Here is a 71580-nt window from a genome sequence, read left to right as displayed (position 1 = left end):
TCAGCATGCATATAATCAAGAGAGCATCACAAAAATAATTTCTAAAAAAAATGTCTTGGAGTGGAATTTAATCACAAAAAATTTTAGGAAACAACTCCTACACGTCTAAAACAAGATACCCAAATCCAAACACTCATTCGAATGACAAATTGCAGCAAAGACACCCGAAAATTCCAAAAGGTCCAGACTAGGTAAGAAAAACTGTCATGCATAAATGAATTTTTTTTAAATAATAAATGATCACATAAAATCAGAAATAAAAAAAAAAAATCAAACACATATTTCAAAGTATCTATATCACATAAAAAATTAATCTAGGGTCGGATAGTACTCAAAAATATTTTTAAAACACTCAAGCTAATCAGATGTCCAAAATTCAGCATATGCAGTAAGTACGACTTTGAAAAATCATATCTCCCTCAAAAAGGTATAGTTTTTAATATTTCATGTGTCTAAGATCAATTTCAAAAAGCCTAGAATTAAGGAAAAATATTGAATCAAATTTAAAAAGTCGTTTGGCATTTTATTTTTGCAGAAAGATCTCGGGTGTCCAAAACTGGGTGAAAACGGAGCCTCCCTAAAGACTCGTTTATATCTTCTATTCCATAATTACTTTCTAACTCAAACAAGACTTTAAATTCAAGTTCAAGAAGCAAGAAAAGTCATACAAGTTTTTGAAAGTTTTTAAAAATATTCCAAAGTTGCTAAAACGAATTTTAAATCTAAAGGGTCAGTGGTTGAGTGAAAACTGGTAACAAGGAAAAGTTTTGAAAAAGTTTCTTATGTAGGGGTTTCGCCAATTCCCCAATTGATTTACACAAATCTAGCCCAAAATTATCCCATTTATTTAGGATCACAAGCTTAGATTTGTGTTATACTTAAACTTAAAACCGGAACTTTTATTGAAAACTAAGAAAGATGCAAACCGACCAAGACATGGTTGCATATTATTTAAGAAGACGAGATTTTGATTCTAAGGACTATTGATGTATTTTTTTAAACAGATTTTTCAAAGGGATCTTTTAAGAAAAGTGTTTTATTTTGAAATAAAAGAAATTAATTTGAAAAAAACAAGACATAAGGAAAAAAATATCAAGCAAAAACAAAAGAGAACAAAATCACAAGGTAAAGTTTTTTTTTACAACTGAGAAAATTGAAGTGGTGGGAATAGAGATCAATCTTCACTATTTTTTGATGGCTTCTGAAAATCAAATTAAAGATAAAATTATTATAGCAACCAACCAAAGGTGTTTATATCAAGTAAACTAACATTTTAACAAATCCAACTTTCAATTTGACACCAAAAATTACATGTTAATATCTTAAAAAAATCTAACTTTCATTCTATTACTAAGAACTATGGAAAACAAGTGTCTAAAAAACAATTTCTATCTTTTAAACTATCCTCAAGAATCACAAACTAACATTAAATAAATAAATAAATTTAAAAAAAAATCCAATTGTTAATATATCATCAAGAATTACAAGCTATCATTTTTAAAAAGTCTAACTTTCAATCTATTACTAAGAACTATGGAAAACAAGTTTCTTAAAAAAAAAAAAATCTATTTTTTTTTTAACTATCATTAAGAATCATAAACTAACATTAAATAAATAAATAAATAATGAAAAAAAAAATCTAACTTTAAATCTATCATCAAGAATTACAAGTTAACATTTTTTAAAAATGTCTAACTTTCAATCTATTAAAAAATTAAAACTAAAATCTAAAAAATTCTAACTTACCTTCTGCTAGCAGAAGCGCAATTTCAGATTCAGTTTGATAATAGTCTGCACCCATCATCATAGTATTCCTAAGCTCAACACCATTCTCCAAACGTGAGCGCACACCAACTATGGAGTGTTGGGCGCTACATTCCTAAGAGATATGTAAAAGGGAGTCTTTGGATCATAAAATTCAAACTTAATTTGGAGGCTGTTCTATAAGAGCCAAGGCATCAAAGAAAGATTTTATTGTTCCAATGCCCTTGGTGCATTCTTTCTCGGTTGGAGATTTATCTCTCTTCTTGGTTGAACGGAGTTGCACTTCCTCTCGTCTCTTGTCACGGTTAAGGAGCTTAATATAGAAAGGATTTGCATCTATGTAACACATGGATTCACTATCAGTTTCATCCCTATCCAGTTTGATATCTTCATTGTTCACCAGTTGAAGAAGTGCAGAAGAGGATCGTGCCACATCGTGCTTTTCTTGGCCACTAACAACTTCACTAAAGGACATGACATTTCCATTTTCAGCTTTGTGGGATAAAGTTTCAGCATTGTTGGCAAGGAGAGCATCAAGATGAGAGCGACAAAGGTTTTCCAAGTTGTCATTGGAATCAAAATACGTTGCACCATCATCATGTTGTTCTTGATGAAGAGGTAAATCATCATCCATGTACATATCGTGCAGCATGTCATCCCCATACGCATGCTAATCCCTAGAACCTGGAACCTCTCTCTCATACACATGCTTGTTGTTGCTATCTCTGGTTCCAAACCTACTGCCCTTCCCCAATGCGTGCTGAAAATCCATTCTAAAAACCTCTTTTCCCCTCCAAAAAGATTTTGGATGTATCCGGCCTATTGTGTGTTGCTCTCCCAATCTGGCCTATGTGTGTTCCTCCCCAAAAGTGTTGATCCAACTTCTCCAATCTCACCCAAGCCGTTCTCCTTTTCTGTCAATTTAACTGCACTTTTCTTATTTGTTGAATGGTGCCTCTTCCACCCTCTATCACGTGCTCAAAACGTTCTTTCTTTGGTGTGGCCTTTTCTTTTCTGGATGCATGCTTCATCCAAGCCTCATTTCCGGAAAAATCAAACTTTTCGAGCCTTCTCCACTGCTGGGAACTTTCTTTCGATGGTGTGGCTGCACCTTTTCTTTCATCTCAATGGTGCAGCTGCACCTTTTCTTTCATCTCAATGGTGCAGCTGCACCTTTTCACGCTCCCCTTCCAATGGTGCAATTACACCTTTATCCTGATCACAATCGGTGTCCGCTCCTCTCCAAAATCTGGTGCATCTCCCTTCAAAAATCTGGTGCATCCCCTTTCAAAATCTGGTCATCTTTCCCCTCAAAAATCTGGTGCCTCCCCTTTAAAAAATCCCCTTATACCCCCTTCCCAAAATCTAGTCATTTTTCCCCTCAAAAAGTCCAGCACGATCAGAACTCCTCCTCCTTGAACATAGCCCTCATTCTGTCCAAATACACACTGAACCTTCTCTTTTCACTTGCCAAAGCCAGCTTTGGTAATTTTCTCATCGGACTGGTTCTCTCTTACCAAAAAAATCACAGCCCCTTTGGTGAGTTTCCTGAACACAGCCCTACTTCCCATACACGTCTTGTTGACTCCACCGACCTAGAAAGGACACCTCACCAGTCCGAAGAGAGGTATCAATATCTTCCCTTTCTCCTATGCCAAACCCCTTTGGTAAGTTTCCTACAAAAACATAAAATTATTAGGTTTAATAAATGAATAAAAGTTATTTTAGAAAATTATAAAATAAAAGTCATTAAAAATACAAAATAAATATCATGCAAGAAAAAAATGCAATCCAATATCATGCAAGCCATGCAAGAATGCTATGCAACCATGCAAACCACACAAAAATACGATCCATAGCAACCATGTAAACATGCAAAAATTACCTAAAATGTGACTTAAGTGGGATAGAGTGGGTCTAAGGTGGTGCCTAACGGGCCAAGTGCATCTAAATGGGCCTAGGGTGCCTAAGTGGGCCTAAGGTGGTGCCTAACGGACCTAGGATGCCTAAGTGGGCCTAGGTGCCTAAGTGATTCTAAGTCTAAATAGGGTTGCCAAGAGTCACAATGAGGTTAGGTAAATCCTTCAACCAAAGTCCCCAACGTGGCTTAGAAAATATAGGCTACACGAGTAGTAATGGGCCACCAAGAAATTGTTGTAAAGTACTGGACAAATACTTCATAAGACATGTGCTAGGATGACAAAATGGAGAGTCTACAAATATGCCCCTCTTCGGTAGAGATCACGAGTATCGGAAATGTGAGCAAAAATACGAATAACGAGCGGAACAAACTGAACTATACCAAAAAACTAAAGAAGGACCTGAGATTTTGTCCTAGCACATGACAAGAGTAAGATCGGAACACGGGGCCATGATCACAAAATAAAACAACTTTAGGTTGTGAGCTCAAGGCTCTACGTGGAAAAATGATGACTTTGGGTCATAGATGAGAGAAACGACTTTGGGTCGTGAGATAAGAGCTCTAAATGGAAAAAAAATGACTCTGGGTCATAAATGAAAAACGACTCTGGGTCGTAAATGAAAAACCGACTCTAGGTCGAGAGCTTCGGGCTCCAAATGGAAAAGAAATGACTCTGGGTCATAAATGAAAAACAACTCCAAGTCGAGAGCTCTAGGCTCTAAATGGAAAAGAAATGACTCTGGGTCATAAAAGAAAAACCGACTCTAGGTCGAGAGCTCTAGGCTCTAAATGGAAAAGAAATGACTCAAGGTCATAAATGAAAAATCGACTATGGGTCTAGAGCTCCGGGCTCTAAATGGAAAAGAATTGACTCTGGGTCATAAATGAAAATCGACTCTAGGTCGAGAGCTCTAGGCTCTAAATAGAAAAGAAATGACTCTGGGTTATACATGAAAAACGACTCCGAGTCAAGAGCTCTAGGCTCTAAATGAAAAATAAATCACTCTGGGTCATAAATGAAAAATTGACTTTGGGTCGAGAGCTCTGCGCTCTAAATGGAAAAGAAATTACTCTGGTTCATAAATGAAAATCGACTCTAGGTCGAGAGCTCTGGGCTCTAAATGGAAAATAAATTACTCTTGGTCATATATGAAAAACGAATTTGGGTTGAGAGCTCTAGGCTCTAAATGGAAAATAAATGACTCTGGGTCATAAATGAAAATCGACTCTAGGTCGAGAGCTATGGGCTCTAAATGGAAAAGAAAGTACTCGAGGTCATAAATGAAAAAAAAAACGACTCTGGGTCGAGAGCTCTGAGTTCTAATTGAAAAAAAATGACTCTGGGTCATAAATGAAAATCGACTCTCAGTCGAAAACTCTGGGCTCTAAATGGAAAAGAAATTACTCTGGGTCATAAATGAAAAATGACTCTGGATTGAGAGCTCTAGGCTCTAAATGAAAAAGAAATGACTCTAGGTCATAAATGAAAATAGACTCTAGGTCAAGAGCTTTGGGCTCTAAATGGAAAAGAAATGACTCTGGGTCATAAATGAAAATCGACTCTAGGTCGAGAGCTCTAGGCTCTAAATGGAAAATAAATTACTCTTGGTCATATATGAAAAATGAATTTGGGTTGAGAGCTCTGGGCTCTAAATGGAAAATAAATGACTCTGGGTCATAAATGAAAATCGACTCTAGGTCGAGAGCTATGGGCTCTAAATGGAAAAGAAATGACTCGAGGTCATAAAAGAAAAACGACTCTGGGTCGAGAGCTCTGGGCTCAAAATGGAAAATAAATGACTCTAGGTCATAAATGAAAATCGACTCTGGGTCAAGAGCTCTGGGCTCTAAATGGAAAATAAATGACTCTTGGTCATAAAAGAAAAAAAAAACTCTAGGACGAGAGCTCTGAGCTCTAAATTAAAAAGAAATGACTCTGGGTCATAAATGAAAATCGACTCTAGGTCGAGAGTTCTGGGCTTTAAATGGAAAATAAATTACTCTAGGTCATAAATGAAAATCAACTCTAGGTCTAAAGCTCTGGGCTCTAAATGGAAAAGAAATGACTCTGGGTTGAGAGCTCTAAGCTCTAAATGGAAAATAAATGACATTGGGTCATAAATGAAAAATGACTCCTGGTCGAGAGCTCTAAGCTCTAAATGGAAAATAAATTACTCTGAGTCATAAATGAAAATTGACTCTAGGTCGAGAGCTCTAAACTCTCAATGGAAAAGAAATGACTCTAGGTCATAAAAGAAAAACGACTCTTAGTCAAGAGCTCTGGGCTCTAAATGAAAAATAAATGACTCTAGGTCATAAATGAAAAATCAACTCTGGGTCGAGAGCTCTAGGCTCTAAATGGAAAATAAATGACTATGTGTCATAAATGAAAAATCGACTTTGGGTCTAGAGCTTTAAGCTCTAAATTGAAAAGAAATGACTCTGGGTCATAAATGAAAAATGACTCTAGGTCGAGAGCTCTGGGCTCTGAATGGAAAAGAAATGACTTTGAGTCATAAATGAAAAACGACTCTAAGTCGAGAGCTTTAGGCTCCAAATGAAAAAAAAAAAAAAATGATTCGGGGTCATAAATGAAAAACGACTCTGGGTCGAGAGCTCTAGGCTCCAAATGAAAAATAAATGACTCTAAGTCATAAATGAAAATCGACTCTGGGTCAAGAGCTCTGGGCTCTAAATGAAAAATAAATGACTCTAGGTCATAAATGAAAATCGACTCTCGGTCGAGAGCTCTGGGCTCTAAATAGAAAAGAAATTACTCCAAGTCATAAATGAAAAATCGACTCTCGATCGAGAGCTCTAGGCTCTAAATGGAAAATAAATGACTCTAGGTCATAATTGAAAAACGACTCTAGGTTGAGAGCTTTGGGCTCTAAATGGAAAAGAAATGACTCTGGGTCATAAATGGAAAATCGACTCTAGGTCGAGAGCTCTGGGCTCTAAATGAAAAATAAATGACTCTGGGTTATAAATAAAAATTGACTCTTGGTCGAGAGCTCTAGGCTCTAAATTGAAAATAAATGACTCTAAGTCATAAATGAAAATCGACTTTGGGTTGAGAGCTCTGGGCTCTAAATGGAAAAGAGATGACTCTAGGTCATAAATGGAAAATCGACTCTGGGTCGAGAGCTCTGGGCTCTAAATGAAAAAAAAATGACTCTAGGTCATAAATGAAAAATGACTCTAGGTCGACGACTCCGAGTTCTAAATGGAAAAGTAAATGACCCAGGGTCATAAAAGAAAAACGACTTTAGGTCGAGAGCTTTAGGCTCTAAATGAAAAAAAAATGACTCTGGGTCATAAATGAAAAACGAATCTGGGTCGAGAACTTTGGGCTCTAAATGGAAAAGAAATTACTCTAAGTCATAAATGAAAATCAACTCTGGGTCGAGAGCTCTAAGCTCTAAATGGAAAAGAAATGACTCTAGATCATAAATGAAAATCGACTCTGGACCGAGAGCTCTGGGCTCTGAATGAAAAATAAATGACTCTGGGTCATAAATGAAAATCGACTCTTGATTGAGAGCTCTGGGCTAACTCTGGGTCATAAATGAAAAATCGACTCTAGGTCGAGAGCTTTAGGCTTTAAATGAAAAAGAAATGACTCTAAGTCACAAAAGAAAGACGACTCCGGGTCGAGAGCTCTGGGCTCTAAATGAAATAGATAAATAAGACCAACTCGAAAGTGGATGGGAAAAAAATGGACTCGAAGTTGTATGCTTAAAATGCCAAGGATTGGACTACTAAGCTTAGGAAAGGAAATACGCCCCAGTATCCAAGGTGCTCACACTGCTAAAACAACTAATAAACCAATCATCCGTTGAAATCAATGAGTAAAAAACCGATGCATCATGACAAATCTCTAAAAAATCTGAATTGAAAGAACTCTCTATGTCTCGCAAGCTGCCCTGGCAACAAACCTCAAAATATAAATCTCAGAGTGTGTATCGCAACTCATCTAAAAGTATATCTCAAAGTGTATAAAAAATATTGCTCATCTGGATAACCCAATCTGCAAGGTAATCAATGACGAAAGCAATCTATCTCATGAGCATTTGGCTAAAGGATCCACCTATACTTCTTAGATGAAACCTGATGTAATCCATTTCTATCTCAACAAATCCATGTAGGGAGGTCCTGATACAGTTAATCGTCCAAAGCCCCATACTAGTACTCAATCTAAAACCAAGCTGGCCGCTGTCCCAATCTCAAGGATACTCAAAGAAAATGGGGAAATATGCCCCAATATAAAATCTGATGTCAAAGTCATGAGGTAAATAACCAATATCTATCATCCGTCCTCATACCACTGTGAAAACAAAATCTCATCAAGAGAGCAATATGCCCTAGTATAGTATCTGATGTTGGAGTCATGAGGTAAATAACCAACAATGATCATCCATCTATATACCTTTGCCCGAACACAATCTCATCAAAGAGAGGGGAATATGCCCCAGTATGGATATTTGATGTATAATAAAGAATCTTTCAAAATCAATCAAACATCCTTATAACCATAAATAAGGATAGCCATACTGTCCAACAACAACTAGGAACCTCGGAGAAATGTGGAAATATGCCCCAGTGTGGGTATCTAACACACACAACAAAATGATGAATCCAACATCATCAATCAACTATTTCCAACTCAACAATAATCCACTAGTCCATCTCAGAAATACTTTCCAAATGGAACCTAGAATCATGAAAACAGTCAATGAGCTCAACAATGCTCCACTAGAACTAATATCATCTCAACATACTCCATTAGGGATCCTTGATCGATGAAAATGCCCAAGTTCAAAGTAGGGGTTCATCTCAACCAAATGAAAAGAGAATATGCCCCAGTATGATAGTTGATACACGGTAGAATGGGAAGCCAGACAACGTCAAATATCATCCATAAGATAAAGCAATCGTCTACATCCATCACTAAATCACCTCTAAGCATCAAAGAAGCATCTCCCAAAAGAAGAAATAGGATGACGTTTATATATCAACCAAATCCCAAACACCAGCCTAAGTAGAGGCTGTCAAAGATAGCACCTAATCTCATGGCCTCAGGGTGGTCTTAAGACACGGGACGTAACATAGGCCAAGGTGATAGGGTGAAACAAATGAAGGGAAACTAGGCTCAAATACCCAATGTTCAAACTTATACCCTCGTGTACAAGATTTAATGCATAGAAAAACCTCATGAGCCACGGACCTAAAGGTAACCAAAGGAAATGTCTATGGCAGAACAAGAAAAATGATAAGTGGTCAAACCATCAATGAAATATGTGAATGATGTGTAGAAGGCATCGAATCATAAATGTGCATCAATATGTAGAAAATTGATAAAAGATGGAACGAAGATCTGGAAAGAGGTGATGGTATACAAAATAAGGTAATGAGAAAGTGGAATGAATGATGATCAACCCATATCAGTACAATAAAGGAAAGTCATATCACCAATGATAGAATGGTGGTAAGACAATGATCCGGAGACCCTAGTAAAAGGTTACTCATTTCTCATATGTTACTCATCTCTCATACCTAATACATATCAACCATGATCTAAGAAACATAGGATCTCATAGAACTCTCACATGAACTCTCGACACTCCAAATGCATAACAAGAGTGACTCAAGGAGTGGAAACTCATATAAAAACCTCATAAAAACCCACAATGAAAAATATACCCAATAAACAGACCTCAAAAGGTGACATAAGTGCCCAATGGAACAAGATACCATACACAATCATATCATTCTGCTTTTTTTTTTTTCATTTTTTTTTGTTTTTGTTTTTTTTTTTTGTTTTTTTTGTTTTTTTCTTTTTTTTTTCTTTTTTTTTTTTTCGTTTTTTGTTTTTGAATGTGCATGCTCTAATCATTAATAAATTGAACTCTAATGGGAAAGATATGAGGAATGAACAAACTCTCTCAAATCATTGATGAATACATGAACCCCATCCCATGAGGCAACCTCTCAAACTAAAATCTCCAAATCAATTCCAAATGATGGGATGAATGGAGTGATATGACTGCCCTCTTTGCACCAAGATGTGAAGAATCATCAACTCAAGGAAGAGAAGAGATAAGATGAAGCAAAGAATGATAAAAGCAAGAAAAAGAATGAAAATGTGATGATAGTAACATAGAACAAACATGATGATAAGGAGATGGTAACAAGAATGAGAAGATAGGCCTATAAGTTTAAAGCTCATGAGACTTTCCTAGCAAAGCATACATATATATCAAAGGGCCCCAACCCGAGTGTAGAAATGGTAATCAAGGCTATGAGAAAAGAAAAAAGGTTTTAACGTACCGTGTGAGGCTCAATGGGCTAGAAATGGCCTAATATATAGATAGGGGTGATAAAGTGTAAGGCTAACCGAAATGATGGTCACCCATCATGCGACCATGGTCTCAAATGTAATACTTCTTCAGCTGATCCACATTGGTAGGATCTAAGAACTGGTATCTATCTAGATATGTCAATCATATTTCCTCTCTAGGGTTAACTCTCTAATGACATGTGGTGTACTCCAAGTAAGTCCCTAGGGTCTCCTAGAATAGATGAATCTCCATGGCCATAACTGGGCTAACACCGTCCCCAAACATATCATCAACATAAGTGGGATGCCCTAACATAAATAAACTGAATCTCTTCTAAACTCTCAACGATGAAGATCTCAAGCATATCAAGAGAATGAACTATCTCTGGCTAATATGTGCTAACTATCCAACAATCATCCAATACGTCCATCTCATGCTCGTCATGAAGAAAACCATGTCAATCAAATCTCCCATCTTATAGAAAACTAGCATCCTTTATAAGAACTCTCATATGATAAACTTTGACTCATAGTCCACTAAACTCATCATATGTGCGATGTCACCCCCAACAATGTCATTGGCTAACTGGGTGATGGAAGTAGGAGGCAATGAATCACACAACATCTCATCCTGAACTAGAGGTTATCTATCTCATTGTCCATTAATCCTCTGGCTCAAACCTGTTAATGCCTCCCGAATAAAGTCATGGTGATAGTAAGTCAATCAACTGTATCATGCTGAGGATGCATACCTAACTGCTCTGAAACCCTGATCAACCTATCTCCAACTCTAATCTAAGAAGTTGAATCTAAACCGAAGCGAATAACACTCTTATAAGGCACAAAGGCACGAAAAGAGAAATAACATGAAGAAAGCTCAAAAGAAGTGGAAACGCACTAATCACAATGTTGAAAAGTGGCCCAATTGAAACAAAAACATGTACCAATCTCTAAGCACACCAAAAGGAGACCATGAAAAGGATAATTGAATGCAATTGTGACCAAGATAGCTCTAAAGCTTCACAGATGCACCCCACGTGTAGGATAGAAATCTTAATTGGGTCTAGGTTAACCTACAAGGTTTAGGTGGCTTTATAAGATAAAATGGGTGGGTTAAAGGATCCCTAGCAGAAGCGATCGTACCATTTGACGGTACGCAACCCTCTGCACGCCTCTAAGGAAACGGGGTGCTTCCATACAAGGTGATCATCACCTCCACACATGCACTTCCTCGCTTTCCTAGGGGGTTTCATAACGGTGAAAGCTCTCTCATCTCTCAATACTCAGGGATTATCTAAAGTGCATAGTGAAAGATATGGGTGCATCCAAAAAACCTAAGATCTAAAGTGAGATAGTAAGCAGAGACAAGCAATTATACAATCATGCAGGAGCAAGAGTTGTCATGCAATAAGCAGTCATGTGAAGCAGATAAATATCTAACAAACAAGGTCTTATCTAACATATGTGAGAGTGAACCATGTTGAAGTGAGCAAGCAATCAAGTGATCATGCAAGATAAACAAGTATTAAGACATGTTAAGATAGCAAACCAATCAAGCAAGAAAACTAAATCACTTTGCCTGAAAAAATGAGGTGCCCTCTAATTAATCAATTAATTGTCACATTTCCCTCAACTTAGTTAGTAGAGACCTTTATAGGGCTTAGAGATGTGCTACCTCTTAGAGGTACCTTCCCAATAAGTAACCTGATCCTCGGACCTAAACTCGAGTTTTTTTCAAAGACATATTTTTCCAAAAACTATGGAGTCATTTTTTAGGATTTTATTTCTTGTTTTATTTTCCCTTTAAAATAAAATAAAATAAGTGGCGACTTCGACTTTTTTCCAAAACAATTTTTTTTTTCTCGAAATAATAAAAGTGAGTCTTGTCGATCAAGTGGGGGCGCACATGAAAAATGCATGTCCACAATAGGGTTAACAATTGAAAGTGGGTACTCATGCCATATAATTGTACGTGCAAGCCTCTCTCTTGAGATATCTTAACCAAAGGTAAAACCACCAATTTGAACTTTTCTATGACCTTTTCTCTCTACTGCTAATAATTGTTGTCTAATATCAATATTTCTTCATTTCATGCACCTATCTATGTGTACATGTAAATGTTTTGTTTCATTCTTACTATTAGTCTTGAGCTTTCTTGTACAATGCTTACAAATAGCATAATATTGTCCATCCTCCATGACTTTATCAAAATTATTCCAAACAAATGAAGTCAACTTTCTTCTTTTAGATCCCGATATTCTATCAATAGTTGAAGTACTACCTATAATTGGATTTGAACCAACACTTGGTATGGAAAATTTTTCCCCTTCTTACGATGCCATTTTTCTAATATGAAATAAAACCTATAATTAAAACATTCAAACCCAATCCGTGAATCCTATTTACATTCAAACTAACCCAAGTGAACCCCACTAAATAAGCATTTATTACCACATAAATAGACCACAAAAATAGAAAAAAAAAATCTATCATTCAAACTTTCAATTTATTTCTATTTTTTCCCACACTTTCTCAAAAACCAAAGAAAACAAATAAAAAATTGATACAATATAGTGATTCAATACACAAACTTATGGAGCTACTAAATTCTAAATAGCACTAAAATAAAATCTATGTGAAATGGAAAATTTGAAAATAAATATGAAAATAAAAATTACCAGAAAAATGAATATGGATTTTAAACTAGGGTTAGAGCAAATAAATTTTTTTTACAGTTGATGAGTTGATAAAGAAGAGAAAAATCATTCATTGCTTTCGTGCATGTGAAGCCACCAAATCAAATCGATTTTGCTTTAACAATAAAAAAAAATTACATGGAGATTTCAAACAAGAACAAGAAAGAGGAATTTGAGCAAACAAAACCTAGAAATTTAGGGTTTCTTTACCTAGAAATGAGGAATCCTAACAAAACCAAAGTCTTTAGTATTCAATGTGAGCTTTAGCTTCGTTTTCTTCATCTTTTGAGAAAACAAAAAATAAAGCTAGAGGAGTTGTCTTCTCCACAAACTGTGAGTTCTATCTTCTATCTTCCTTAACGGCTCAAAATCTTAGTTAGAAAATTTTTTAGTTTGGAAAATCAGTCTAGGAAAAAGACTTCTAAGAAGAGGAGACTTTCTTCATTGAGTGAGAGGAACCCTAAAAATGAAACAGAAAGCAAATATTTATAGGTGGAGTTTTTTAGTATTTTGTAAGATGTAAAGGGTAAACTTGTAATTTTATATTCAAGACAGTGCAAAGGCAAGGTAGATTATTACAAAACTTGACCCCGCCCTAAACTCGATCTAAGTTTTAAAAAATAAACCCAAACTCGTCTCATCCTTGATTATTATGCTCCCATACCCATCTTAATAAGTGGCGGGACGAGGCAGGTGACCCGAAATACTCGCAAAATTGTCATCCCTATTTGAAAATGCATGTTACAATCATATTTGAAAGACAAAACAAAAAAGGCCTCAAAATGTATTTTCCATTAAAAATCATTTTGGCAAATGAACAAAACCTTTGTGACTCTCAATTTTTTTAAAAAAAAATATATAATAAAATACTTTCAAAAAATAAGTAGAAAGTAGGGAAAACCGAAATCCCAAAAGAGAGAAAGAAAAAAAAACAAAATCAAATTAATTGAATTCTCAAAATCTACTGTATAATAGCAAGAATCCAATATTAAACCAATTCACAAGCAATCATGGTGAATCAAAAGAAGATTAGAAGAACAAGCATATGTCATGAATAAAAACACCAACAATCCAATATGGCCTCTAATATCCACACCCAATAAGCAAATAATTTTAGGGATCAATAGGGAAGTGAAAAATTATAGTGAATGGAAAGGAAAACACATAATCAAAATGATCTTACCAAGAATTCTCCACTCAAAGAAGATTTGTTTGACTTTTATTAAGCATTTCTTCGCTTCTAAGCAAGAAGATCTTCAAAAATCCCAAAGTCTCATTTCTTTGGAAATTTCTACAAAGTCTCCCCTCCAAAAACCAAAAAAAAAAAAAAAAACCTTGCAAAACAAACCCCCTCTTTATTTTACAAGGTAGAAGAAAGTTGAGATTTGGACATTTGTCCCCATCTCACCCTAAGCTCAAAACAACAAAAACCCACTTAAACAAAAAGTAAAACGAAGGGGTCTCTAAACCAAGGTTAAAGGTCACCAAAATACTTCCAAAATATATGATTCTAGGAATGCAAGGAAACCAACAAATAAAAAATGACGCCCGAATCTGAGTTAAAATAAAGGGGAAACAACAAAAATATGACGAACCGATTGAAGGAACCGATTTAACCAATTTGGCCTTAAAAAGGTCTTGGGTCATTGAAAAGAACCTGATCAAGCTCGAAAAAGGGCTAAAACTTTGGGAAAACATAGAGGGCCACTAAAATATTACTACAGATCTAGAAACTCCCTCCAAAAGGTTTTCGAAAGTGGTCCAAGAGTTGATGACAAACTGAGTAATAGGGGAACCACCATGGAGCGTGATGAACGACCAAGCAAAAAGAGATCCTATGCATGTACTACAAGAAAACACAAGGTGAAGCGAAACAAATATGAAATGACATGTGATATGAGAACAAAATGGAAGATCTATACTAGGCTTTCCTTGGGCTCTCTATTTTCTACTATAAAAGGGGGCTTGTAAAGTGGTTATAACAAAGGAATTGTCTTTGGATTGAGTGTTGAAAGACTTAATGCTATATTTTTCCCTCAGTTTTCTCTACATTGGATTAGTTCTTCATTTGCACCAAACTCCACAGAGTCTGAATCAAGGATTGATTCAAATAATGAAGATGATATTAACCAACTAGATAGTAGTGGTGAGGAAATCTCAAGCCAAGTCATCCACAATCCTGAGCTATTCATAGATCTAGAGCCTTGAGCTCACGACCCTGAGTTGTTCATATCATCCACTGTCCTGACCTTCTCATAACATCTAATTGTGAACAAGTCATCTATTTGTAAGGAACCCATGACTTAGATCTTTTATGCAACTCCTAATGTACCTAAGTCATGTACAATGCAAAATATGCAGGTAAGAATGCTCAAAGCTCACAAGCCGAAGTTGATCATGTAAATCACCACCCTAAGTTCTTCATAGCATCTAAAGCCCTAAGCTCACGACCTAGAGTTGTTCATGTCATCCATGACATATCATCCATGACATATCATCCACAGCCCTAAGCAGTTCATAGCGTCTAGAGGCTTAAGCTCATGGGATCTTAAGTCGTTCATATTATCCACAACTTTGAGCTCTATATAGCATCTAGACTTTACGTCATGAGCTTAGGGCTTTGGATACTATGAACAACTCAAGGTTGTGATTGACATCAATGACTTTTAGTCATGAGCTCAAGGCTCTAGATGCTATGAACAGCTCAAGGTTGTGGATGTAAGCTTGAATGAGTTGAACCACATTAAGTCTTATTTTGATGTTCTTCATCCCTCTATTTTTCTTCTCATTAGGTCATTGATCATTTGTTTCTTAAGAAGCTTTATTTTCTTCATGTTTTAACAATATTATATAAATTATTATATATATTATTAATTCTTTATGAAAATGGGTTTTCTTGTAGAATTTATGAGATGAAGATAAGTACATAAAACTTATATTGAGTAGATAGAAATGTGAGGAAGAATAAGAAATACTTGGTAAAAGTAGGGTTTGCGATTATAAGGTGTAGATATAAGTAAAGGGGAAACATAGGATGTTTTAGAGCTTAATAATTATATTTTTTTTATGCTCTATAATATTCTTTGTGATATAGGATAAAGTTTTCTTTCAATCATGAGTACAAATATGATTAGTCATACTAAGCTAAAACTTTATGTACATTTTTGTATAAATTTGCTTTATCTTTATATTTTACACTCATAATATTAAAACTTCTGCTTATATAACAAGTGGTATCATAACTTTGTTTTCTTATACAATAATTATTATTTATAAATTAAAAAACTTTATATAATGAACCTTTTCAAATGCTTATCCAAAAGATAAAATAAGGTGACATGAATTATTGAATAATATAGAACAAATCACAATATGCACTATTTGAGGAAGCGTTGCACCTAAAACTACAAGATATTTGAACTTCTGTTCCTACTCATGTAATTTATGTTACAAAAGTAATAGATGTTATTATCGATTGATATACTTAGAAAGTGTTTAATAAAACTTAATACTTATTACTTATTACTTAATGACTTAAGTTGACTTTAAATTAAATCATACTTAAGTTGTTAACTTAAAACTTATTACTTAATTATTAACTTTAGTATTAAGGTTGTTTAATAAAATTAATTTAAAGCTTATTCTAAATCATCAAATTGACATATTTATCCTTATAAATTATAATTAAAGGAAATAAGGTCGAGTAATAGTGAAAGTATGAAGTAGCAAATGAGATCATGAAGCTAGTTAGGGCCAATGTGGGTAAAACGGTAAAATAAAAATACGAATTTAAGAATAAGTTAATTGTTTTTATTTATTACTTAAAATTATTTTTTACTTTAAGTCATAACATTAAATTATTTTACTAAATATACTTAATTTACTTAATAACTTAAATTAAGTTATTAAGTCACTTTTAAGTTATTAAGTTGATTTACTAAACACTCCCTTAATATTGAAATTAAATAGACTATTAAAGTAGGTAATTTTTCCCGCATGATCTATAATTCAAATTAAAGCCATAGACGTGGTATAAAAACTACAATAATGTAATTTGCACAATTTGTTTCTTTATCTCAACTCGTAATTATAAAATATACAACTTATTTCCAACTATAAAATTATTATATTTACCTTCTACATAACTTTTAAAGTTTTGATATCCTTAGTATGAAATCAAATATCTTATATTTGGTTAATTTTAATTTCCATTCAAAAGAAAATAATAAAATTTACAAAAATATCAAAATTTCAAACTTACGTCAGCCGATGGACTTTAAATTAACGCTAACCCTAGAAGTGTGAAAACGAAAAACAAAAAGAAAAAGTGGGGCATCCATGGAATAAGGCATTTCTTTAGGGGTGAAAGCGTGAAGTTGCAAAAAGGCTTTAAAAACACTTTCTTTAAATTTTCTCCCTTTTTTTTCCCCTTTCAATTCACCCCATCTTCTCGATCCGCGACGTCAACGAGGAATAGAGGGGAGAGAGAAGAAACCCTAGGAGGGAGAAAGTATCCCTCGATTTCCTCTCACTTTCGCATTGCGTTCCAGGATCAACCTCCCAAGGTGAGCATTTGCTTCCAAAACCTAAAAGATCAATTTTTTCTTGTTATGCACGAATCTGTTTTTTTTCCTGTTTGATTCCCATTTTTGCTGTTTCAGATTTCCCCCCCTTTTTTTCCCATTGCATTTGTGTGGCTTTATTTTCTGTTTGGGGTCTGGGAAAATGCGGGAAAGGGGGAAGAATTGGTGGGTTTTGAATGTCGGGGTTTTTTCTGGTTGTTTTTTGGGTTTTGCTCAGCTGGGCCTTGAGCTTTGAGATTCAATTTCTTCTTTGTTTTTCTCTCCCAAATTTTCTTGGACGCCAACCGGTATATTTCAAGTCTTTAATCCAGTTGTTTGATTATTTATTTCCATTTTGAATTTAGGGTTTTTGTGTTTCATTTAGTTGCTGATGTTCTCGGAGATTAGTAGCATTGTGTTTGAAATTGTTTGCTGATACCCTGCATTTTCTTTTCCATAAATCTTAAGGCAATTTTGTCTCTCCCAATGAAAAAAGTGTCATTACAGACTATTTAAGTTAAAGATTATCCTCTGTTTGGTTGCTGAGTAAACTGAGGAAAGTGTTGGAACCATGTTAAAGAGGCATGATATTTGCCCACCAATTAGTGACCTGGAGGAGTCAGAGGAGCTAGGTGGTCGAGCCTAACTTATTTCTAGATGCTTTAAAAATTATATTTTTTTATATGAAAAAAAAGCCAAATAAGATACATAATTTGTTAGGGAACCTACTGGAAAGGGTTTGTAGAAGGCTAATAGGAGGGAATGGAGGGCATCTTCCCTCACACCATATTTTATTTGGTAAGGCACAATGGATAGGAGTATGTTATGATTAATATTACTAGGACAGGTCTTTGAAGAATGTGTTACCATGTTGTTTAGGATTGCAGAATATTAGGGTATTTCAGTAGTCAATTACTATTGCTGCTTAAAGCCTGGGTCCTGCTAGAACATACATTTCAGGAAGGAGTCCCAAGATTTCTAGTTGGTACGTTTGATCCCTTTTTGGAGCTTATTTGTGATATAGGAAACAAGAGCCTAGATAGAGGATTTAATGAGATAGAAATTTGATAGAGATGGGCATTTTGCTTTGTAATCCTTCTTTAAGGCAGATAAGGCTTTTTGGTTTGCTTTTGGTTTATGTTGGGTGAGACAAAAATATGGCTATTCCAGAATTAAAAGATCCTTATTAATATTATCTTCCTAGTGCATTGGCCAAATCAAAGTTATTACTTTGCTTCCTTCACTCAACCCTGCAGACTAAAACTCAAAGTAAAATAAAGGCCAAACTGGGAAACAATCTCTAAGAGGATTTGCAATGGGTTTGCAAAAAGGGATGCTATCCTCAAAATCCAGCATTTTGCATTTAGTTTTTTCTTGTGAAGCAAAAACTTTTTTTCTTTTTTTTTTTTTTTTTTAAATTATATATAATATTATTATTTTTTTAGATTTTTTTCCTTTGTGTTGCATTTCTATATTTCCTTCATTTGGGCTCCAACAAAATGCAGGAAAAGGAGAAGAAATTGAAGGATTTTGAATGTTGGGATTTCTTTTTGGTTATTGTTTTGGTTTTACTATAACTGGTCTTGATTCATGAAATTCAATTCTTTTTTTCTTTTCTTTTCCTAAGTTTTCTCAGCAGTCAAATGGCTGTTTTTTTTTTTTTTTTTTCAATTGAAGTGTTTGTTTATCTATTTTCATTTTGAATTTAGGGTCTTGTGCTTTGTTTAATTGCTTATGTTGTTGGAGAATAGTAGTGATCTGTTTGAAATTGTTTGGTAGGACCCAATATTTTCTGTTTCAAATAATTCTCTCTTCCAACAAAAATAGCTGTGATTAGGGAAAAACCCAGGTGGTTGGGTTCTGTTGACTGCCCTTTTGAGCCTGATCTAGCAGAAAACTTCACCTGACAATAACCCTATTGTTGCCAAGATGAATGTATTCTCATTACCTCACATGTTTTTCTCCAAAACAAAAGTTTGAAATATCTTCTTTCTCTTTACATATCTAGTGATGCATTATGTGTATTAATTTTTAGAAGTAATATGGTGCTGGGCACATTTCCATGGAAGTTCATTCCCTAGATTATTGACTGATGTGGTTTCTTCTTAAGAAAAAAGGGCCAGTGTAGCTTCTTAGAAATATAAAATTGCAGCAAATTAATGCTATTGTAGGTTAAGGTGTCATTCTTCATATATGATCTTACTGGTATCACTAGTTTTTTGCTACTACTATTTAATTGGATGACATACTTTGAAGAATGGCATATTTGTGAACTGAGGCTTTACTGAGTACATTATTGAATAATGCGTGTAAAGACGCAAATGTTTCTTTTAGTCATTCATTCATCAGTATCAGTAGTGGGTCATGTTATTGCTCACATTTTATCTCAAAAATCTTGGTGTAGCCAACTGAAAGAAATTTGAAGATCTTGTTCTTTTAATTAGCACATTATTGAATCATGCGCGTCATTGTATACCTCCTGTGTACATAGGTTGAGGCTACTTTTGTTAGATGCTTTCCAATAAAATAATGTGCCTATATAAAAATAAAGAAAAATAAAAAATCATCTTCTTGTTGCTTTGCACATTTATTTTCTTTGATCCACTTGCAGAGTTACTATTCATGTTGTGTTTTGGTTAGTTTAATTTCATTTGTAGAAGAAAGATCTTCATATCAATTAGTTTTTCAAAGGTGACGATGCTAAAATTTCATTTGGGAATTTCCCATTTCCCTTTTCTTTAACATATTTCTTCTGTTTAATGATCCTATCTTTTCCCTATCGTTTTCTACTATATTTTTTGACAGGGATTGGTTGTTCTTAGGGTATGGCAAATTCCAAGGGGTCATCAAATTTCAGAAATATGATTTCTTCTGGGAAGCACTCTTTACTTCCTCCTAAAAGTCCATTTCCTAGCATTTCCCCCTCATATGCTGATTATGCCCCCAGTCCTGCAATTGGATCTAAAGTTATTGCAAGGCCTAGAGAGGGAGGAAATACACATCACCAGCGTACTTCCTCTGAAGGCTTTCTTATAGAAGAGCAACCTTCTTGGCTTGATGATCTCCTCAATGAACCTGAGACACCTGTGCGTAGAGGTCACCGGCGTTCCTCTAGTGACTCCTTTGCGTACATGGATGCAACTAATGTTTCTAATATAGATCATACAGCTCAGGATGAACTCAAATTTAGAAATTTGATTTCTGCTACTTCATGGGGATCTCAAGACTTTGAACATTACAAAGATGCACGAAATGCTTCTTTTTATGTGGAGCCAAACTCTTTTGGAAGACAAAAGAATAGGACATCCATGACTTACTCAAGTGGCCTTCCTTCTACCAGGGATAGCAATGTCCTGCAAAGCTCAGGATCTTCATGCATTCCACACGAAACAGATGGGGTTTCATCAACAGCCACCGAAAAGCAGGATCTGGTTGAATCAAGTCTACATGACCCTAAGGCTTCTTCTGAAAGAAGGGATTGTTCTCATGCTAAGCCTTCTGCATCTGAGACAGATACAAAGCGTGCTAAACAGTATGTTATTTACTCATTTGTTTAAACTATAGTATGTATTTATATTCCTTGATGTTGCCTATTAAAAAAAATCCTTGATAGTGCATTAATATTATAACCTGGCACTTCTTTGGCTGCTGCTAGTTTGTTGCTTTGATACAACATGTGGGTTTAGCCATGTTCTCCAATTGTCTACATAGTTTAAAAGTAATCTTTTTGAAAATAACTGCATTTGTTTTTCATGTTGTTTAGAATTATACGTCAATTGTGGCCTATGTTGTTCCTATTGCAGGTAATGTTGCTCAGAATTATGCCTCAATTGTTTTTTGTTGTGTGTGCTATCGAATTGTTTTGTTATGGAATTTTGTTGTTTTTAGTGGATGAGAGACATGAATAATTTGTGAGTACTGAAACACGGACTTCTTGTAGGGAATCAAGTAAATAACCTGGCAATTCTTTTACCTCTGTTCAAAGATTTGTGTAATTACTATTTTTATTAGTCTGTGTATCAAGCATTGTGATTTTCACTATGAGGGTGATTAATTTGTCCAAGATTTGTTTCATTATTTTTATCTTATAATACTAAAACCCTACATCATTTATGTTAGTTTGTCATTTTTGAGAACTCTCAGACTACAATAGAACTCAAATTATAATATTTGAAATCCACATAATTTAAGACATAATATGCCCTATTTTAGGATGCTTTTACAAATAACATATGATGATATAAATCGTGGTTGAATGATTACCAATCTGAAATGCTAAATTTAGCTAGAGGGAATTTGACTGGAGTTCTTTATGAATGGTTTGCCATTGATGTCTGTTCTTTTGGACTTTGTTTGGGTAGGAAGGCCTTTGGTTTTGGTTTGTATTTGATGTCTTTTTTATAGCCTTTGGTTCAAAGGTCCTCATCATCCATCAAGTCCTTTCTTGTAATTTTTTAACCAATAAGATTTCTGGTGTCTTATTAAAAGAATTTTGTATCTAATGTAGGCAATTTGCTCAACGCTCACGGGTCCGGAAACTTCAGTACATTGCTGAGCTGGAAAGGAATGTGCAAGCTTTAAAGGCAAGTGCCCAAATAAAAACTGAAGGATTGCATAACTTTGATAGCATTTCCTTGTCAAAAGAAGGGATTATGTTTTGTTAAGAACCACTGAACTTAGTTTTATGTACTTGATTTCACAGGCAGAAGGGTCTGAAGTTTCAGCTGAGCTTGACTTTCTCAACCAACAGAATCTTATCCTGAGCATGGAGAACAAAGCCCTGAAGCAGCGATTGGAAAGTTTAGCACAGGAGCAGCTTATTAAGTACTGTATGTTTCTATCTTTTTCAGTTAAAATCTGATATATGTGTTTATTCTGTTTCCGGAAAGCTAGGTCCCTTCTTATGACTAGTTTCATTGATCAGGAGCTGTCTAGATGGGAAATTGTGTGTGAAGATGAATCAGTAACATAGGATAAATCAACAATTTCATATGAATTACCAAACTGCAGATCTGAAACAGGGGACAGCATGAAGCATGACCTCAAAAAGATAGTAGGACCAAGGATGAAAACATCAGTTTTCATGGATATATCAGTAGTTGGATTTTACGAATATACTAGGATATATCAGAAAATATCAGTGGAAATTTTGACAAAAAAATCGATGGAAGAAATTTTGAGGAAAAAAAAATGATAAAACAAGAAATAATACGCATATTCAAGTTATTACTTTTAAATTTTATATATATATAATTTCTAATATTCGATAATAAATTAATAATATATAGAACTTGAGAACACATTTTACATAGATCTATCTAAAAGATACAAAAGAAATGATGATATATGTATGATTTTAAAAATATTTATAATTTTTTATTTCTATTATGTTTAATTAATATAAAAAAAAGATATGAACAAAGACTCATTAAAAAATTTATGATAATCATTTTTATATTTTTAATACTTAAATCAAATTTGGAAATAAGATAATTAAAATTAAATTATTTATTAGATGTTTGTTTTAATATCTTATGTACGATAAAAATGTATTAAAAATATATTTATTTTTATTAAAATGAGAAAATAAAAAATTGTGTGTGTGTGTGTGTGTGTGTGTGTATTTATTAGCAATTGTAAAACAAAAATCACATTAGTCCAAGTGGTCATGAACTCTTTTGCCATGTATAAGAACAAGGGGGGTTCGAGTCCCAATATGGTTTTCCCAAAATTTTTAGAGCTTTCACCAAATTGTTAACCACCGAAATTTAATACTTAAATCAAATTTGGAAATAAGATAATTAAAATTAAATTATTTATTAGATGTTTGTTTTAATATCTTATGTACGATAAAAATGTATTAAAAATATATTTATCTCCAAAATTCCTTTATCTTTTTTATTAAAATGAGAAAATAAAAAATTGTGTGTGTGTGTGTGTGTGTGTATTTATTAGCAATTGTAAAACAAAAATCACATTAGTCCAAGTGGTCATGAACTCTTTTGCCATGTATAAGAACAAGGGGGGTTCGAGTCCCAATATGGTTTTCCCAAAATTTTTAGAGCTTTCACCAAATTGTTAACCACCGAAAAATAAGCTTTGACCTTTGATAAATACTGATTTATCGAAAGAATCCATATAAATCAGTAAAGATCCCCAAATATTGGCTAAAAATCCAAAAATATCAACCAAAAGATATATCCACTCAAATATCTTGTCATTAGCCATGTAAATATGATATTTCGGGGAAATATTGGCGATATTTCCCAAAATTTTATCCTTGAGAAGTCAAAGAATTTTTTTGTCTGTAATTTGTGGAGTTGGGCCAAATTGCATGTAGGTGAGGAGGCGTTCTCCCTTATAGGCTTCCTGGAGTGGATAGCATCCACCTAAAGGGAGGTGATTCTTTTTGTCTTTGTTTTTTGAGGCCTTAGTCACCTTGTATACTCCCTGTATACTTTGTGGCGCTTTGCCTTTTTAATGCATATCCTTTACTTATCAAAAAAAAAAAAAAATTTATCCTTGAGTAGGACCTTGTTTGGCATAAGCGATATCAATCTTTGCTAGCCATACCGGTATTGTGCAACTCAAAGATCTTTTGGCCATTTATCTTATCTTATTCTTGCTCTTATAAACAAGGTTCATCTTTATCTTGTCATAGGAATGAAATCAACAGCCCTTTGCTTTTCTAGACCTTACGCTAGACGATGGGCAATATTGTTGAAAAGCCTTAAGCTATGTTTTGGAAATGCTTTTGAAAACAACTTTAAAAAACAGTTTTTGAGAATAATTTTTGAGGATTTTTTCTGGTGTTTTGTAGAACAAAAGTTTGTTTGGGAATGTAAAATGCTCTTAACCTATTTTTTATGTTTTTAAAAATAACTTTTATGTATGGTGTTTTATTTTTATATAATTATTTTTTAAAACAGTCCTTAGAAAGCAAGTGAAAAAAACTAAAAACAACTAAAAGATGTTCTATCAAAATACATTGTTTTATATTTTTAAGAACAAAAACTGTTTTTTGTTTTTTGGTTGTCAATTGTGTTTTCCTGTTTTTTGTTTTAGGGTACAGAAAACTATTTTAAAAAATAGCTATCAAGTAGGGCCTTGATCTCTTGTGATCAATCAATGATTAACCAGAGAATTGATCTGTAGAAGAGGCATTCATCCCATTGCTAGGTTTTTGGAATGCTCTCATCTGGCACAGTAGTGTAGTAATGAAGTTTTCTTTTATGATGTTTGGCTTTCTGGTTGATGTTTGAGTGCCTTCTTGATCTAGGATCCAATGCACCTAATATTTGGCAGTTGAATAAGAGGATGCTACATTTTTGTAGTGAAACAAGAATAATTAAAATGGAAAGAAAAAGGACAAATGTCATACCATTCCCAAGATGTGATATAGTTATTGCAGACCTCAAAACAGTTATTATGGCGGAGCAATTATTTCAGCAAATTTAAGTCCCCTCATCAGTATGTTGTTTCATGCATTCAAGTTCTCTTGATTCTACAACATGGTTGCCTCCTATCTGGTGATCTTTTTTCCATTATTTTGTTATGAAACTTAAATATCAAAAGCTTTTTCTGCAGTGGAACAAGAGGTGTTGGAGAGAGAGATCGGAAGGCTACGATCCTTGTATCATCAACAGCAACAGCAGCAGCAGCAACCACAACAACAGCAACCGGCTTCTAGCCACAGGCGCTCCAGCAGCAGAGACCTTGATGCCCAATTTGCTAACCTCTCTTTGAAACACAAGGATAACAGTTCTGGCACTGATGCTGTGACAGGTCCTCTACGTATTTGAGTTCATGATGTAGCTGAGAGAGCTTACCTTTGCTCCTGCTTTATCATTGGAATGACAATGACTGAATCGACATTTTCCTTATGCAGGATCAAACCAAGCTCTTCTAGTCTTGGTGCCCTCTCTTTTCCCCTGTTTCATGCATTTTCCTTTCTTTAACTGCATCCTTTGTCCATTTCCTTTTGTTAAATTAATATCCACATGTGCACCTGGTAGTCTGTTGCTGGAAAATTGTATTTCTGGCAGGTGACTTGCCGGAGGTGGTACTCAAAAACAGGTTCAATGCTTCTATCGACCCTTGTATTGTTCATGCGATTATAATTCATAAAGTTTATTTCCTCCATTTTCATGAAGAGTTTCTTGTGGGATCCAGCTGAATGCAAAGATCTTCAGTTTCTTTGACTATGTTTGTTTGTGCATTACTTGTAAGAATATGATATCTTGTAAAATGTGTTTAATAAGAATGTGTCCTCTTTTTTCTGTTTGTCTCATCACACTTCATTTCAGGTATATCTAGCATCTTGGTGATGGCATCCTTGTCCCTTTTCTTCTTTTTTAGGTTGGGCAGTGTTCCTTGTCTTTTGTTGGGATATATTTGAATCTTAGAATCTCACAAATATTTTGTTTCAATACTTGAAAAAGCAAAATCCCACTATTTTATATTTTACAAACACAACCATATGATCTCAGAAAAAAAAAAATCCACTAAAACATCTGCAACTAAAACCCTAAGTTGTATATTTTTCATCATTGTAAGGAGTCATAACTTATAACATTACTACAACTGACAATGACAATAACAAAATGATGCAAATGCTTGGTGGGGTAGCCGAAGGGCCAATGTTGGGGAGCCTTGGGTATTCATCTGGTGGGGGCATGACACATTGATCACCATTGAAAGATATTTTTCTTGGAAAAGCCCATCCTTCTCTAAAAGTGAAAATCCCTGGATCTTTGTGTAGTAACATCTCCGTTTGTACATTCCCACTCTCACCTGCTTGCAGCAGCAGCTCATTGTAGTACTGAATTCCCCAGAACATCCCAGTATCATCTGAGAAAATGGTTGACAAGTTGAGTGGAAAATGAGAGAATTCATCTCAGTAAAGGATCAAAATTCACTTACTACCAATTACATAGATAATAACTCTCACATTAAGCTTTGCAGTACAAACAATGCTATATAAGTGTATAAACAAATGAAATTATAGTACGAACAATAAGACTTAAAAATGTATACGTGGCACCACCCGATTGGTGGTACCTTTCCCGTAGATTAAAAAAAAAAAGACCAGAAAATTCCAAGGTGGGTGCATTCTCAAACCATCTAAAAAGCTCAGCATAGATCATATATACATATATAAAATTCTAAAGATAAAGTGGGATATGATCCTACTTACTGATAGTGCCATGTTCATTTAGAGAGCGGTAGTTGAAGCTGAAAACCTGTGTAATGCTCTGCAAGTTGGGGTGCAGCACCACCAAGTTCCAGGCAGAATAGTTCTTCACCAGATTCAGATTCGTGACTGTGATCTTAACCCTCCAATACTCTCTGTAACTTGTTTTCACATGCCAGTGCACCCGGATTGGGCACATGTGCCTTGAGCACCTCACTAGATCCGGCTGCTGTCCATCTCCCTGAGGCAACAACAATGGTGTTTCACCAGGCCTGCACAATAGAAATTGAACAGTGAAGGAGAAGGACATTAGGAGTCAGAACTTCAAGTTGAAATGATCCCTTCTGTCAGCAGTATTCTTGAATGAAAATTGGCTGATGAAGTTAAAACTTAAACTAAAATCAAAATCACAGTCCCGTGTGCTTTCTGTTCTCAAAAACAGTTTTCAGTTTATAAGAACTATTTTTCTGTTTTTGAAAACATTTCCGAATTAGATATATTACTTGGCGCATTTGGTGCCCGGTATTCCTTCACAGCCACAGCTGCATTGGGGGCATGGGACAATGGTGCTGTTGTAGAATGCAGATAAAGAAACGCAGCATGTTGGGGCCGTCGATGCTAGAAATTGCGAGTATGAACAACTCACGTTCCATGTCACTGCAATAAATCCACATTAAACGTTGGCCTTGTTACATATGTTTACATAAAATATAAGAGAAAATGTATGGGAAAGAAAATAGCGAGAGAAAAAAAAAAAAAAAAGGAGGGAAATAAAAATAAATTTAAAACCGATAACTTCTTTTGTCTTACTTTAAAATCTTTTAACTTATTTTAATTCTTCTATGCAAATATTAAATAATACGAAAGCATTTCAAACAAATTTTAATTATATTTTAATTTTCTTTCATATTTTTCATAATACAACTAAATATAAAACAATCATTTTTTAACCTTTTTCTTTTCTTTTCTTAGTCCTTTCCGATGGAGAACCAAACATAACTTAAATATAAGAAACATATAAAATTCACTCCAGGTAGGGGTGTACATGGTTTGTTCGACTAGATAATCTAATATCTTTATGCATAAAGATAATCAATTCAGTCATTGTGGTCAGACTCTATTATGAATTTTTTACCACATTTTCCATATGACCCTTTTATATCTTACTTATCTGATACTATTAAAATAAGTATGAAAAATTGATTTATTTGAAACATTTCAATTCGGTTAGACCATTTTATCGATTCAATCAATTTTTTGCACACCTCTACCACGAAGAAATGAATTTCATAATAAAGAAGTCCAAAAGTGAGTTTGACAGTAATTTTTTTTAAATACTTTTTGTGAAAGTGTTTTCTTTATTAATATTTTTAAAAAATCATCTATTAAGAATTTGTTTAATAGTAATTTTAAGAAGTATTACTAATTTATTTGGTATTTGAAAATTTTTATCAAAATAATTGATTTCAAATGCTAAAAAAGTTAAAAACACTTCTTGTGATCACTGTGAAATAAGAGTGTGTTTGGTAGCTATTTTAAAAAACGTTTCTAATCTTTCTAATAAAATATGAATATTTTCAAGTGTTGGAAAGTATAGAAACACTTCCTAAAATCAAGATCAAACGCCTCTAAGCTCAAGTGTTACTCTAGAAAACACTATAAGTGATTTTTTAAATTTTCAAAAATGTTTTTAGATTTTGCCAAACGACCAAACTACCAGACCTCAGCTCACATTTTTCACATTTTCGATTATTAGGAAAAAAAAAGAAGGAAGAAAGAAAGAAAGACATGAACTAGCTATACCATACAACACAAGACTGGTAGAGAAGTACACTTACTGAGAGCTTGTGTCCAACGGCGGCCTCCCTCCTCTGGAAACCTGCTGGGTGGGACCTGAAATGGATCTCCACAGGTATATCCAGGAACCCCAAGGCTGAAATTTCTGGGCATGGTCATGTCTGAAACGTTACTAGAAGCAGTGCCCACATTCATCTGGAACATGGCCCCATGCTTACTGGGGTCTTGTATCATGGAGGTGAGCAGGCCGTCCCTGCAGCAATTAGCCACCTGCTTGTTGAACGGAGTTCCGGGCCCTCGGTCAAGGATCAATGGCGTCTTCTCGCAACAGTAAGGGAGTTGTTCTCCCTTGAACTCACTGCAATTTCCTTGTTCGTGCGCCAAGGCTCCCCACATGTCCCAGATCACCTCGTCTCCTGGCCATGTCCAGCTCAACTTCCAACCAGGTGTCTCAATATGCCTATACAGTTGGTAGTTGATTATCGATACCCTTGCCTGTAAGTTGAAGCAGAGTGTAAGATTTTCTTAAACAATTTTGGTAAATTAAAACAATTAGGCCGGTTTAGCAATTCTTTTCAAGATAAACACTTCAACGATCAGAAACTGTTTTATATTATTTTCGCTTTTTTGGGGGACGGATGTTTAAAAATATAATTAAATAGACATGAATGATAATATATATATATATATATATATATATATATATATATATATATTATTTTTAAAATATATTAAAAACAGGTTTAAAGTTTTTAAGTTTCTAAACAAATTTTTATCTTACAAAACAGTTTTTAAAAATGATTTCTATAAACTATTTTTTAGAATTGTTTTTTTTTAAAAAAAAGTTATTCTTAATTTGTAAAGTGTTTTAAAAAAAATAGTTTTTTTTATTATTCATAACTATTAGAAAAGTGATAAAAAAATAAAATAAAAATTATATAGTATTTTCAAATAATATTTTAATTCTTTTTCAATTTTTTTATTTCTCATGTTTGTTTTAAATAAAATTATATAAAAATAAAATATGATATAAAATAAAATATTATAAATAAAATCTATTTTTAAAAGATATTTAAAAAATATACTTAAAAACATTTCAAACTCTTAAATAAGTTTTTATTCCATAAAATATCAAAACACAGTTTTCAAAAATAATTTTTTAAAACAGTTTTTTTAAAGAAAAAAAAAAAAAGCACTTCTCAATCGAATATCTGCTGATCAAATTTTATGCAACATTCAAATTAGAAAGAAATAATGTATAATACAAAAGATTTTGAATTATGATTTATATTATTTTTTAAAATACTCTAAAAAAATATTTAAAAACATCCCAAATTTGTTTTCCAAACAATGACTTATTCTAAAACAATTTCTAAAAAAAAAAAAACTTTAAAGAAAGTGGTTTTGTCAAATCCACCTGCACTTTGACATTCTCAAACAAGATCCTATTCAAATTCCTAATCTATCTGAAAAGGCATAAGAATTCAAGAAAAAACCTTATCATATTCCTAACCCCATCATTCCCTCTACAGACAACATCAAATCATCTGGTTCATCACCATGCCCATTCACTCATGGTGTGTTCACTTGAAAATACTGAAATACCCCTAACCCATGTATGAATGCCCATTACTATCCCATGTGAGTTGGATGTGGCAAATAGGGATTGGGCATTGGATCAACCACAGACAGCTTTCTGTGGAGGTCAGTGGTTCAGAGATCAAGACAACAACAGACAAGCCAGTACGGCCACCACCAAGCACACACGTGACCTGCAATTCTGTGTGGGCACCCACATCTCTGTTTGCCTTGAATTAGACCCACTTTTCAATTCTCAAAGAGGAGGAGCCCTGGGTCTAAGAAAATCAAGAAGTGCCCATATCAAAATTGCCTAGAAAATGAGAGAGAAAACGAGGGAAAATGAGAATGAAAAAGAAAACTCACATCATAACTACTAGAACTCCATTGTAAGACATCCCATTTGATTGCTATATTCCCATTGGGATCCAATGGATCATACCCATCTGCATTTCCGATCAAGAAATTCAATTGAATTCTCAATTAAAAATGAAAAAAATGAATAATTTTTTTGCAAAAATAGTACTTACAAGAGGGTGACATGAAGGTGAATAGAGAGAAGAACATCAAAATCCAAGACCAACCCATTAATCTCCAATCAAAAAACTCAAATGGGTCTCTTTCAGAATCTCAAATCATGTTAAGAAAAAGGTGGGTTTCTAGAGAGAGAAAGAGGAGAGAGAAAGAAAGAAAAAAAATTAAATGTAAGACAGCAATGGAATGAAGAGACAACAATTTTAACTAGCAATTGCATTTTCTGTCTCCCTCCCCCCCTCTCTCTCTCAAAAAAAAAAAAAAAATTATAATTATGAGGAAAAATTAACTAATTAATTTTTTTTTGGATTTCTTTTGCCATATTTGGATGCTGAGAATGCGTCTATTGAAGAGTTTGTTGAGTGTTACATTTTCAAAGCTCACGCGTTCCACTCCGTGGCCTTTGGGTGTCGTTTGGGTGATTTCACTTTTGGGATTTTTAATTAATTAATAATAATTGCCTTTAAGCCTCCCCACTTTATTTTTCTTCTTGGATTGTCTGCTTATGAATCCTTGTACTGCGTACACATGGCCTTGTTTACAAAATATAGATGAAAAAAAAAAAAAAACCTAAAAAAGTCATTTTCATAGATAATGTATTTTGAAAAAAATAATTCACATTTCATATATCGAAATAGTGTCTACCTCACATTACTCGAAAATGCCCTTACATGTATTTTAATCTTTAAAGTAATACCGTTTTGATTTTAAAATAACATTATTTTGGTAAAGTAACATTATTTCAAACTTAAAATACCATTTTTATTTGTCGAATGATATACCATTCTTATATAAGTTGGGTTGGTATGTATGATAACTTATACATATAAAAACATTTTCGAGTATTGTGAGGTAAATACTATTTCAATGCATGAAATAAAAATTATTTTTCTTAAAACACACTGTTCATGAAAATAATTTTTTTGAACTCTCTTTTCGTCCATATTTTGTAATAGTACATGTTTATATACCCCAATGGTCAGTAGTTCGAATTCCCTTAGGACCACTTGAGGATTTATCCAATCATTAACTTCAAGATCCACGAGATTAGTCAAGATATGTGTAAGTTGTAAGTTGACCTGGACAATATAATACATGTTTACATAATTTTTTTAAAAAATTATTTTTAATATTTTACTTTAAACTTTAGATATTTTCTAATAATAGATGAATAATCCATTAAAATCATATTTATAACTTTTATTTAAATTATTATTAAGGAAAAAGATAAACGATATCTTCTTATTTTCCTTTTTAATGTAAATTTATTTTTTGCTTTATAAATATAATAAATGCTTTTAAAATATTTTATAATATTAAAAGCACTTATGCTTATCTAATAAACAAATTAATACCACAAGAAATAACACCACTCAAACACAAGGAGAAAAATATACACTACCATTTGAATTCACAAGATAATCAAATATGAAAAAATCATTTTTCTTAATTTTTTTTTTTCCTTAGTATTTTTCCAAGAACTTGAAGGAGAAGGTGTTGAGAGTAGGCAATTTTCTGGGGCAATCTCCATCTTCCTCGACGACCTGGACTGCCAGGTCCATTCAGGGACATGTCTCTCAACTTTCTTCTCAGGTTTTTCGTTCCTCCTATGGTCTGCATGACTAAATCAAAACAATCTATTCTAGCAAATCAACCTGCATGATGCCTATTGACCTCACCTTCCAACACCAGCAGCGTAAAGGAGTGATCCCATCTTCACCCCATGACTACTCACAGCTGCAGGTGACAAGTTCAGCTACGAGGAATTGAACAGAGCAGACAAGGGAGAGGACTGCAACCCATTTGCATCCCCTCCTAAATTTTTTCTAACCAGCTAGTTTTGGATTTTCGGGTTTATGTAAACGCTACCAGCTAGTTTGTCTAGCAAATGATCATCTACCACAAAATTCTAAGCATAAAACTGTTTAGCATCAAATAAAGAAGACGAAACAGAGAAAATCTATGAGAAGTTCAAATACTTTATAATATTATGATTTTTCATTTTTCATTCAATATCTTGGTCTTGAACACCTCCACACACCATTTTCCTTGAAATGCAATCACGTAAGTTTTGTTTCTTCCCATTCTTAACTTCAACCAAAACAGAAAAGACAAAAGATGTATAAGCAGCATGTAGTGTAAACCAACGATGAGCGGATACTAAAGAAACTCCATTGTGGATTGAAGTCTCTCGCAGCCACCCATGGAAGACGAAAGTACTCTGTCCTGAAACAGAAGGAGGGTTTTAATGGATGTATACATTTATGCTGCTTTATAGAAAGAGAATGTGTTTCATGGTAATAATGATTCTAAAACCCTTACTCTTGCACTCAAGTCATATCTTGAAGACACAATAACCAGAGGCAGCAGAGAGAGGTTTTGTGGATCTGGACCATAATCAAACTAATAACAAAATGCACATACCTTAAAAGTGGATATAAGCAACAAATGTTGAAATCTCAGCAGCAGCCAAGGTCACTCATGAGTGCCTGCGTCTCTTAAAATTGTCCTCATTGTATGACTCCCAGTTCTTGTGATTGAGGCTGCTTAGGTCATCAAGCTCAGCAATAGCAAGCAAGTATTGGGTGAGCTTCACGAGCTCCTGATCACTGTCTCGGTTAGCATGAGCCTTCCTGAATGGCTTGATTGTCAAACCGTTCTGTGGGTTCATCACAAAATTTCTTCGAAGGTCATCAAACATGATGGTGTTTTTTGAACTGTAGAACTGCAAAAATAACAAGATACCACCAGTCTATTGTCAAGTAGGAAGATCATTGGGCCCACAAGAAAAATGCAATAATTCAATTTTCTATATAGCATTTGAAAATAATCTATTTTATATTTTGTAACATCTGCACGATATTCTTTGGTTTGAAATAATCATTTTAAGGTTTCAAAAGACGAGTTTCAATTTTTCCTATGATTTTGAGGAGGAGATCATTTTCCTTTTCTTTAATAAAGACTTATTTAACCAGCTATGGATTTGATGAAGACGAAGAGAAAAGAAAAACTAGGGGAGGAAAAAAAAAAATGGAATATCAGACCTCAGGAAATTGACCCCATATCAAACCAAGTGGCTTGCAATCAAAGGGCCCACGAGAATCTGAATGAACTGTAATCATTGCTAAATGGTCCAGAAGAGCTGTAATCTTGTAATTAGGATTGTTGAGTACCCCAAGTTGTCCCATCTTCAATTCAACCCACTTCATGCTGCAGATAGGAAACAGATCAACTATAGCATCATACATCTCCCTAAGGGAAAAAGGATTCAACAGGCACCTCAATTGAAAGGCACTTCCATTTAAGGACAGGAGGTTCTAGGTTTGATTCCTGAGCCTCCCCATTACATGGTTTATTGGAGAGTTTCATCATATAAATGTGTTTTTAATGAGTTCTCCAAAGATGGACTAATGGTTACCATGTCATAACAAAAGGAGAAAGGACTCACTAGTTTGTGATATCAACCACATGTACACACACATGTTCACATGATGGAAATCCTACCATCAGATAAGATGTCATCATGCTTGCCGCTATCATGCAGATTAAATCTTAGGAACTAGATCATCCAAATAAAAAGGTAAATTAGAATTTTATTTTTATATTTATAAAAGGAAATTTCACAATCTATAAATTGACTGACTACAGATGTCCTATCAACTTGCTATTATGAAAGCAGGATTTATGAGGACATCTTATCCAACAGAAGTCATCATGAAATATGGACCACAAAAAGTTAAAGGAGGATGCAAAATAAGTTTAGCACTAGGTGTAATTTAAGACATGTGGAGAGCGCGCTCACACACAAAGATAAAGGCATCACAAGTCAAGCATATTTCAACAAATGGAAGTGCATGACATTTGGAAGCTTTTATGCCAAATAGGAAATCTTTTATAAAATAAATTCATAAAATCATAAAAAGAGGAAGAACAGAGTAGCAGTGTTTTTAGTTATGGCAAACAGATTCATCATTCTTTCCATGAAATGCGCTTGCAAAAAGGTGAGAAAAAAGGGGAAATCTGACCTGGTTGCAGACCATATTATGATATCATACTCAGCATATACAGCTGAGAGAAACTCATGAAGATCTGCACGAGACAATATTTAAATCATTTGTCACTAGAACAAACACAAAAGACTAAAGTACAATTGCCACAAAGGGACTGCTTACAAGGTCGCATTAGTTCAAGAGGGTTCTCTGCTGTTGAACGGTGATCAAATAGAGTATAATCGATATCCAGTACAAGCAGTTTTTTCCCCTCACGGCATGGGTTCCGGAGTTCAATCTATAATTGAAGACCAAACAAAAGGAACATTATAGACATTCAGAACGAGTTTCAAACAGTGCCAACGTATTCTACAAGTTCTAATCTCTGCATACAAGTTAAAAATGCCATTTGAAGAAGCATCAGTCACATCACAGTAAGATATTCTGCATAAGAGGACTACTATGTGGTGAATAGTTAAAGATGCAAAGACTCTTTTGTCCTAAATATGATTTAAACCTAGGAAACCAATGGAGAAAGTATCATGGAAAAGTTTGGAAACCATTAATAACAACAAAATGAAGCAACATTTTTGTAAATAACAGCCATGTAAATAGATGAATTGATTCGAATGGGAAAGGGAAGCAGTATAGGAAAATATATACATTTTTAGATTTTTATAGGCAAATAGAAAATTTATTAGAAAATGCCAAAGAGAGGGAAAAACATTGGCATAAGGAAAGTCTTCTCAGTCTTGGTAAATGGATCCCTTTCAGGTTTCTTCCAAAGCTCTAAGGGGTTGAGACAAGGAGACCCTTTGTCCCCATATCTCTTCATTCTAGCAATGGAAACTCTCTCTCTCGTATTCTGCTCAGGGCTAAAGAAGGGGCTTTTATTGATGGTTTCTTCATAAGGGGTAGAAATGGTTTGGGGGTGGAAGTCTCCCACTTGTTATTTGCATATGACACACTCATTCTTTGTGATGCTAGCAAGGAGAACTTGGAGTACTTGAGTTGGATCTTCATGTGGTTTGAAGCGATATCAAGGCCAAAGGTCAACCTAGAGAAAAGTGAGTTGATCCTTGTTGGAGATGTCTCAAACTTGAAGGAGCTTGTTGGTATTTTTGGTTGTAAGGTGGGTGCTCTTCCTACCACCTATTTTGGCCTACCTTTGGGAGCCCCTCACAAGTCCTATAGGGTTTGGGAAGGAGTGGAAGAATGCTTTCAGAAAAGGTTTGCTTTGTGGAAAAGACAATTTCTTTCAAAGGGGGAAGGACAGACTTTGATAAAGAGCACTTTATCTAGCTTACCTATTTATTTCATGTCTATCTTTGCCATGTCAAGAAGGGTAACTATGAGATTGGAAAAAATGTAGAGGGATTTTCTATGGGGAGGGAGAGCTTTGACTCACAAGCTGTATTTGGTGAACTGGTTTGTTTGTTGCATGGAAAAACAAAAAGGGGGTTTGGACATCAGAAATTTATCCATCCTTAATAAGGCATTGTTAGGAAAATGGTCCTGCAGATTTGTGAGTGAAAGGAAGATATGGGTAATTGTAGGAAAGTATGAGCAAGAAAGAGGGGGGTTGGTGCACTAAAGAAGTGAGAGAGGGGTATGATGTGGGTGTGTGGAAGACAATCAAAGGTGGATGGGAGGTTCTCAAGGACAAAACAGGGTTTAGGTTTGGAGCCAGCAACAAGGTGAAATTCTAGATAGACAAATGGTGTGGGACACTTCTTTAAGGGAATTGTTTCTAGCTCTTTATTCTATAGCCTCCTCAAAAGATGCTTAGGTGGTTAACATCTGAGATGATAGTAGCTAGGGTTCTAGGTTTGTTAGACAACTACATGATTGGGAGCTTGAGGAGGTGGATGTATTTTTTGGGAGATTGCATGACTACTCCATTAGCGCTAAGGATACTATAGTGTGATTGGGGTCAAAGAATGACACCTTCTCAGTTAAGTCTTTCTACTCCTCTTTGGCTTGTATGAGAGTGGAGCCTTTCCCTCATGATATAGTTTGGAATTTTTGGGTCCCAATGAGAGAGTTTTTTTTACTTGGGAAATTACATGGGCTAGGATTTTGACTCTGGATCAGCTCAAAAAGAGGGGTTGGAAGATTCTTAATAGATGTTACATGTGCAAAGATGATAAAAAAACGAGTGATCATATTCTCCTCCATTGCACGAAAGCATGCAATTTGTGGCAATTGGTTTTTGCATTGTTGTATGTATAGTGGATGATGTGCTCTTCAATTAGGGGGTTTCTCTTTAGCTGGGGTCATTCCTTTGTTGGGAAAAAAAGAAAAAAGGTTTGGAAGGTTACTCCATTATGTGTTCTGGACCATATGGAGGGAGAGAAATAGGAGAACCTTCGATAATTGTGAAAGCTTAGATCAAACAATTAAAAATTCTTTCTTAAATATTTTTTGGGATCGGGTTAAATTGTATATTAGCAACAACTCTTTGTCAATGTTAGGATTTGTGGATTGGTTAGGCTATATGTAGAGCGTGTTTGCTAGTTTTGTGTTTTCACTCTTCTTTTTGGGTCTTGTGGCTACTTTGTATACATCGTGTATACCCTCTTTTATTTATAATACATTTTCTTTATCTATCAAAAAAAAAAAAATGTAGGGAAAACCCAACCAGAAAAGAAGAAAAGCCCCAAAAGGCTAATAAAGGTGTTGGCCCAAGCCAACCTATCAATGAAGTTCAAAAAGGATTTCACCCATTCCCAATAAATCCTTACACCATACAAATGGAGATTTGAAAACCAAAAAAAATCAGAATCAGCTTCAACATTGCCAAGCTTCAAAAGTTCCTGGTTTCTGCTCCTCCCTAAGGGGCCAAATTAAATTTACAAAGGCTATTCTCCATACCTTTTTCTTTTACCTAAGAAATACTCATTCCAGCTAGAAAGGGTCTTCTTTGTTGACTTGGGCAAAACCCAAGACACACCAAATGTAGAGCATAGAAGAATCAAAAGGCAACAGGCTACTTAACAATAGACATGGGGATGATTTTCCAATTTTTCATGCGGCTTGCACATGCAACACCAATTTACTAAGACTCTACCCTTTCTCATCAGCTGATTGATGATAAAGATCTTCTTTTACCACAGTTCCTACACAGAATCCAACCTTTGACAAGACACTGGATCCCCATAATGTCCTTGATGTAAAAGAGAGTTTCTATATAAGAGAGCTCCTGAAAAACAATTTCAACAAAAAGCAACACCTTTGGAGACACTTTACTGGCTTATATATTCTGACTTTGAAATGTGAAATACTTGACATTACAAGTGCACAAGTGACCAAATTGCAAATAATTAATGCTACTTGAGCATTTAATAAGGATTAGGAACATTTGCACAAGTGACCACATCACTGAAAGACAAGTTGCCTTCCTATGATTAAAGCATGCCAAGGCACGAAAAAGGCTTAAGGTGCATTCGGGTGGTTCTTTGCTGTTTCAGATTGTGGCATGCACACAAGGATGCCTTTTGTGGGTTTTCGCTCTTTTTTTTTTCTCTCCCTTTCTATACACATAGATATGCACATGCCAATCTGCAATGCAAAAGAATACATCCTCAGTTCTTTGTTCTAAATTTCTAATCTGCTTTTGACTAATCCCAAGTGCATAATTTTAATAGAATTATTTTGCTAACCTAACATAGTTTCATGACAGATTCCCTCTTTCACACACACAAATCTCCATTGTGGGTGAATTAGTACACCTTCTATTTTTTGTTATAATCTTTTCTTGAATAATTCAATGCACATAATTGTGATACAATCGTTTTTCTAAAATGGAAAAGTTTCATCATTGGTTTTCTTCGCAAGTATGTTTATTATATAATTCTCTAAAGCATGTGCCTTATTTTGAATGGGCATGCTCCTTGCACTTAGACTCAAAGATATTATTACACTTCTGCCTTTGAAACCATTGATGGTAACAAGCATCTTTTAACAAGATATGGTCCCTTTTGATGCATAAAAAGGGATAGGAAACAAAAACCCTAGTTGTGCTGTACAAAGTGAGAACACAAAAGGTATTCACTGTCCACACACCCAAAATGGAAGGCCAAAGCAAATAAAGACAATGAATTTTCATTTGCTTTGGTAGCAGTGGCAGCCAAGAAAACAGTGTTGCCAAAGTGCTTTATCCTTGAAGCAGACATAACTGGCTATATTGAGGTAGTGATACCAGCAGGATGAGCTGGTTGTTAAAGCTAGAGGCTAGCTTCATTTGCATCAATTCCATCCACATCCATGTGGTACTGGTTGATGTATATCAAACTGTGGCACCTTTTATCAGAGGGTTAAGCCTTCCTCAAGTAGGTAAGTAAAATGGCTATTAACATCTCAGGGGTCCAGGGGTAGATCCCAACTAAGTTCTCATGACCTATTGGTTGATGATGGCGTTCTAGTTGGCTCATCTTTTCCCATTGTTCAGGGACACAATTTCAAGTCAACTGCTCAACAAGATCACTGCAGTCAATAAATAAATGGGAGAGACTGAGATCTAATCATGAGATATAGGGGAGCTGACTCCAGAACAGACCCAACTATCCCAGTATAAAATTTATTTGTCATCTGTTATCCGGGTTTAGGAGAGTGTGAGAGAGAATCTTTAACAAAGTCTAATACATGAAACAGAAAAATTGGAAAATAAGTTTGGATGCAGGAAAGGAAGAATGACTAAGAATGACTGGGGAGCTTTACATATCTACTTATTTAAGAATCTTATGGAAGGCTACAATTGAAAGGTCTTGAACAGCTCAAACTGCATATATTTGTGAAGAGAATTTTATTGAAAAAGAAGTGGAAAAAACGACAACATGTTCCTAACTGCTGCCTTCTATTTTGCCTCTGATTCAGAAAAGAGCTGCTTGGACAAAGACTAATGCAAGAACATCAATGAACCAATGTTTAGTGTAATATAACATGTAAAAACAGTAATTGTGATTCATACATCAGCTAGCTAGTTAGCCAATTATGAAGAAGATAATTATCGATTCTACATTTCCAAAGCATTCATAAACATCTCTCATTAGAGAGTAAAAAATCATAACCCCCTCCACCCTCACCTCCCCAATTCAAAATTGCCCACGATGATGCATATCCAAGTTCAAAAATCTTAGCCAAAAATTGAATACCTCCACACTTATTTCCATAATGATAACCCAAAACACAACAATTCATTTCAAAATTTTTTGTATTAACAGTGACTGACCTTGTATTGATAAATACGTCTTCTCAATTTCTGCTTATTGACCTCTTTATCTTTGATATCAGTAGATTCATCTTGCCCAAGTTCAAAATCATCAATTATCTCGGGCGAATCCACTTGATCCACAATTATATCGTCTTCAACGGTACTGGAAATTAGAAATAAAATCAGAAACATGTACACCAAATCAAAATAATTAATTCAGAAATCAGACAAATGTCAGCACCAAATTGAACTGCTCACCAGTCTGAAATTTACCAAGATCTCTGTGATGATTACAGGTATCACCCTCAAAAAATAGAGCTATTTGATACCAATGATTGTTATTTTACTTTCGTTAACATAAAACTTTTTGAAGAGACTGCTTGGTTGTCAGAAACTATTGGGAAAATGAAGGGGAAAGGAAAAGAAGAAGAAAGAGAAAAGAAAGGCCAGTTTGGGCCAAATGTATCTCTGCCATTATTCCAATAACTTCTCAACTGCTAAACTTAGATTCAATTTGGACCAAGAAAAAGAGAAATGGAAGGTAAATGCCGAAAATTCAAAAATTAAGTCCTCGTTCAATCTATTTTCAGCATTTTCTTTCCTTCTCTTTAACCTTTCGAACATTCAAACCGAGTTTTTAAAACCCCCAATTCTTCCAAACCCAGTAAGCATCACAATTTTGTTCTCACCAGTACCATCACCACCACTCCAAACTCAAACCATCCAAACAAGAAAATTTGAAACGCCAAGCCCAAAGCTTCCATTTGACTGCCACGAAAACTTAAGGAAAACGCAAGAAAATCAAGTTTTGATCTTTTTGGGTGTTTGAAATGCTGATGAATCACCCAACTATTGGATTGTACTTAAATTAGTTCTCCATGGCCCAAAACAATCAAAGTGTCGGTTTCCAAGGCTAAAATTACGATCATTGTTGGTTCGTCAGAAAAATTAGGAGCAGGGACAAAAAAGAAGCAAAATTTTTTTAACATTATGCAATGTCATATTGAAAAAAAAAAAAGACCAAAAGGCAACCGGACTAGAAATGGACGATCCGCTTGTTTGGATGACGAGAAAACGGAGGAAAACAGAAGGCAAAATCAAAATTTCGATCTTTTTGTGGCATTTGAAAGCACCAAAACCTCACCCAACACTTGAATTAACTAAATTCAGTTATCCCAAACCCAAAACAGTCAAGCCCCAGTTAATTACCACAATCACTGTCTGATTCCCGAGAAAATCAGAAAACCAAAAGATAGAAAAATTTTCTTAACCTCAAATACACACAGAAAAAAAAAAAAAAAAAAAAAACAAGAAATTGGGTCCCTAAAAAACCATCCTCCGTCCGTCTGATTGGCGAGAAACGGAGGAAAATAAAAGAGAAAACAAAAATGAGAATATACCCAATCATCGTCATCTTGAGAGACGGCTTGAGGGGGAGGTGAGAGAGAAGAACTGAGTCATCGGCCAGTTTCGAGCCGAGTTTGGGGTAGAGAAGCTTCTGGCGCTTGGGGAGAACATTGGTGAGTTGGCAGATTCGGCGCTTCAACTCGCCCACCGAGTCGTCTCCGCAGACTCGGACTGTGTACTCGTTGCCGCTCCACTTAACCGTCAGCGTCAGCTCCTCCTCCGATAATGATGACGACGCCATTGCTCTCTCTCTCTCTCTGATTCTTTGAGTGTAAAATAAAAGCTTTCTGGGTTTTGGTCCTTGGATCCTTGTTTTGAGGGGTTTAGGACTTTAGGTTGTGTTTGGACAAAAGGAAAATGGGAGAAAAAGCAAAATATATATATATATATATACTTTAATTTTCACCGTCTCCATTTTTATTTTTGAAAATGCTAATTTGTTCAGATCTTTTCTTTCCCCGTTTTTATGGGGATATTTGATTTAAAAGTCAAAATTGTTGTCCATAAGATTTTTTCCAAGATTTGTGGGGATATCTGATTAAGAAGTCAAAATTGTTTATAGATGTAAGTAGAAAGACAAAGAAACAGGGGAAGAATCAAAAGATATTTTCATTAGCAAGTCTTTCTATTTTATCCCTTTTACATGGAGTCAGAAAAATATTTACATTCATGTGAATGGAAATATTTTATAACACTTCCCTTGAATGATTATAATAATATCGCCTTATTAAAGAAAAATCAAATGTGAAAAACTATAATGAAAAAAAAAAGCGGTGATATTCTTCAACTAATATGATCATTATGACTACCTTCTTAAAAGCTTTTCTAGTATAACCCAATAAAATAAAACCTAAATAAAAGAAAAAATAGTGTGATATATTTATGTTATTATTCTCTTTCTCTCTCTCTCTCTCTCTCGTGTCAATATAATTATGTTTTCTTTTAACACGTTAACCAATAGATCTCTCGATCATGGCTTTTATAAATAAATATATTAGATTATCATATGAGTGAATCTATTGAACATCAATTTCACATTTTTCTTAGAGTTTTTTAGTACAAAAGAATTTGGTGGAGATATGTTTGATTTTGTCACAGTTTATAAATCATTGTTTAATTTTTGCACTACAAGTAATATTATTTTCATATAACTTGGTAGCATTATCTTTGATAAATGGTAGTTCACATGATTGTTGAATATTTTAGACCATTGACCTTAACGGTACATATTTACAATTTACTTCATGAATTGCGATAATCTCTGAATGATTTGAAAAGGTGGGTACTTTTGTTTACTCAATTGATCTTCATGATATATTATAGATAAATATATACCCATTTAAGATCAAGCTTTGTGGGGGTCTATAAGATAACCAACATTCACATATCCAAGTAATTGATATTTCGATCCTATCAAATAAAACAAACTCATGTTGGTTATTCCATGAAGATATCTTAGTACATGTTTTACTTTATTCAAGTGTCTTTTAGTTGATGTAGAACTATATTTTGCAAGCAAGTTAACAAAGAATGCTATATTTGGTCATATGCTATTTGCAAGATATATCAATATATTAATAACACTACAATAAGGTATGTTTGGATCAATTTTTTTTTTTTTTTTTATCTTCTTTACAACGAACGAGGTCCTTTTTTTTTTTTTACTTCAAATAAACAAATTACCATTTTAGAATTTAATGGATGTAATTTGTTCATATGGAAGCACTTTAAGACTTTCTTTATATATGTTGATTGATGGACTAATATTTTATTTCTGAAGTGTTTGATCTGCGAGTTAAGACAAAAATTTATTTTCCTAAAATCTTTCATTTCAAATAATTTATTGTTCTTGTGAACTCTTCAAAAGTCCCAACAAGATTTAAATCATTAACTTACATTGCAATAACTACAAATCCAATTTCTAATTTCTTAATGAAAATGCATAGACACAAAGTTATTCATGTACCCTTCTTTAAGTAGGTATTCATTAAGTTGATTGTACCACGACCAATCCATTTTAATAATCATAGGATGAGATGACATTCGCTTCTGGGAATGACACAAAACCAGTCATACAAGATTAGTGGTTTTTAAGTAAAAACTCGTTGTTCTATTCAACAACTAGAATAAATGAAATCAATTATAAATATTTAGTAAATCTACATTCCTGATATTATTTGCATAGGAGCACATTCGTGGTATGAAAAATAATAAAATCTTTTCTAGCATATCTTCTTTAATAACCTTTTCTCTCCATAGCTTCATTTGGGGAGTTAATTGAATAGTGTAGAGTCATATTGGCTGATAGACTTAAAATTTGTAATCTCAAATACAACCAATCATATGAGCTTTAGGCAACAAAAAAAGTCTTTAAGTGGTCATATCATTCTCTCATATTACTCTTGGGAATGAGAGGTCCTTTATTGTGAGTTATTCACTTTTTAATCCTTCATCAATATAATGATGAAGGAATATTAAGGTTTTTGCACGATTCCGCAGGGACACATCATTTCCTTCCTTAATAGTTATCCCAAGATTTATGACATCTAAGTGGATTTAAATATATGATATCCATGATAAATGGTTTCTTCTCAAGATATTAAGGGCAACAAAGTCAAGTTTGGTGAAATTTGACATTATTTGAGAATTGTGTATGAAATATTTTAATTAAAAAATATTAAAGCAAATAAAACTATAACATTTTTAGAAACCTTAGGCTTGTTTGACATCATAACGTTTTCATAAATAGTTCTACTATATCATATGGCATAATCATAACATCAAATCTTTCAATCATTCAACTTGCTTGCTTTTCCTTATTTTCAATCTTATTTTTTGCTTACTGAAGTTTCAAAAACAAGTTGGTGCAAAAATCCTTCAATTATAAAATTACAGTTTCAAATTCTTTCCTAAATAATTGAATAATGAAGCATCTCCAAATGACCTTAAACTAAAAGTCGAGCTCCTCAACAAATAAGTCCTAGGATTGCCAAGACATTAATACACTAGGTAACCCCCCACCCCCCCCCCCCCCCCCCCTCCCCCCCCTCCCTCTCCCTCTCTCTCTCTCTCTCTCTCTCTCTCTCTCTCTCTCTCTCTCTCTCTCTCTCTCTCTCTCTCTCTCTCTCTCTCTCTCTCTCTCTCTCTCTCTCTCTCTCTCTCAATAACTACGATAAATTCATGCAATATTCTTAATATTGCTTCAAGATTGGAATAATTAAATCTCTCAACATTGTTTTGAAATAGATTAAACCCCCTCCCCTCCCCTCCCCTCCCCTCCCCTCCCCTCTCTCTCTCTCAATAACTACGAGAAATTCATGCAATATTCTTAATATTGCTTCAAGATTGGAATAATTAAATCTCTCAACATTGTTTTGAAATAGATTAAAAACATTGAATATATCTACAATATGTTCATGATGTCTATATTTTTTGTTTACCTATCTTCTTTTCATAGTTTCTTCAACATTTTAATGACATTATTGATACTCCATAATACCCCCTTTATAGCAATTCTTTATGGTGAACAACTAAATTTTTATTTTATATCTCTAAAATTTTATGAATTTTCACATCAAAATATCTACATACCTGATTTTTCCCTCATGGAAGTAGTGACTATTATTGACTTACTTTCTATTTCTCTCCATACGGTATGAGTATTGAGAACTCAACCTTGTTCAATTCTATCAATCCTAAAAGAGATAAGATTATAACGGACGATTATAGGCTTAGAAAAAACTAGCAACGAAGCGGTTTTGGTAAACCTAGGGGCCCAATGGTTTCTACCTACACTTCCAAATGTCATTTCTTTCTTGACACTTATTGCTTCACTGAAACGGCGGTTTTGGCGAAACCAGCAAACCCGCATGCAAACCAGCAATTATATATAGTCTTATCTCTTACTCTTTCTTTCTATCCCATGGCAAGAGGTAGAGTGAAGTCTAACAATGGTGTTGGTGAACTAGGGGCCGAGGGGGTCCTTCACCAAATCAAGCATGAATCTCTAGTTGAGATCGTGAGATACAAAGAGTGCATGCATAACCATGCAGCCTCCATGGGTTACTATACCATCGATGGATGTTGTGAGTTTGTGAAAGGTGGGGAGGATGGAACTCCAGAATCTCTTCTTTGTGCTGCTTGTGAATGCCACCGGAGCTTCCATCGGAAGGAGGTCCTTTTCCATGACGGCACAACCGAAGTTTGGTACCTCCCTCGCCCTGTGACAATTGTTGCTGCTCCAATCCCATTACCACATAATATCTTTCTGTACAATTTGAGGGCCCCACCACTGAATCAACATCAGAATGAGGTACCATCTGAGATACTCAGAGAAGGAGAAACCAAGGTGGAAATGGAAGGAACGAAGAAGCCGAGAACAAAGCTGACGAAGGAGCAGAAGGAAAGAATGAGTGCTTTCGCTGAAAGGTTAGGTTGGAAATCACACAGGCATAATGACGAAGAAATTCGCAAGTTCTGCTCTGATATTGGGATTAGTCGTAGAGTGTTCAAAGTTTGGTTAAACAATAACAGATATGGGAAGGGGGCTGCTCTACCACCCTCATCATCAGCATCGCCACCGCCACCGCCACAACAACCATCATCACCACCTCCATCGATGCCACCGCTACCCCCCACCTTTTGCTCAAGCTAGCATATGACTATTTATTGAACCTCTGCTTGGGAAAAAGGATTGAAAATTTTAAAATTAGTCTTTCATTTCAAATGTTTTGTTTTTCTTTGTTCTGTTCTGAACTGAACCATGACCACCATGACAACCATTTTATGGCCGTTTTTGGTGGTTGTGATTTTCAGCTTTTAGTCATTTAGAGTCTTCTTTTTTTCGTGAATTCCTAGGTAGAGTATGCATGCTTACCTTTGTTTGTTTGGGTTTAAAATTTGTCTCCTTTCTTTTATCCTATATCTTCCTTTTGCACCCTTTTTTATGCTTGCAAATCATTTAATTTGATCTTCCAAATTAATTTCTTAGGCAATTAAGTGAATTTCAACATGGGTGTGGATAACTTTAAGCTCAAATCTAATGAATGTTAGCTAATATGCAGCCTCACTTATCATTATTGGGGATTTTTTTTATAGGGCAAACAAATGAAAGGTTCATAAACAAATAGAATGGTAAACAATCTCTTTCTAGTTTTTATAGCACATGAACAAAATAGTGTGAAAAATAGTATCATCATCTTTCTTTGGAAAAATATTATGTACATCAAGCCTTTTATCACCACTTTTACTTGCTATATGATAGATGGTGATGCATGATGGAAAAATTTTCTTTTGGTCCTACACCTAGTATAGTACCTGTCTTGGTTCTATGTTTAACAAAGGGCTCATTTTCTCTCATTTACTTGCTTTCCAAGTAAGTTTAGATGTCCATTTAAGTTCTAATTCCTCTTAAACACCATTAAGTCATACTAGGTAATGAATTTCATTCTTCATCGATCTCATAATTTTTGTCCAAAGTATAAGTTTTATTCAATGGGAAAAATTAATTTTGAAGAATTTTCTCACCAAATTTGCAAATTAGTTCTAATCCTCGATCTACTACTTTTGACACATGATGAAAACTACTAAGAACATCCTTTTCTTATATCCAAATTTATTTATTAAGTAAATTAGTTTGAATAAAATTCAAGGAAATTAGTAATCATTGTCTTTCTCTATTTTTCAAAATGATTTTTTGGATACCCATCTCTTTATCAAACGGTCACAAAGTTTATAATCGCACATTTTGAAATTGAAACACACATGGACATCTCTAACCTTGCAAGCAACATGCATCCATAAGTCCAAGAGCTGGCTACCGGTGAGTTTGGAGTCATACCACAAGGACTTACTTGAGAATTGGAGATGATGAAAATGGAGGGGCCCAAGATAATGTTCTTGAGAATAGGGTTGTATTTTATGAAAAGATTGATTTTAAAGATCCATGGGATTTCCTTAGAAATACAAAGTATGCAAAAACTTGTATGTAAAAGCGCTAGGGTGTGGACTTTCTATATGGGTTCTCTAAATGTAGCATTTGACACTTACAAAAGACACCCAAGGTCCTTTCACTTGAGGCCCCCTAGGTTGGAGATTTAATGAAGAAGCTTTTGTAACACAAATTGACAAACATTTGTTGCTCAAAAGTTGGGTTTTGATAGAGCAATTATTGAATTGACAAACTACCACCTTCACATTAAATATCAAAACAATAGTCCCAAGCAACCTTAATGCTTCACAAGTCATTGTTAAGTTTTGAAAGTAGCTAATTAACCATTCAAGAAGATTGCACTACATAACATCTTTCTAAGCAAATACTAAACATCAACATCACACTCCAATGGTGTCCATTGCTACAAGAAGGTTACCTCTTAGGAGGTCCTTTCCCTAGCTCACAAGATTAACTATTCATGGCTATTTAATACATAAATGGTTGGGGATGAATGTTACTTGCAAGGTTGGAGGTGACTATGTGTGTTTCAAATTTTGAAATGTGTGATTATGAACTTTGTAATTGTTTGATCAAGAGATGGCTATCTAATAAATTGTATAAAAAAATAGAGCAATGACTACTATTTTTTTTTTTTTTTGATTTTTTTTTCAAACTAAATTATTTAATAAATAAATTTGAATATAAGAAAAGGTTCTTAGTAGTTTTTATCAAGTAAATTGAGGATGAGAACTAATTTGCAAGGTTAGTGAGAAAATTCTTCAAAATTAGTTTCTCCAATAGAATAAAAGCATATACTTTGGATGGAAATTATGACATTAATGTAGAATAAAATTCATGACCTAGTAGGATTTAATGGTATTTGGGAGGAATTAACCCTTAAATGGACATCCAAAACTATTTGGAAGGAAGAGTAAATGAGAGAAAATGAGCCCTACATTAAACTTAGCACCATGATAGGTTCTAGATTTAGAAAGAAAAGGAAAATTTTCTATCACATAGCAAGTAAAAGTGGTGGTAGAAGTCTTGATGTAGATATAATATTTTTCCAAAGAAAGATGATGAGATGCTTATGGAGCCTTCCTTCATTACCCATATAGAAAAATCCCCAATTATAATTAGTGAAATATTTACCAAAATTCAATATATTTAAGCTTAAAATTATCCACACCCATCTTAAACTTCACTTAATTGCCCTAAAAATTTAGCAAAACAAATTAAATGACAACTTTTAACACCAACAAACAAAGGTAGACATGCATACTCCACCTAGGAATTCACGAAAAGAGACTTCAAATAAATACAAGCTGAAAATCACAGCAGCCAAAAACAGCCATAAATGGCTGTCATGGTTCAGTTCAAAACACAACAAAGAAAAACAAAACATTTGAAACAAAAGACTGATGTTAAAATTGACATGTCTTTTTCCCAAGCATAGGTTTAACATGTAGTCATATGCTAGCTTGAGCAGAAGGTGGGAGAAGTGGCGACATTGGCGGAGGTGGTGATGATGGTGGTTGTGGTGGTGGCGATGCTGATGATAAGGGTGGTAGAGTAGCTTCCTTCCCATATCTATTATTGTTTAACCAAACTTTGAACACTCTGCGACTAATCCCAATATCAGAGCAGAACTTGCGAATTTCTTGGTCATTATGCCTGTGTGATTTCCAACCTACCCTTTCTGCAAAAGCACTCATTCTTTCCTTCTGTTCCTTTGTCAGCTTTGTTCTTGGCTTCTTCCTTCGTTTCATTTCCACCTCGGTTTCTCCTCCTCTAAGTTTCCCAGACCATACCCCATTCTGTTGTTGACTCAGTGGTGGGGCCCTCAAATTGTATAGCAAAATATTACGTGGCAGTGGATTTGGAGCAGCAGCAATTGTCACAGGGCGATGGAGGTACCAAACTTTGGTTGTGTCATCATGGAAAAGGACCTCCTTCCGATGGAAGCTCCGGTGACATTCACAAGCGGCACAAAGAAGAGCTTTTGGACTTCCATCCTCCCCACCTTTCAAAAACTCACCACATCCATCTATGGTATAGTAACCAATAGAGGCTGCATGGTTATGCATGCACTCTTTATATCTCACAATCTCAACTACAGACTCATGGTTGATTTGGGGACGGACCCCTTCACCCCCTAGTTCACCAACACCATTGTTAGGCTTCACTCTAACTCTTGCCATGGGATAGAAAGAAAGAGCAAGAGATGAGGCTATGTATAATTGCTGGTTTGCATGTGGGTTTGCTGGTTTTGCCAAAACCACGTCTGAGTAGAGCAATGAGTGTCAAGAAAGAAATGACATTTGGAAGTGTAGGTAGAAACCATTGCACCCCTAGGTTTACTAAAACCGCTTTGTTGCTAGTTTTTCTAGGTCTGCAATTGTCCGTTACAATCTCAACTATTTATCATTCAACTTATGGTTTAAGGTCATTTGGAGAGGCTTCATTATTCAACTATTTATGTGAAGATTTCAAATTGCAATTTTTGTTATCAATGGAATTTTATAGAAACTTATTTTTAAACTTTAACAAGCAAAAATAGGATTGAAAATAAGGGAGAGGAGGAAGTCAAGTTGAATGAACCAAAGATCCATTGGAGAGAACAATAAAAAGTAAAATATTTAATAAAGTATAAGAGTGCCTTTAAGTCATTTTATTTCTTAACCAGTTCCTCTTCCTACACACTTCAATAATTAATCAAATCCTTGCACAAGAAGATAGTGATGGTTGTCGTCGTAGTATCATGGTGATGCTAGTGGCAGTAATCATAGTTGACCTACACCTATGTGTGTGTGTGTGACAGTGTGTAAGGTGAGGAACAAACAGTTCTGGTGAAAAGGCTCCTTGTAGTCCTACCGTAAGTATTACATATATGAATACAACCAATGTAAACATATATACATGCATCTTTATGTTGCCTATATATGCATGTATATGAATGAAAAGAGTTTAAAGATATTTAGAACTAGATATATCTCACTAAGATAATTTCCTGCATCAGTCACTTATTGTTCAATAGTAGACTTATACTTTTGCTATATCATTATTCAAATATATCAAGTTTCTCCGGAAATTAGGAAACATTTAATTACCCAACTTTATCAATAAACTATATGATTTTTTATGATGTAATCAACCAAAATCAATTTCTTGGTAGTAAAAAGTTCCATTACCTTCTATATTATTGTTTGGATATTCATTAGCCCCATGAATAACATCTTGTAAGAGGATTGCTCGTTCTAGGTATTGTCCTACTTTTCAAACCTTGTATTTTAAAGTATAAGGGTTCACGTCACCCCAACATTTGAGCGTTAGCAATAAAAAAGGCCGTACCCTTTCACCAAGAGGACTAGACGATGCCATGCTTCACATTTAGGCCCATTTGATTTTTGCTTTGCATCCTTGGGAGTTTCATCATCATCATCGCTACTTAACACAATAAATTGATCATATTTAGCCAAGTACACGTTCTATATTGAAAATAATTTTCTTCAGAAGACCTATGTTCCGATTCATTAAGTGGAAAAACTTATCTTTCAAAATTTTGAATTATTTAAAGAATTGTGCATGCATCTACATAATTCATTTGCTAGTCAAGGTAATTTATGGCTAGCTATTGGAATATTTTAATTACCTTGATCCTTTTGAGGACCTATCATGGTTTTGTGCTTATTGATTTCACTCCCATGCTACAAAATTGGGGATTTAACTTTGTAATGTATATATCACAGGTTGTCCTAATCTTGTATCTGATGCGAACCTACCGAATCCTCGAAGCTCAGGTTGCTGAAGCACATCCACTCATCTGTGCAGAAATTCAATTTAGATGGTTGTCGAGAATTGTTGCTTCAGAGAGAAGTCAAAGATGAAGAGAAATTTCCCAATGAGGGTCTGCTGCCCTCCACTCTTACTTCTTTGAGAACATCATCCAAATCTCAAGTTTCTAGACAGCAAGGGGCTTCAACCACTTATCTTTCTCACCAAATTATCCATCAACAGCGGCCCTGAACTCCAATCCTTTGGGGAAGAGGGGCTTCAGCATCTTTATCTCTTTTAAAGCATTAGAAATCAGCCATCCTTGAAAAAAGTGGGTCTTCAAGGTCTTGTCTCCCTTAGAGATTTATTCAAGCTGCCCTGAGCTACAATCCTTGATAGAAATGGGTCTTCAGCACCTCACCTCTCTTCAAGAATTAGGGATCTCTCACTACCCTAAGCTCCAATACTTGACAAAGAGAGACTAGCCACCTCCATTCCTTTGATTATGATCAAGAAGCTCCTTTTTCTGGGACATCGATGCCATTTTACAAAAGGACAAGATTGGTCTCATATAGCTCACATCTAATGCTTACTGAATGATAGATGCTTCACTATTCTAATGAAGGTGCACTGCATCAATGCAAGGTCTGTTACTTCTTCTATGCTCAAAATAATTTTCTTCAAACAAAATGATGTGCCAAAATACCAGTTTGATATTGTAAATGACTTTTTGACGTCTTTCAGGTTAGCCTGTGCATCACTTTCATTAAGGTACTAATTGTTGCCTCTGAGTAGGTCCACATCTTGTCATACATTCTTTTAAGATGGATGGATATTTACAACGTGCAGATGCCCAACAGACATGCAGGTCTGATTCCTTGAATCGCATGTTCTTAATTTGGAATATTCTTTCAGCCTCGAGCTCATTTCAATAGACTAATTTGTGAAAATTCATGGCAGAATTGGAACAAGTATATGAAGAGGAGCAAGGAAAGACTAACCATAAGTAGGCAACATTTTGAACAGTTTGAGACTAGAAGTCTCAACCCAATGTGGTTTTGCCAAGATTTGTTTACATTTTACTTCAAGAATGGACTAGGTATTATGTGAATTTATCTGTCTATTTCTCTTACAGAGGCACAGAGGAAATCAATAAGATCTTCAACTGCAAGAATCTCAGGTCACTGATGCAGGCTCTATACCTGCTTGTCCACCTCTCTCTCCTTACTGTGTATCAAGAGCTGTTCATGGCTCATGTCCCAAGCGTAGTAGGAGACGACCTGGCTTTCTAATGACGAGGATTGCTCACAAATTTACAGTCAGGATTGTGTTCTCTTCTCCAAATAGTGTTTGATATTTGAGTCAGATTTATTGTAAATAGTCGATATGTTGAAGCTTTCACACAACTATGTTTACAGTCCAGGTGCATTGAGCAGATTTCTTGATTACATTCTTTGGTTTATTTTCCATGGGCTAATAATGCATTCAGAACTAAATTTGATTATCGGCTTCTAAGAGGCATGACTGTCTTTCAGATATGTAACAACAAAGACACATACATTGCTTTGTGCATCCCAACACCCTTCACAAGATTGGTGCAGAGCATACTCTGTTTCTTTGATTTTAAGATTTTATTCTGAAGGTAGGAGTCTGGAACAAAAAAATAGAAGAAGAGCAGGGGAAGATTGACTTAAGAAAGCTATTGCTTTAAGAAAACACATCTGATTAAAAAAAGTGTTCTTTGTACAATTGGAGAAAGCAACAAACTATCATATTTCTATGTAGGGCCAAGGAATGAAAGAATCCGGGGTTCCCAGCAGCAGCTACCCTTTCTTTAACATCTTTCAACTAAAAAGATGGAAGGAGTACAAAGGGTTGGCAATTAGTTTTATGGGAATGGTTCTTCCTCCCTTAAGCCCTCCTTCACATCTCTACAAACTCTAAGCTTTGAGGATGTCTTAGAATTGTGGGGTTATGGTCTATTGTTGTGGGGTTAGGGTCTTAGAATTGAGAATCTCCTTGTGCTTCTCGTATGCAAAGTTCCAATTGCCTTGCGTTCAGTTCTATCGGTGACCATGGACATTGGTACTCATTGTTTGTCTTGGCAAGAGTCAATTGTTTATATGTAAAGAAATAATGTCCAAAGTTTTAATGAAGGTTTACTCCATAAGATTTCCTATGAAGAACAATGCAATTAAATTGATCACACTTTGAGACTTTCTGTATTTTTGGTTCTCAAAAAATTAAGCATATGATTGGTCTCGAGAAAATATTGAGGAAAAAAAAAATTAAGGAAAATGAAGCAAAAAAAAAGTAAAAAATAATTAAATTAAATTATTAAGAAATTTGTATATCTTTAAATTATTTAATTTTTATATAGAAGAGTTAAATAAATAAATAAATAATTAAAATATTATAAAAAAATAATTTATTAACTTTAAATTTATTTTTATTTCCTTTCACTTTTTTTTTTCATTCTACTTTTCCTTTCTATTTTTTTTCTCTTACATTTGAAGGCAAACATAGTCTAAAGGAAAATGCGAGGAAAGAAAGATAATGAGAAACAGTGGAAGAAAATAAAAAAGTGAAAAAAAATATAAAATAGATTTAGAAGAATAAATTATTTTTATATACTATTTTACACTCATTTGATTTCTTTTGTTTGTTTTATATAAAGATTAAATCATTTGAGAACATGTAAGTTTTTAATAATTTTCACTTCTATTTTATTTGTTTCTACCTATCATAATATAAATGAAAATGAGAAAATAATATACCTTAACATTTTTTTCTTAGTATTTTTCTCGAACTAATTAAACACAACATTAAAGTTTCGTTATCACAATACAAATAATGATTAACAATATCATATTAAGAAGCCTACTCTATAATCTAAATATTTAAAAGGCCTATGTCACACATGGTAATAAATATATACATAAATTTTACCTCACTACGATTGCATTCATTGTGACTTAAAAAAACGATTCAGTATGATAATTTCAACTTGTGAATCAAAACTTGTTTCAACGGCATATTATGTGTTTGTCATATAATTTGGTTTAAAAAATCCATTAAAAGAGTCTTTTTATCCACAAAAAGAACCAACATTGATTTATATCAACAACAAATCAAAAATTGCATTTCCAAAGGGTTTAGGGTTCCATTATACGTACTCTTATTTTGTTAAAGAATGCATTACAAAGAAGGAAGTTTAGATAACTGAAATATGCAAAGTCTTATATGATCAAATTATTGATATGTTTACAAAAAATCTTAATTTAAAACTTTTTTAAAAGCCTAAGAATCAATACCAAATATATTTATCAAAAGGTTCTATAGGTGCATTGAATAGATATTGATTCTAAGATTTTGTCTGTTATGAGTTGACAACGCTTTTTAAACCCTCCATCGAGTCCCTGAAATTCATCTTATATAGGAAACAAGAGTGTTGAGTTATTTGACCATTACTCATAGCTCTGGAGATCATAGGCTTATATATGGACATATATATTGACATGGTGGCTAGGATGCATCTAATCCCCCTAGTCCTCACCCGATGGAATCCTCTCGATCCCCAAAACCTATTGTAAGTAATGCTTGAAAAATCGTTTATCCAGTAGAGTAACACCTAGAGGAGGTGAATGCGAGTTTTCAAAGATTACAATATAAATGGTGAATAAATTAATCTAAATTAAACGTGTGAGATAATAGAGATAACTAAAACAATCAAAGATCAAAGTAATATATGAAAAGTTTACATACGTGGATTAGTTTTATGGGGGGCCAAAATGGTTGATTAAAAATTGAAGAATTGAAGGAGCTTTCAAGTATTTTGGGAACACGTAGCATTTCAACAATGGAGAATATAGTGTTAAGGATACATTGTGGGCATATATGAAAGATAAAAGGTACCTTGATGAGGTAGACTCGACTTGGGATTATGGTGTTATCACTAGTGGTATATTCCCCAACTTCCAACCTCATCCAAATTTAGAAAAATTGAAGATCAGAAACTATCCTGCTATAATTTTTCCTGATTGGGTGGGAGATCCTTCATTCTTCAATCTTGTATCCTTAGAACTTTGGAATTGTAAAAATTGCTCATCATTGCCACCTCTTGGGCAGCTAGCTACCCTCTCTTAAACATCTATGCATCTTAGCAATGATAGTAGTAAAGAGATTGGGTAGTGAGTTTTACAGAAATGCTTCTTCTTCCATTACAGTTAAGCCCTCCTTCCCATCCTTAGAAACTCTAAGATTTTTTCATTTGCCCAATTGGGAGAAATGGTTATGTTGTGGATGCAGACATGGAGAATTCCCTCGTCTTCAGGAGCTTTATATAATCCAATGTCCCAGACTCACTGGGAAATTACCAAAACAGCTTCGATCATTGAAGAAACTAAAAATTATTTCTTGTCCACAACTACATATGGCTTCACTCAGAGTTCCTTCGATCAGTGAATTGGTGATGATTGACTATGGTAAATTGCAGTTGAAAAGGCCAGCTGGTGGCTTTACTTCTCCTATTCAAACTTCAGACATCTCTCAGTGGAAGCAACTACCAGCGGGATTGCGGCACCTCCAAATTATAAAATGTGACTCTGTAGAGACCTTGCTAGAGGAGAGAACCTTGCAAACCAACAATTGTTTTCTGAAATTCTTGGTAATCAACACTGCACATTTACAGGTCTACCAAACTAGACTTTCTCCTACCTGAGTTGTTCAAATGCCACCTCCCATTCCTAGAACAGTTTTGGATACGTTATAGTAGCTGTGAATCTCTCTCATTATCCTTCTCATTAGGAGCCTTCCCCAGGCTGACTCATCTAATAATTGATGGTCTTGAGGGGCTTGAAAACCTGTCGATTTGGGTTCTTGAGGGGGACCTCACATCTCTTGGTTTCTTGAAGATTCACAATTGCCCTGATCTTGTATTTACTGAATTGCCAGCTCTCAATTCGGCATGCTATCAGATCTGGGGGTGCTCGAAGCTCGAGTTGTTGGCGCATAACTCTTCATCTTTGAAGAGATTGATTTTAAAGCGCTGTCCAGAATTGTTGTTTCAGAGAGGAGGTCTGCCCTCCAATCTATGTGCACTTGAAATTTGGGACTGCGACAAACTCACACCCCTGGTGGAATTGGGTTTGCAAATGTTGGTCTCTCTCACACATTTCACATTCAAAGGTGGATGGGAAGAGTTGGAGTCATTGCCCAAGGATTGCCCACTGCCCTCCACACTTACCACTCTTAAACTCGAAATGTTTCAGATCTCAAGTCTCTGGACGGCATGGGGCTCCAACAACTTACCTCTCTCACAAACTTATCCATCTACTACTGCCCTGAGCTCCACTCCTTTGGGAAAGAGGGGCTTCAACATCTCACCTCTCTTGAAGAATTGCAGATCAGTGGTTGCCCTGCCCTCCTGTACTTAATAGGGTCTGGTCTTCAACACCTCGCCTCTCTCAAACAATTATACATCAATGACTGCCCTAGGCTTCAGTCCTTGACAGAAGTGGGTCTTCAAAGCTATGCCTCTCTTAAAAAGCTACATATTTCATTCTGCCCTGAGCTCCAATCCTTGACACAAGTGGGTCTTCAACATTTCACGTCTCTTGAAGAATTATGCGTCTCCTACTGCCCCAAGCTTCAATTGCTTGAAATACAAAAATGCCCTTTGCTGGAACATCGGTGCCGATTTGAGAAAGGTGAAGATTGGTGTCATATAGCTCACATTCCACGTATAGTGATAGATGGTGTGCTATTCTAATGAAGGTGGAACTGCATGAATGCAAGGTCTGGTTCTTTGCCCAAAATATGTTTCTTCAAAATGGGATGATGTGCCACATTGAATGCCAATTTGATTTATTATTATAAATGACTTTTGGTGTCTTTCAGGTGAGGCCGTGCTTCACTCTCATTATGGTACCGATCGCAGCTTACATCTTGTCTTACATACTTCTAAGATGGATTGATGTTTACATTGTGCATATGCTCAACATCTCTACAGGTCTGATTTCTTGAACCACCAATTGTTAAATGGAATATCCTTTCATCCTCAAGCTCATTTCAATAGACTTACTCCCTAAAAATTCATGACACAGTTTGTGTTCTGATTTCTTGCCAAAGAATCCTGAGGGCCATCTCTGATTATCAAGTTTCAGAATGGTGCAGAGCATGCTCTACTTATTTTTTTTAAGAGGCTTTTTCTTAAGCTAGATCATCAGAAGTTGCAACAAAGATAAAAAGAAAGGGAAGCTCAACCACAGGTAGATAACGTTTTGAACAATTTGAGACTACAACCAAATAAGGGTTGTTTCCATTCTACTTTCATAATGGACTAGGTTATTTCTGAATTTATCTATCTATTTTGTTTTTTCAAAGGCGGAGAGGAAATCAATGGTATCAGTCATTGCAAGAATCTCAGGTCACCCTGCACACTCCAGTACTTGCCTGTCCACCTGCCTCTCCTTTCTCAATATAAAGAACTGTCTAGGGCTAATGGACCTCCCTCAGTATTGTTTTCCATGGGCTAATGCATTGAGAATACATGGCCGGCTTTCCCTTGAACCGCTTATGATTATCAGTTCTAAGAGGCTGCATGACTCTCTTTTGGGTGTGTAACAACAGACACATACACTACCTTCTCATCCCAACACTTCTCACAAGATGGGTGCAGAGCATGCTCTGTTTCTTTGATTTAAGATTAATTCTGAAGCTGGGAGTCTGGAACAAAGATAGAAGAAGAGAAGGGAAGATTGACTTGAGGTAGCTTTTGGTTTATACACATTTGGTTAAAAATATTCTTTTAGCAATTTGAGAACACAACCACTCTTCATATTTCTAAGACTTGTTCTGCGCATGTTAATTATTTTGATTTTTTCTGGGTGCAACTCTATTTCTAGTGTTACAAAGCAAGTGCATGAAGCAGCCCCATAGATTTGTTTACTTGATTGGTATATATGAAGCAGCCCCATATATACTTATGGAACAAATATATGAAAAGGAGTGGTGGGGGGGGCTACATATTTCAATGAAAAAATATTATTTGAGCAATTTGAACACAGCCAACTTAAATAGTCCATATGTTGAAACAATGTTTACAATGCAGGTGCCCCTAGCAGCTCTACAGATTTGGTTTCCTGATTTACCTCAGCTGTAAAATGAGGATAAGCTTCTTGAAGAGACGATACGCCGAGAGCTTGACGAATAGACTGAGGAGTGATTAATAGATTTTGTCCATACATCAATCAAGACTCAAAATGCGAGCCTAGACACAATTGAATGGATCTTCATGTAGAACATATGTATATAGTGGGGATACACAACTTCAGGAAGTGAGGCCAGAGGCTCCCAACCTCACTCAGAAAAAATACCAGGAAGAAAGATATCTTTGAAAGATGTCAACATAATACTGCACTCTATCTCAACCTTGTGGTAAAAAAAAATGCATAGTATCACTCACAAGTGTCCTTATAATAGAAACAACCGATAGGAAGGTATTTTATATTTGGAAATAAAACATTTAAATCATTTTAGCCAACTTTGTCATTTTTCACTTTGGGAAACATATATTTTGAACTATTTCAAACATAGTACAAGAATTTATTTTGACCAAGCATGATGTTCATGACTTTCCAAAGATCAAAATCTAACATATCAATTAAATGTATGAAGATTCCCTATCAACCACGTATCGTAGAAAATTTTAATTTTCCTAACATACCAAATTCCTTATTTACTTTGTTTTAGGAACCTATAAATTGATACTCTAAAGTAATTCTATTGTTTCTCTTATATATAAAACCATAATTTTCCAATATTTTTCATTAGACAAAAAAAGAACTCAAAATTAAATAAGACTTGAGAAGTTTTAAGGATTCTAGTATTTTAAAATAACTTGAAATTCAAATAGTGATTTAAGTAATACCAAAAATTTATGAACAAAAATTGGTTTAAAATGACTATTATTTCTCTTCTATATAAAATCATTTTTTTTCTTTTTTTCACTAGATAACTAAAATCAAAATTAAGCAAATCTATGCATTGGATTTATTAATGAGCTCTAGTAATTTTTAAAAATAATTTAAAACTCAAATCGTCAACCCACTAATACTATAAATTTATGAATAAAATTCAGTTCATAATGTCTATATTATTTTTTCTACACATAATTATATTTTTATAAATTTTCTCACTAAATAAATGAAATTCAAATCAAGCAACACATTTTATTGAATTTATTAATGAGTTTAAAAATTTTTTTAAATAAGTTGAAACTCAAAAAATAGATTTAATTACTACAAAAAAAAAAATTATTAGACAAAAATTGATATATTGTAAATCATGACTTTACTATTTCTCTTATAAATACAACTATAGTTTTTGAATTTTCTCACTAGGTAAATAGATTTTAAATTAAATGAGAAATAATTAATAATTTAAATTTTATTTCTCTATATTTTTTATATTTTCACATTAGGCAAATAGTTTCTAAATTAAGTCACACATAATTAACAATTGAAATTCTTTAATGAATCTTTTAAGTTTTAATAATAATTTAGAATTCAAAAAATCAATCAAATTAATTGTATACTAAATCAAAGCACTTAAGAATATTGTGTTTAGTAATAAATGTGTACATGTAATAAAAAATTTAGCTAATTTACATATTAAAAAAGTTAAACTTTATTTATTATTCATTTTGAATAAAATAATTATTATTATTATTATTTATTTTTAACAAGAGAGAAATCGATTATACTTTACAAATATGTTAATATTCTTATTTTTTTAACATATACTAAAATTATATTTTTATATAAAAAAATATAATTTATGTTACTATTCATATTTTACTAAAAAGAATATCTATTTACAATTGCAAAACTAATTTCAATTTTAATAAGACTTGAATTAAATTTAATTAATATTATATAAGTTATATTTACAATGCTTTTACAAAATCAAAATAGAAATATCATTTTTAAAAACAACTTATCCAAACAAATTTTTTTATAAAATTCTAAAAATTTGTTTTTTATTCTTTAACTTAAAAATATTTTTTAAAAACAAGCATAAAAACCATAACCAAAACAAACCCTAAACTTCAAGAAAATTTTACCCCTAGTTTGCTTTGGGTGGTTGTTACTTGTTAGTTTGTAGCCTTCTTTGATTTATTTTGCACCTTTTAACCAACTAGAAATTATTAACATTTTCATTTCTATTCTCCCTCATACCAAACGAAGTTGCAAACTTTTAAGCATGTTTTATGTCATTCAATCCATGCTCCTAAAAGATTAACATTTTCATTTGATTTATCATGAAAATTTATTATAAAATTTTTACATTTTTCTAATTTTTTTGCCTTTTTATTAAAGAAAAGAAAAGCATAGTAAAAGAAAATCTCTTTTACCTCCTTAGTTTTTTTAATGATCAAAGCACAACATAGGTATTTATTAATTTTCTTGATTTCCAAAATGAGGTCTTCCTCAAACCCAAAATGATATTTTTCCTCCATAGAAGAGGGGAGGAGGGAAAGAGCCTATTTCCATCACACATACAGAGAGAGCCCATAACACACGGAGAGATTCATGAATGCATAAAAAGAACAGATCCAGGAAGTAAAGAGTATCCTAATTGGAGAGAGAGAGAGGGAGAGAGAGAGAGAGAGAGAGAGAGAGAGGGAGGGAGGGATTCATGTCAAAAAACATAGACCCAGAAAAGTACACAGAGTGACTTAATTCTCAATAGAAGCATTATTTTCTAATATACCATGTACCCAAAAGGAATACCAGTAAATTTACAAAACACTATCAAGAAGGTTGTATGATTATCCAGCTACAAAATTACACAGAGTAACTTAATTCTTTATAGGAATTTATTTTCTAATAAACTGCTTCCCCAAAGCAATTCCATTTAAGTTTGTAAAACACTATTACCCGTCCCTACAGAAAATAAATAAATGAATAAAAGTTTCATATGAGAGCAGGGAAGGTGAGATACACAGGAGGTGCCATGATATTGACTTAGTCCTCATACTCTGTCTCCTCGTCGTCATCCTCATTGTTCTCAGCATACCTCCATCCATCCTCAACATTGTCGCGGTCCTCTTCTGTTTCTTCACTATCTTCTTCCTCGTAAATTTCTTCTTTGACTGGCCACTGTTTCTTGATTACATTCAAGTTGGCAGGAGGTGGATTTGAGGCTTTGCGCTGTGTAACCTTTGAAGGAGGCATCTTCAAGTTTGACTTGGCCTTGCTCGCTTTCTGACTCTTGCCATTCCCACGTTTTCCAACATAGGCATCTTGATCACTGCCTTCATCGGGCTCATTATCAATATTAGCTTGGGCGTTCTCAGCATTCTCATCTGAGATATGACCAGGGTGCTCTCTTCTTAAGTGGAGTTTCAGCTTGTATTCATGGATGTAGGATTTTTCACACCCTTCATAAGGACAGGAATAAGGGCGGTCAGACGCTGCAGAGCCATAAACTCCTCCAGATGGCTTCGGAGTCTTTGTTAGCTTCTCTGCAGGCGGCACATACTTGGGCACATCCATCACACTCTGAAATTATAGGTGAAATTAACATCAAACCCAGTCTCTCTGAAGGCAATTGTAATGATATCTCAAAACCTCATGCTCCAGAAAAGTAATTAAGTTGTCTCAAGGCAAATCATATACAAACATGTTCTTATGTGGAAACAGACACCATTTTTAGAATTTACATGTGCAGATGAAACCCAGAAACCTTTTTTTGCATTATCAAATCACTCCATTATGCTTATATGTAGAGCATTACTGTACAAGTCAAATATGTCTGCAATAAGTACAATGTTGATTAATTGTTTCAAGAAATATTGCCATTATATTTTTTTATCAAAGACCAACTTCTGCTAACATCTTAAAGTGATGGCTCCATCCTCGAGGGAATGAATTCAAATTCCAGATTCTACAGTTACAAAATTGAAAGACTACAGCCATTAGAATATCCATACACCCTCTCATAACAAACATCTAATTGCGAGGCTAATGTCTCAAAGCAGTGGCTCCATTCTCAAAGGAATGAATTTGAATTCCGGATTCCATAGTTACAAAATTGAAAGACTCTACAGCCATTAGAATATCCATACACCCTCTCCTAACAAACATCTAATTGATCATCTCAAGCAGAGAAAAATGGAACTACGTTCTATAGTTAGGCTATTGTTTATCTTGAGGTTGCAGAAATAAAAAGAACCTGGAAAAGGCTTATCATGCTAAGAGCTACGATAAAAACCTTTGGTGATTATCAAGGAGAAATTAATGTTTAATAAGGTTTTTTTTTTTTTTTTTTGCATCAGAAATGAAATATATATTGGTAATAATAAAAGTACAAAAGAAGGATGAGAGGTCCTTCCCACGAAAACAAAACCTGATCAAAGTGAAACTAGACACCCCCACTAAACAGAAAACTATACACAAAGGCATCCACCGTCCCAAACCCCAAAAAACACAAAACTTCTCAACAACCGGAGTCATCTCCATAAGGAGTAAGGATTGGATGCCCTCAAAACCAGAACTGTACCTAAAATCTATGTTGGTAACTGAGAAACTAGAAGAAAATACAAAACAATGCAACAATGAATATTTTCGAAAAAAAAGGATTGTAAGGGTGTGGTACCAACCTTTTCATGGTGAGACATGATGTGGTTCTTTAACTTGTACTCATGAGCATATCTCTTTCCACAATCTGGATAGGGGCAGATATGGTAGTTCTCTTGTGAATGTGTTTTCATGTGTGACCTTAAATTGAAATCTAGAGAGAATGCCTGCATTTTTATGTGTGAAATTGGTTACAATGCACACAGAGATTAAAGGAAAAGTTTTGCGCAAGAATAAAGATATCAAATGATCTAGAATTGGCCTGATAACAGAAGGTATCACAATGATAAAACAGTCATGAATCTTCCATTTAGAGCATTACCTAGAAAAATAGAAAATGCCTGCTTAAGTATGATAATAGGAGACTAAAATTCAGCCTAATCAAATGTACAGCATTTGCAATTAACAAAACATATCCATGTCAAATCTGAGCTTCATGTCTTCTAATTGGAAAACTAATTTTTTGCCCTAGGCTTTTCCTTGGGGGTGGGGGCACGGGGGCAGGGAACTTCCAAGCTCAAATACAAGGTTTTAAATTTTGTTTACTCTTATTCTGATCATGGAATTAAAAGTCAACAAATCATTCACACATTGCAAATGTTCTTCAAATTTTTCAACTGCATAAGATGTTTCAGGAGCATTATAAACCAGTTGATCCTGACCATAATCTTGCACATTGTAAAGCAGTCATCAAACAAAATTGATCACCTCCAATTGGAGCAGCTCAACTTCTTACTACCCAAGAGTTCCCACTGCCCACTTTAGAGTAATATATGCATCATACACAGTGTCACCAGTACACAAATCTGGGCCATGCCTCTTTAAAGTGGTTCTCTCTGTCCACTGCCAAAGAGTATGCCTGAGGTTCTACCTTTTTACTTTTTACTTCTTGAGCTCAGAGCACAGATTTCGGTGTCATAAACTTATATGAGCTGTGGCAGGGAGAAAGACAACCAATCTCATCTTGTACGCTAAGAAATTGATTTGGGGGAAAAACCCTTATTTCACACAGACCAGAATATTGAGGGGATAGAATGATCACCTTCCCACAGCCTTCATGAGGACACACAAAATCTCTCTCTCCTGTATGAATCAGGAAGTGTCTTTTCAGCTTTGAACTATCCAAAAATTTCTGCATCATAAATACAAGAATCTTTTAACACTGTCATAAGCCTGATGGAGCAGAGAAAAATTAGATGAGAGAAAAGTGGGGAAAATAGGAACATTACAGGGATGATGCATGAGAGCCGTCAAACAAAATGAAATTAGAACAGCAGTTATTCTGGAAAAATTATATTAGGAAATATTATTATGAAAGCAACATAGACTACATAACCACCACTGACCTGATGCACCTGCATGTTGACTCATCAATACAAGCTTCAGCTTCAGTTCAGGATGATAAATAACTAAAAATTTTCCATTTCCACATTCTTTAATTGTTACTCAAGCTACCAAAACATTTTCTTACGTAGATAGCTGATCTCAGTGTTGGAATTTAAGGCTTTGTCGTTGTACACTTAATGAAGTTTCCCTGAAATTTTCTCTCCAAAAGCACCCTTGTTTAACTTGATCAATATGCCCCCAGATTAATTAATACATTTGCTATCATATTTCTTAATATCATCAGATTTCTTTAAGTTCTCAATGTGATTTTTCAACTTCCAAACTACCAAAAATAAACACCTATTTTAGCCAAACCACCACAAATCAGATATTCCCAAACCTGTGTCTGATTACGAAGAATATAACACATAGGTAAATTAATTAGAAATGTTTTGTGCTTTCATGTGATGTTTCAGTTGAAATAAAACTAGCTTTCATAGAAATTGGTTGGAACGGTAACAACAAAGGTATCTCAAAATGGTATATTCTCCAGGAACATTCCAGGTTCCTTTGGTGCAATTGATTGAAAAGCCAATGCGAAGTTGTTGATAACTTTACAAATGGGAGACTTTTCCTAAATGGTAAATAGCCTTTTGTGGGCATCTAACAAGTGATCGGTTAAGCAATATAAATGCCTCATATTACTCACATATTCATTTTCCTATGCAGGAAAACACTATTCTTGGATGAATATATAGAAATTCTTTAGGCTCTGTTTAGTAGTACTGGTGGCCTTTCCAGAAACCATGGGGGAACTGTATCAGGCTTTCTTGAAGGCAATTGGTGTTTTTCTGGTTATTTAGGCAGAAATTAGCTTCAAGGATTGAAAAAAGCAATCATGGAGCATTCCTCACCTTAGGAGAGGGGGATCCAAATTCTTTCAAGAATGGTTCAGGGTAGGAGGAGCATGCAAATATTGCCATTGGTATCAGATGATAGAAGTGGGTTATTCTTTTACTTGGAAGTCCAGATCGGCAATCCGTGAAGCCTATAAACCATGCCAAGAGAGGAGCCACATCCTTCATTTGCTTTATGGTAGGTCAACAATCCCCTGGTGACCATCTAACCAGGTCTTTATCGGGGACTAGGTGTGTTGGTTGTTTTACTTCTATGCATCTTTCATCATTTTCCTTCTGGGAATTCTATCAGTTGGGAGGATCTCTCATCCTCCACTATATATTCCTTTAATATTTTTCTTGTTTCTTATCAAAAACAAAAACATTTGGTCTGATAGAGGGGTAAACTTCATTCCAAAGAAACATGGGTATCTGCTAGAGATTAAAGGAAACTAAAGCATCAGGGACACAACCTCGAGAGTTGGTGACCAGCAAACCCGTCCAAAATTCCATAAAATGAATGCTCATGTCAACTAACAATCATCTTCATTATACATTTGTGCCCAACTCATTTACAAATCTAGCTTGCAGATTGTGTATTGCAACCATACAGCCACCTTCCAACTTCAAGTAATGTTTTTGAATCTCTGAATTCACATGTTTTTTTGTTATGAGTAATGCAAGATAATATTATAAACAAGAAATGCTATAAAAAAGTGTTTCAATGTACATAGGAAATATACAACAGGCACCTAAAGACGCTACCAAAAGTAAGGAGGGACAACCAATCCACAAACTTTGCTACAAAAGGAGGATTAGAACCTAAAAACACCCTAGACCAAGCCCAAATATTACAAAGAAAAGAGTGTGTTACTCCTTGAATGGAATGCTCCACATTTTCAAACGATCTATTATTTTTTTTCTTCCAAATTATCTAGAATAAGTATGGAGGAGCAGCCTGCCACGCCTTTTTCCTCTTTTTACCCACAAAAGAACCATGTCATCCTAAAAGCTTCTTTCTGACTGAAGAGGGAGCATCTAATGCACACCAAAAAGGAAAAACAATAAATTCCATAAAACCCTTGTCGTGACACAATGAATAAGGATATGATCGATTGATTCTTCCTTTAACTGACAAAAGAAACATCCGTTTGTCATAGACCAAGGTTAAGACCTTTGTCCAAGTAGCCTCCCAAACAAACAAGTCCATCTTTAGCAGCACCCAAGAGTTCCAAATCACACTTGTCAAAAACAAAACTATACTTCCCGGCTTTAAAGCCAAGTAGAGCGCTTTAACAGATCTTTCACCCTAGGTAAAAGATAAGGAATGAAGACTACTGAAAACTTATCAAGAAACATCAAGAAACAGGCCTAAAATAATGCATCTTATTATCTTGTATCTTCATAATTTTAGTTTAAAAAGCAAGCCAGAGTACCTTCCTAAAAGTGGTCATATTTATCATGGAGTATCACTTCTTTTCCATAATTCAAATCCTTCAATGATTTTGTCTTTAAAATCATAAATCATTGGTTTAAGTAGTTACTCTGATTTAACAATTTTTTTGATTGGTTGGGCTCTAGTTGAGGATAGGTTTGTTTTTTGTTTTCCCTCTCTTTTGTTTGTTGTTTTTTGGCGCCTATTGTATACTTTCTGTATGCTTTGAGTTGGCCGTTAGGCGCCCTCTTCTTTTTAATTATACATTTTCTGTGCTTTTGCCTATCAAAACAAAAAAAAGAAAAAAGAAAAAAAAAAAAGTAGTTACTCTGATTTAGTAATTTATGGAAGAAAAATTGTGTAAACCCACAAAGAAATGAAGGAAAAAGAAACATTAAAAGATGGTGAGCTCCATTTTAGTAGATGGTGTGAAACTCAATTAAATCCTCATAAGTAAATAAATTAATAATGTAGTACTATATGGATAGATGGTGGTATCAGCAGCAGCAGTAACATGGTGGAAATTGATCTTCACGAGGAAACCAAAGAAATTCTGATAGAAGCCACTTCACAATTGCTCAGAAGAAAACTCAGATCCAGTTATCATAATTTGCAGTTGGGTGCCAGCAGTTTGTTTGGTTTTTGTATTTGTTTCCTACTGATTTCTGGCTTGTTCAAAAGGGAGAATCTACCTCAAATTTTTCTTGAGTAGGTATTGTTTCTTATGAAAGAAAATAATTTACTGACCAATCTCAACTATATTTTGCAAGGAACAACATGAAAGGGTTAAAACACATTACCTTTCCACACCCCTCATAATGGCAAACATATTGTCTCTCGCCATGGATATGTGAATGCTTCCTCAAAGCCCCAGCATCAATAAAGGTCTTTCCACAGCCTTCATAGCTGCAAAGAAAAAGAACTTCAGTAGTTGGTTCAGGCTCTGGTTCCGGTGCCTGTGGCTCTTTTGCCTTCTCTTTCAGTGCCTTCAATGTGTCCTCTAAGCAAAACAAAAACAAGGAAAATCATTAAGTACTCACCTGAGAAAGTATAAAGGAGAATATCACGAAAGAAACCCAACAACCCTATGAGAACCCAGTGATAGATAACAAAACTCAATGAAGTTGCATTCATGTGTTAGTCTTTGAGGCATGGCAAAGTGGTAGAGGATTGAGGTGGGTTTGGGGCAGGTTCTAGGTTCAAGTCCCAATGGGGACAAAAGTTTATGTATAAAGAAAATATAAAAAATGAGGAAGTTGCATTCATGTGTTAAAAATAAAATAAAGAAATCAAAACACATTGGAAACAATGTACTGCTTGAGCAAAGTGAACACAGCAAACTAGGAACTGTAAGACTCCAAAATCAAAATATAGACCAATGTTTTCAGAACCGGACCGGTGATCGAACCGGAAAAGTTACCGGTTCACGGTTCACTGGTCGAACCGGCGGTCGAACCGCTATCAAACCGGTGACGTCATAAATATATAATTTATATATTATTAAAATTAAAAATAATTATAAAAATTTTAAAATATATATGAATAAATTAAACATCAATAATATTATTTTATATCTTTGATATTATCAAATTAAATCATATTAATATTTTAAATTTTATTAAATGAAATATGTATAATATTTAAATGTGAATATATAAAAAAATGAAAATTTAAACTAATTTCATAATTTTTAAAAATATTATATTATTTTTATTTAATATTATAAAAAAATTTAAAATCTAATATGTGTTGTTTTGTTTGGCATAGTAGATAATAAAATACATGCAGCCGAGTGGTGTTCTAGGTGGACTAGTACAGGAATGGTCCAAGGTTCAAACCTTCTTGGAGTTTTGTTATGTTTTTTTTTGCTTTGATATTTAGCAATCCCACATCGGAAAGTGAGAGGAACAAGGAGTCAAATGACTCCTATAAAAGCCATCCTCAGCAAGGGCTTAAGATGGGATTGTGGGCTCAAAACTCAGCCCACATAAAGTGGAATGGGTATGTGGGCTGTGTCAAAAGATAGGCCCAACATGTCCTTTAGTAAAATCCATTTTAAGTTCTATGGAAAGCTTGGTAATATACTAATATTTTCATTTTGTAATTTTTTTTAAAGAAAAATTAAAATAATTTGAATTGGCCGGTTTCCTTGGAACCGGCCGGTTCATCCGGTTCACCGGTTGAACCGCCGGTTCGAACGGTTCAACTCCGGTTCGATCTCAATCCGATTCAAATGACCGGATCGGACCGGAATGGTGACCGGTCGACGGTTGGACCGGTCCGACCGGTCCGGTCCGGTTTTTAAAACATTGATATAGACAATCAAACCAAAAAGAGATTAAAAACTGAATACCTAATTGTATTAGCAGATTACCTAAGCACTAAAGCAGGGTGCATATATGCAATGCCTAACAACAACAAAGATAAACAAATATTGACAAAAAACATAATGTTTTTATGTTATTTTATTCATAAAACATGATCTTCTTATGTTGATTAGGTAAAATTATACAAAGACATACATACATACAAGAAAGAAGTTTCAAGTGGTAGAAGAGAGAAATGATTATCTAATGTATGGAATTGAGAACAAGCTAATCCAAGTAAGAATTTCTGAATCCACTTGCTCAAGAACTTGGAAGTGCATGTTTAAGCACACTATTTTAACAGAAAAAGTACATTCTTTGAAAAAGAAAATACACAAGACAGAAAACTAATGCTTTTTAATACAAACTTCAATTGTGAGCATCAGGAGAGTTTCAGTTATTTTGTTTCATAAGACCAAGCGTTTTGATAGATCATGGTTTCTCATGCATATACCAAACTTTATAATTATAATTTTAGCCTTGTTTTGTTTATCCCTTTCGTTACAAGCAAAGAATTTGTAAGGCGAAATTCTAACCGATTATGAGATAGAAGATTTAGAACGCCTCATGTGTTCTATTGATTGTATGAATTTATTCACCTCCGCTTCAGATGCGAGATCTTGGTCCTTATTGTCTTCAGGACTGTTTACAGTCAAGTCCTTCTTTACAGCCTTATACCAAATGTCCGATTCATCTCCTTTGATCCCTTATAAGTTTGTATGGAAATCTCAAGTTCCCTTCAAAGTTAAGGCCTTTGTCTGGCTTATGGCACACAAGAAGGTAAATACCAACGACTTGCTACAATTGAGGAGACCCCACAAAGCTCTTAGCCCTGACATCTGTAAGTTGTGTATGGGGCAAGGAGAATCAGCAGATCACCTATTCCTTCATTGTTCTGTGACGTTGGGGTTGTGGCACAGACTTTTTCAGCTAGCCAAGATGGATTGGGTCCCTCCGAAAAGCATTTCAGACATGATGTTCATCAATTATAAAGGTTTTGGCAAATCCAAGAGAGGGTTGGTTTTGTGGCAAAATGTGTGCATAGCTTTAATTTGGGTTGTGTGGCGGGAAAGGAATGCTAGGATATTTGAGGACAAAGCAAGAAATTCAGAGAATCTTTGGGACTCCATTCATTTCATCGCTTCATTTTGGGCTTTTTGCTCAACGGGGTTTAAGGGCATTCCCCTTAACGTTTTACAACTAGATTGGCTAGCAATGTGTAGGTCCAATGAGACGGTGTAGTGTCATGTCATTTTATTGTGTTGTTTAGTTTTAATTCTGGCGGGAGGATTTCTCATCCTCCTTATGTACTATTTTATCTTATCAATATATTCATGCGTGGTTTCCTATCAAAAAAAAAAAATTGTAAGGCAAAAGGTGAGGGTATAAAGGAGGATGATATGTCACTAGAAACAATCATCTTTAGCCTAGTACCAAGGAGGCTCATGACATTCAAATGTAAGTTTGTCAATGCACCAAAAATCAGCCAAATGAAGATTGCTTCTATACTCTTGCCTCTTCATTCACACAAGCATACATATACACACATACACAAAACTAAACATAAAAACAAAAACAAGCAATAAACATAAAGTCCTAAAGGAACTCATATCCATTAGGAAACAAGTACTCTCAAGTGGTGGTGGAGACATGCTAATTTCACACAAAAAAAAAACCAACTATCAAGGGGATTTGACCCCTTGTTCAATAAGTTATGCAAAAAATTGCATGGCTACCTCTAGGCTATACAAGTACTTTGATATTATTTTGGCCCTCATGAAATAAATTCCACAACTTAACCCACCTCAAATTCTCCCCGAGCACCACTGCCGCTCTCAAGCCTTGCTAGTGATTAAAAAAACCTCCATTATGCCCAATTAAATTGAAAAGAAACCCAATCATAAGGTGCAGTGGCAAGACAATGAATTTAATCCACAGAGCAAAACTGCTTAAGAATTTCTGGTACAAAAAATAAATAAATAAATAAAATTATGCCTGGTGACACTAGGACCCTCCTAAATGCCTTAGACAAGCAGGTAGATTATTTCTAGTTTAGACAAACTGCTTTGAGTTTCTTGACAACAATGGATTTGATCTTCATCCAACTATAAACTTTGCATCCAAATATACAAGCAATGATTTCCTTTCATCTCAACCAAAAAGGAACATTGGAAACCAACAATCTCAAGGGATGAATCATGAGCAACAACAGTAGATTAAGAAACTTGTGGACCAAAATAGTCCCCTAAGCATAAGTGTGTACAAAAGATTACAAGGCTTCATCACTTCACTACTTAAGTAGGCGATATTTATTGTCTTAGAACTCAACACAACTCCACTTAACAATAAGCCATCTTTCATAATACAACTAGACTTCCTTCTTTTTTTTCTTTTTCCTTTTTTTTTTTTTTTGTTGATAAACAAAATCAGGTATACATCAATACAGCCTAAGTATAGAGCATACATAATAAATGTGACTTTTTTTTTCTTTTTTTTTTTTGGGATAAGCAATTAATGGAACCTAAGAAAAGCAAACAGCAAAGTACCTATTAAAAAAAAGAGCACACAACAAAATACACATGATGTATACAATAAGCACCAACAAACAACCAAAAAAAAAATAGAGGAAAACAAAATCAAGCTCCCACTCCTTACTTGGAGCTAAGTCAATCAACAAAGCCTATCATAATCAATAAATGATTGCCCATATACACTCTAACCCATTCCAAACAAATACTTATCAAAGCAATTTTGATTGCTTGGTCCAACTATTCAACATCTTAAAAAGACCACTTGTTTTTTTCCTTTCATAAAGTCCAAAACAGGCAGAAAGGCCCTCCAATTTTATTTTTTCCGTTTCTTTCCCCCAACAGATCCGTGCCAACTCAAGAGTGTTCCTCTTATTGAAGTGCTTCACCTAAGCCACACCAAATAGAGAAAAAAAATACAACCACCACAGGATACTTACTTTAGAGCTAAGCATATGATCAATTGATTCTTCATCTTTGTACATATAGCATCTGTTCAACATTGTCTGTCCCCTCCTTTTAAGCTGATTAATTATCAAAATACTTCCCCATGCAGCTTTCCAAGCAAAGAAGGCCATCTTCATAGGAACTCAAGGGTACCAAACTATGCTTGCAAGAAAGGGCTCCCATTTACCTGAGCTCTTCCACCACCTTCTTACCCAGCTACACATCCTCCATTATATCCTCA

At 34.6% G+C, this 71580-nt stretch overlaps 6 protein-coding genes and 1 long non-coding RNA gene across 9 annotated transcripts in view; 3 read left to right on the top strand and 4 right to left on the bottom strand.

Moving 5' to 3' along the window:
* Nucleotides 1-17156: 17156 nt before the first annotated feature.
* LOC117927077 (uncharacterized protein At4g06598) lies at nt 17157-25562 on the top strand. 2 transcript variants are annotated; one of them, XM_034846476.1, is made up of 5 exons: nt 17157-17286; nt 20106-20815; nt 21791-21866; nt 21986-22112; nt 24871-25562. In XM_034846476.1, the coding sequence occupies exons 2-5, from the start codon at nt 20109-20111 to the stop codon at nt 25083-25085; spliced, it is 1125 nt and encodes a 374-aa protein (XP_034702367.1). In that variant the 5' UTR covers nt 17157-17286; nt 20106-20108; the 3' UTR covers nt 25086-25562. The 2 variants fall into 2 exon arrangements, with proteins under 2 accessions (XP_034702367.1, XP_034702366.1); XM_034846475.1 differs by having other exon boundaries at nt 20089-20815.
* Nucleotides 25563-25712: 150 nt separating this feature from the next.
* Nucleotides 25713-30607, bottom strand: LOC117927076 (COBRA-like protein 2). The gene is made up of 6 exons (XM_034846474.1): nt 30382-30607; nt 30218-30297; nt 28315-28768; nt 26980-27133; nt 26480-26748; nt 25713-26133 (listed from the first exon to the last, which is right to left on the bottom strand). The coding sequence occupies exons 1-6, from the start codon at nt 30437-30439 to the stop codon at nt 25850-25852; spliced, it is 1299 nt and encodes a 432-aa protein (XP_034702365.1). The 5' UTR covers nt 30440-30607; the 3' UTR covers nt 25713-25849.
* A 1739-nt stretch (nt 30608-32346) lies between these two features.
* LOC117927260 (ubiquitin-like domain-containing CTD phosphatase) lies at nt 32347-41332 on the bottom strand. The gene is made up of 7 exons (XM_034846711.1): nt 40987-41332; nt 39605-39749; nt 34558-34672; nt 34411-34474; nt 33430-33595; nt 32810-33110; nt 32347-32611 (listed from the first exon to the last, which is right to left on the bottom strand). The coding sequence occupies exons 1-6, from the start codon at nt 41232-41234 to the stop codon at nt 32865-32867; spliced, it is 984 nt and encodes a 327-aa protein (XP_034702602.1). The 5' UTR covers nt 41235-41332; the 3' UTR covers nt 32347-32611; nt 32810-32864.
* Nucleotides 41333-44915: 3583 nt separating this feature from the next.
* LOC117926845 (zinc-finger homeodomain protein 2-like) lies at nt 44916-45647 on the top strand. Its single transcript, XM_034846135.1, has one exon. It carries the CDS (start codon nt 44916-44918, stop codon nt 45645-45647), a length of 732 nt encoding a protein of 243 aa, XP_034702026.1.
* Nucleotides 45648-48394: 2747 nt separating this feature from the next.
* LOC117926844 (zinc-finger homeodomain protein 4-like) lies at nt 48395-49126 on the bottom strand. Its single transcript, XM_034846134.1, has one exon. It carries the CDS (start codon nt 49124-49126, stop codon nt 48395-48397), a length of 732 nt encoding a protein of 243 aa, XP_034702025.1.
* A 5805-nt stretch (nt 49127-54931) lies between these two features.
* LOC117927211 lies at nt 54932-57652 on the top strand. The gene is made up of 4 exons (XR_004653305.1): nt 54932-56495; nt 56598-56709; nt 56804-56968; nt 57084-57652. It is a non-coding gene; the product is annotated as an uncharacterized LOC117927211 (long non-coding RNA).
* Nucleotides 57653-60438: 2786 nt separating this feature from the next.
* LOC117926902 (zinc finger transcription factor YY1) overlaps nt 60439-71580 on the bottom strand; it is a 20390-nt gene continuing 9248 nt past the window's right edge. Inside the window, exons 3-6 of one of the 2 annotated variants that reach the window (XM_034846209.1) lie at nt 66799-66998; nt 63384-63473; nt 62365-62508; nt 60439-61264 (exon numbers count right to left, since the gene is read on the bottom strand). In XM_034846209.1, coding sequence (XP_034702100.1) covers nt 60728-61264; nt 62365-62508; nt 63384-63473; nt 66799-66998 — 971 coding nt within the window. In that variant the 3' untranslated portion in view covers nt 60439-60727. The remainder of the gene's footprint in view (nt 61265-62364; nt 62509-63383; nt 63474-66798; nt 66999-71580) is intronic. The other variant, XM_034846210.1, reaches the window with a different exon arrangement.

The sequence above is a fragment of the Vitis riparia genome, chromosome 12 (assembly GCF_004353265.1).
Source record: "Vitis riparia cultivar Riparia Gloire de Montpellier isolate 1030 chromosome 12, EGFV_Vit.rip_1.0, whole genome shotgun sequence".
Lineage (NCBI taxonomy): Eukaryota > Viridiplantae > Streptophyta > Magnoliopsida > Vitales > Vitaceae > Vitis > Vitis riparia.
Note: the sequence above shows the minus strand (reverse complement) of the source record. Positions and strands in the feature narration are given on the sequence as shown.

What these genes read in the sequence shown, in the direction of transcription:
- LOC117927077 (XM_034846476.1), top strand. Translation starts at nt 20,109, where the DNA reads ATGGCAAATTCCAAGGGGTCATCAAATTTCAGAAATATGATTTCTTCT. An exon ending in GGAATGTGCAAGCTTTAAAG is followed by an intron (nt 21,867 to 21,985) that starts GCAAGTGCCCAA and finishes TTGATTTCACAG; the next exon opens with GCAGAAGGGTCTGAAGTTTC. An exon ending in GGAGCAGCTTATTAAGTACT is followed by an intron (nt 22,113 to 24,870) that starts GTATGTTTCTAT and finishes CTTTTTCTGCAG; the next exon opens with TGGAACAAGAGGTGTTGGAG.
- LOC117927076 (XM_034846474.1), bottom strand. Translation starts at nt 30,439, where the DNA reads ATGGGTTGGTCTTGGATTTTGATGTTCTTCTCTCTATTCACCTTCATG. An exon ending in CACCTTCATGTCACCCTCTT is followed by an intron (nt 30,298 to 30,381) that starts GTAAGTACTATT and finishes TCGGAAATGCAG; the next exon opens with ATGGGTATGATCCATTGGAT. An exon ending in GGAGTTCTAGTAGTTATGAT is followed by an intron (nt 28,769 to 30,217) that starts GTGAGTTTTCTT and finishes TTCAACTTACAG; the next exon opens with GCAAGGGTATCGATAATCAA.
- LOC117927260 (XM_034846711.1), bottom strand. Translation starts at nt 41,234, where the DNA reads ATGGCGTCGTCATCATTATCGGAGGAGGAGCTGACGCTGACGGTTAAG. An exon ending in GACGTATTTATCAATACAAG is followed by an intron (nt 34,673 to 39,604) that starts GTCAGTCACTGT and finishes CTTCAATTATAG; the next exon opens with ATTGAACTCCGGAACCCATG. An exon ending in TATGGGGTCAATTTCCTGAG is followed by an intron (nt 33,111 to 33,429) that starts GTCTGATATTCC and finishes TTATTTTTGCAG; the next exon opens with TTCTACAGTTCAAAAAACAC.
- LOC117926845 (XM_034846135.1), top strand. Translation starts at nt 44,916, where the DNA reads ATGGCAAGAGGTAGAGTGAAGTCTAACAATGGTGTTGGTGAACTAGGG.
- LOC117926844 (XM_034846134.1), bottom strand. Translation starts at nt 49,126, where the DNA reads ATGGCAAGAGTTAGAGTGAAGCCTAACAATGGTGTTGGTGAACTAGGG.